This window comes from Anser brachyrhynchus, assembly GCF_964034855.1.
Source record: "Anser brachyrhynchus genome assembly, chromosome: 1".
In the NCBI taxonomy this organism is placed as follows: Eukaryota; Metazoa; Chordata; class Aves; order Anseriformes; family Anatidae; genus Anser; species Anser brachyrhynchus.
The window spans coordinates 112604134-112676222 of NC_137694.1; the positions used below are offsets into that span (position 1 = coordinate 112604134).

At 39.9% G+C, this 72089-nt stretch overlaps 1 protein-coding gene and 1 long non-coding RNA gene across 10 annotated transcripts; one reads left to right on the forward strand and one right to left on the reverse strand.

Annotated features, from left to right (window-relative positions):
- The first annotated feature begins 21666 nt into the window (after positions 1 to 21666).
- Positions 21667 to 52410, forward strand: MAP3K7CL (MAP3K7 C-terminal like). 9 transcript variants are annotated; one of them, XM_080577687.1, is made up of 7 exons: positions 21668 to 22116; positions 24244 to 24387; positions 24609 to 24669; positions 24924 to 25032; positions 33934 to 33995; positions 43465 to 43580; positions 51233 to 52410. In XM_080577687.1, the coding sequence occupies exons 3-7, from the start codon at positions 24652 to 24654 to the stop codon at positions 51411 to 51413; spliced, it is 486 nt and encodes a 161-aa protein (XP_080433813.1). In that variant the 5' UTR covers positions 21668 to 22116; positions 24244 to 24387; positions 24609 to 24651; the 3' UTR covers positions 51414 to 52410. The 9 variants fall into 9 exon arrangements, with proteins under 9 accessions (XP_080433816.1, XP_080433813.1, XP_080433817.1 ...); XM_080577688.1 differs by lacking the exon at positions 21668 to 22116 and adding an exon at positions 22329 to 22473; XM_080577689.1 differs by lacking the exon at positions 24609 to 24669 and having other exon boundaries at positions 21670 to 22116.
- LOC308188519 lies at positions 36281 to 60457 on the reverse strand. The gene is made up of 5 exons (XR_013945545.1): positions 59663 to 60457; positions 58950 to 59068; positions 47245 to 47486; positions 43664 to 45257; positions 36281 to 40197 (listed from the first exon to the last, which is right to left on the reverse strand). It is a non-coding gene; the product is annotated as an uncharacterized lncRNA (long non-coding RNA).
- Positions 60458 to 72089: the final 11632 nt, after the last annotated feature.

Consider the following 72089-nt stretch of genomic DNA (forward strand, 5'->3'; position numbering starts at 1 on the left):
CAAAAGCAGTGATGTTCTCCAAGCCTTTTCAATCACACCCCTCTCTACAGGGTCAAGTGGGTTTCTTTTTGTAAAGGAACGGTTCGATGTGGACGTAGTGTCTGGATGCGGGACTGGAATGCACACTAAGTTTGCAGATTGTACCAAATATGAGGCGATGTTAACTCCCTTGAGTATAGACAGGCCTTGTGGGGAGATCTTGACAAGTTAGAGTGCCGGGCAATCAGTGCTGTATGGAATTTAACAGCAATAAGTGATGGATTCTTCCCCTAGGTGGGGGCAACATTGCCTATACATACAGAGTGGGGGATGAGCAGCCCTGCAGAAAGGGATCTGGGCATTGTGGTCAGTGGCAAGTTGAATATGTATCAACAGTGTACCCTGCAGCCAGGAGGGCCACCCGTACCCTGGGGTGCATCAGGCAAAGCATCACTAGCCGGTTGAGGGAAAGCATTGTCCTGCTCTGCTCTGCTCTGCTCTGCACTGATGTGGCTTCACCTGAAGCACTGTGTGCAGTTTTGGGTGCCACAAAATAAGAAGTACACAGAGCTATTAGAGAGTGTCCAAAGGAAACTATGAAAATGGTAAAAGGTCTGGAGGGCAAGACATATGAGGAGCGGCTGAGGTCCCTTGGTTTGCTCAGCCCAGAGCAGAGCAGGCTGAGGGGAGACCTCCTGGCGGCCTGCAGCTCCCTCCCGAGGGGAGCGGAGGGGCAGGCGCTGAGCTCTGCTGTCTGCTGAGCTCTGCTCTCTGCTGTCTGTCACCCATCATATAATATGATGGGTGAACAACTGGCTGGTGGATTGTGCCAAAAGGGTTGTAGCAAAGGGGGTTATGTCAGTCTGGTGACCTGTCACTAGCGGGGTTCCGCAGGGCTCTGTTCTAGGGCCACCTCTCTGCATGTTTTTAAAAACGATCTGCACGCAGGACTCAAATGCATACTAAGTAAATCTCCAGACAACACTAAATCAGGAGAAGCTGCTGACTCCGCTGAGGGTAGAGAGGCCTTGCTGAGGTATCTGGACAAGTTAGAGGGCCGGGCCATCACCAAGCGCATGAAGTTCAACAAGAGGAGGTGTCGGACCCTGCACCTGGGACAGGGCAACCTTGGCTCTTTGTACAGGCTGTAGGACAAGAGGCTGGAGAGCAGCCCCGCAGAAAGGGATCTGGGGGTTCTGGTCAGCAGCAAGTTGAATATAAGTCACCAGCATGCCAACTGTATGCTGGGGTGCAGCAGGCACAGCGCTGCTAGACGGTCGAGGGAAGTGCATGTCCCGCTCTGCTCGTCTTGGGGTGTGTGCTCTACTCCTGCGCCTGACCTAAGTCTTGCTCAGGCTTACAAGCCACAGTAGGCCTCGACAGGACTGTTCTTCACACACTGGAGTTAAAGAACGTGTTAGGGAATCTGAGTTTGACTACGAGTCAATTGCGTTATCTTACAAATTCACTGTCGGGAGACTCTTCTCTCTGCTGACCAGTGATAGGACCTTAGGGAATGGCATAAGGCCACGTCAGGGGAGATTCAGGTTGGATATTAGGGAAAGGTTTTTCACAAAGCATCAGACACACATTTACCCACTTCTCCTCCATGCGTACATTTTGTGTGTGTGGCTGGTTTGATGATCTATTTATTTATTTACTTATTTTCCCTAACATATTTGGGATTGCAGTATGCAAAACTGGGCTGTCAGAGGATGAGCTGATATTCTTTGCATGCCTATGGAGTTTCTCACAGAAGTGTGGCTGCTGTATCTTGTTCCTGCCTTTGCTGCTTTAAACCAGTATTCTTTTTTTTTTTCTTTTTTTCTTTTTCTTTTTTTCTCCCAGGTTTGGACTATGAGCGGATTGCACTAGGTTCAGCTTGTTTTCCTCTATTGTATTGCATTTTTCTCTTCTGCACCTTTATACCTTTTCTATACTTCATACACATTAGTGTACTGGGTCTGGCTGGGATTGAGTTAACTTTCCCTGCAGGGGCCTATATAAGGGTTGTACTCTGCACTTGTAGCTAGAACAGCCAACTTGTAGCTATCACACCAATAGTTTATTTTATTTTATTTTATTTTATTTTATTTTATTTATTTTATTTTATTTTATTTTATTTATTTATTTATTTTATTTTATTTTATTTTATTTTATTTTATTTTATTTATTTATTTTATTTTATTTTATTTTATTTTATTTTATTTTATTTTATTTTATTTTATTTTATTTTATTTATTTTATTTTATTTTATTTTATTTTATTTTATTTTATTTTATTTTATTTTATTTTATTTATTTTATTTTATTTTATTTTTTTTATTTTTATTTTTATTTTTATTTTTATTTTATTTATTTATTTATTTATTTATTTATTTTTATTTTAAATTTCTGAACAGGGCTGGCACAGCATCCAGACTTCCTCCAAACTCCCCAGAGCCAGCAGGCAGGGGGTGGGCAAGAGGTGGGGAGGGGACAGCACCAGGGCAGCTGACCTAAACCGACCCAAGGGATATTGCACAGCATGTAGTGTCACAGTCTGCAGTAATAGGTGGGGAAGGAGAATGGGTTGGGCGGAGGGTGTCTCTGCATGAAGACATCTGTCCTCCCAAACCACCACTATATGTACTGAGGCCCTGTTTCCGAGGATGGGCCCAAGCATCGCTCATTGGTGGGAATTAGAGAATAATTGTTTTTCCTTCTTCCCCTGTTGTTTCCATGCGGCTTTTGCTAGTTTTCTTCCTCTTCCTTTTCACTTTAATTAAATTATCCTTATCTCCCCTCTCCCCCTCCCTTTTTTCCATCCTTTCCATCGTACTCTCTTCTCCCCCTTTCTATGAGGAGGGAGAGTGAGAGAGCAGTTGTACTGGAGTTCAGCTGCCCAGCAGGGTAAAAACAGCACAATTAGTTAGGCTGCAACATTTGAATCCATGTGTAATCAAGAGTGAATCAGATGTTACCGGTTATTTCGTTCAAACCGCCTGCACTCCAGTCAAGATCTCAAACTGCATGCAGTAAGTTTGTTCTTATACGAACCTAGACATGAGTTCAATATGGTACTCTGAAAATAGAAAATAAGACGAAACTAAGGAGATGAAAGGGGAAAAGTGATCTCATTTTCCTTCCAATCTTTTCTATTTGATTTCATTTAAAAGAGTTTTTTTATTTGTTTGTTTGTTTTGTTTTAAACTCCTCATTAAGTTTAGCGTCATCCTAACAATCAGACAAGGTACAATTTTACGGAAAAAAATTAAAAGTAGGCTGAGATAAATAATAGTCCCTAAACTCAATGATCTTCTCCTTCTACCTCCCTCCCCCGCAACATTAGCAATCGAAGATAAACTGTTCAGTAAAGACTTTCTCCATAAATACAACTGAGATTTAATCAACATAATTATCATTACTGGACTAAATACAAATTCAAGTATATAAGAATTCTCCAGATTCTTCTATTTCCTTTCTTAACTGACATTCCTGTCACCCCCTCTCAACAACTAACTCTTTTCAAGCCTGTGCAGATCTAATTCTGTTTGTCCGTTGTTCTCCCTGAACAGCGTTTTGTTCAAGCTCGTGAAATCCAATTTCAGTTCTGCTAACGAGAACACGGAGAGCATCCTTCCCCTCTCATCCCCTGCCCCTATTCTGGAGAGGGTTGGAGATAAAATCATTCTAGCGTTATGTTACGGACTTCAAATACAATGCCCTACCTTCAGTGGCTTGCTTCCCTGGATCGCTGATACCCATTCCAAAGCAATTTCTGGAAGTCTTTACACGTCCTCAAATTGTCAAGATCCTAGTTTGTCATGAAACAATTTCCTAGTTGTGAAAGCCTTCTCTGTGTGGATCTATTACTAGAGTGCAAACCTGCGAAAGCTAATAAAAATAACAACATTTTCTAGGCTAACAAAGTGTTAATGAATCAGATTTATCTAAATGTGCATCTCTTAAAACTTCAGGAATCATCAAGTTCTATTCCGATCTTACCTAATGCAATGTATATGAACTTTAGGTACGTTTCAGATTGGAGAGAAGAAAAAACAACTGCATAGCACTTACATTTTAAAGTTTAGTGACAAAATCAGTGGTTTAACTCCTACGAAAATAGTCAAAACTTTAAAATGGTGACTAGAAAATGGTGACCGATTTGGTAACCCTTAAAAAGGATGCTCAGAAAACTGTAAGCACAGAACTGTGGAAAATCAAGTCCTTTAAGACTGCCAACCTTAGATGTCCATAAATGACTAAGCTCTGCGAGTTAATCTTCAAAAGCTTGTACTTAGGTTGTATTTTATTCTCTACTCATTTAAGTTGAAGCATTACCAAGTTTCGGTAGATAAAATCCAATTAATTTTCCCATTCCTACTACAAATAACTGTTATTACTTCCAAACGAGCCACAACAATATCAGTTCTTTTATAACGATGAACAAACCCCCTGCCATGGGCAGAGACACCTCCCACCAGACCAGGTTGCTCAAAGCCCCTTCCAGCCTGGCCTTGAACACCTCCAGGGATGGGGCATCCACAGCTTCTCTGGGCAGCCTGTGCCAGTGCCTCACCACCCTCACGGTAAGGAATTTCCTCCTTATAGCTAATCCAATTCTACCCTCTTTTATTTTAAAACCATTATTCCTTGTTCTGTCACTACACTCCCTGACAAAGAGTCCCTCCCCAGCCTTCCTGCAGGCCCCTTCAGGTACTGGCAGGCCGCTGTAAGGTCTCCCTGGAGCCTTCTCTTCTCCAGGCTGAACCACCCCAACTCCCTCAGCCTGTCTTCACAGGAGAGGTGCTCCAGCCCCTTGATCCGTCCTTGGGGCCCTCCTCTGGACTCACTGTAATACTTCTGTGTCCTTCTTGTGCTGGGAGCCCCAGAGCTGAAGGCAGTGCTCCAGGTGGGGTCTCACGAGAGCAGAGCAGAGGGGGAGAATCACCTCCCTCACCCTGCTGGCCACCCGGCTTTTGATGCAGCCCAGGATACAGCTGGCTTTCTGTGCCTTAAGCACACATTGCTGGCTCATGTTGAGCTTCTCATCAACCAACACCCCCAGGGCCTTCTCCTCAGGGCTGCCCTCAACCCATTCTCCACCCAGCCCATATCTGTGCTTGGGAGTGCCCTGGCCCAGGTGCAGGACCTTGCACTTGGCCTTGTTGAACTCCATGAGGTTCTCACCGGCCCACCTCTTGAGCCAGGTTCCCCTGGCTGGCATCCCTTCCCTCCAGTGTGTCGGCCACGCCACACAACTTGGTGTCATCAGAAGACTTACTGCGGGTGCACTTGATCCCACTGTCCAGGGCACTGACAAAGATGTTAAAAAGCAGTGGTCCCAATATTGGCCCCTGGGGAACACCACTCAGTACTGTTCTCCACTTGGACATTGACTGCAATTCTTTGAGCGCAACCATCCAGCCAATTCCTTACCCGGCAAGTGGTCCAACATTTCTATAAATATAAATATTTTAAATATACATAGTTTCATCATTTCTGAACTCTGTTCTCTTGCTTTTCAGGGATGCCTCTCCAAAGCACTTGATTTCTCAGCGCCCTCATGAATGTTAGCTCAGAAATCACAGCACGGGTTGTTACTGCCTGGCGATGTAGAGTGTTCCCCTTGTGAGCATTCATCCTACTATGAAGGTGACATTCCCTTTCTGAGTCTTCTGTAATTAAAATGCTGTTATTTAGACTTTCTCAACTTGCCCTCAGAAGTCATCATTAGGAAGAGCATCCTCGGTGCATGCAGCATGCCGACATTACCCAGTCTTTTACTCTCTATGGCTAAGTACCTGGAGCTTGACCGTTAGAGAAAACCATTACATGGATGTGAGAACAGTTGCTTCTCCTTCCTTCTGAGAAATGAAATACAAACTCGATCTGAGATTCCACCATAAAAATGTATATAGGAATAATAATAAAAAGACACAGGAGAACTGTAAAAGGTTTATTATACAAACAATTATTTTCAAAACAATCGGACTATGAACTATGAACAGCTAGGAACAACTAGGAACAACTAGGGACAACTAGGGACCTGTAACTGGGTGCCGCTCTCCCCACTGTCTCCAAAGGGTCCTGCACTAGGGTTCCAGCCCATCGCCTGCAGCTGCCTTGTTTGGGCTGCAGGTGCAAGTTGGGCAGTGTGGGGCTGCTGAGGGCTGCCAGTCGGGTGGATTCGGCATGGCCGTGGCAGAGGCTGCTGCCGGCCCAAGAATTGCAAAAGGACGGAAGGGAGGTATGGTGGCCCAGGGAATCCGTGGAGCTGGCGCGTTTTGGTGCGTAGGTGCCGAGCCGGCTCCCATGAGAGGCAGAAAGTAGTGCCGTGTGGGAGTAGGAGAGGCAGATGGGCTCGGGCTGCTGCGTGGTGGCAGCTGGGAGGAGGCTGGAGGCTGTTGCTCGTCCCTGCCTGCTGCCTCTGCAGCGGGGCCTGGCAGGGAGGGAGCATCCACGCCTGAGGCTGGATGGGCACCGCTAGCCTGGGGGGTGGCTTTTGCCTGGCGCTTTGGGAGTGGGGGCCCTGCGGGGGCTGCTGTCTGCGTGTGCTCTGCTGGAGCTGCTGCCATCCCGTCCTTCTCCTCCCCGGCATCTGCTCCCCACCCATGCTGGATGCCTGGGCTGCTGCTGGGGCAGTTTCCATACAGAGCCGCCTGCGTTGCGTGGGCAGCCGTGGCTTTCCTCTTCAGAGCAACACGGCGCTTGCAGTTGACGAGCAGGTGGGGAGAATCTCTCTTGAAGTTGGGGTTGTGGTAGAGGAGTAACTAAAAAATGCAAAGGAGGAAAGTTAGTTGCTAACATTTTCCAAAAATAATAAAAAATAATTGATCAAGAAACCCAGATACCATAACTTTTCAGATGCTTCTGGGTAGAATTAACGGGTAGGTAACGCTACACTGCTAATATGCATCCCACGGTTGAAAAAAGAATTCACCTATGGCACAGCAAGATTTCTTGCGAATATATTCAACTGAGTAGACTCATCATAGCCTGATTTATTTATCTTTCCATTCCGTGAATTTGAAATCCTTGAGTATAACCCAATTATATTGTCTCCACATTTCTACCACTCATCAACGCCACCTGAAAAATACCTCCACACCAGCCTGAGAAAGACATTAAATTTAGAACATTTACTGTCATCCTCATCTGCTGTATTGCCAAGGCCTACGCCCATATCTCCCACTAGACTATTGTGAGTGTTGGTTCGTGTGTGGAGCAAGTGATGTACCTTCCTGTGAGCAGAAAACGCATCTTCTTCTGCAAGGAATTCAGGAAGTGAGGCAGATCTTTGGAAGTCCTGTTGCATTTTGGTAAATCCGTACAGGTTAAGCTGACGGATGAAACTTTTCATACGCCCAGTCTCAAAAATTTTCTGAGGCCCGCTCCTTCCCAGCACTTCCACTTTAAATATTTCTTCATCAATCACAATGCAGTTTCCACAGTGACCCCACCAAATGGTCTTAAAGTCGTTGCTTTCAACTAGTTGCCACAGTTTCTCTGGGAAACTGAGGAAGGAGAAGACGTTGGCTTTGACAGCGCTCTCCTCAGAAGAACTGCAGGGTTTGCTCTCACAGTTATCAGTGGAAGCCGGCCAATCCATTTCTTCCTTTACTGATGCTGCAGCACCATCACAAGCTGCTCCTCTGTGCTGACCCAGAGGCTCAGCAGAAGGGGACTCTGAGGATTCAACCAGCTTGTCTGGAGCAGAAACAGGTGAAGTTTCTGCTGGAAGCGGCTCCCTCTTAATTTCTTTTATCTCATTTTCACTGAAGTTTCCGCCTGAAGCCATTTCAGTGGCCAGCTTAGTCTTCGTCCTGCCACTCAGCGAGCGAGACCCAGCTGGTCTGTCTGGGCGTTGTGGTGGGAGATGCTCGAGCATCACCATGACACCCACCCGTCATCAGAGTGACATCACAGTGGAACAGCCAGATGTTGCTGTCCAGCACTTGCTGCTGGTGCTGTACCACGGGTGTTTCGACTCAAAAGAAGCACATAAAGCCGTGTTTAAAGGGGATCGCTTCTTCCCTAGACCTTGCTTCCCCTTCCCTGTGTGATAGCTCTCTTCTGGCCTCCTTGATGTCCCTGTGCGTTTTCCATCTGGGGAGGGAAATCAGTTTCCCAAGCAATGTTAACTAAAGAATGTAGCAATCTCTTCCTAGTTTGCTGCCACTTCCTGTAAATGCTCCGTGATTTGCACAGCACTGCTTTTGCAAGGGAGTAGCTATGTACCCAGGTGATGCTCCTTGAGGTCAGCAGTCTCCCAGAGGCTGCTCTGCAGGTCCAACCAGAATAAAACCTATATAGATTTTGCTAATGACATAAAATGGTAGATGTACAAGCCCTTGTTTCTTTGATTTGGTTCTTATGCTTTGATTCGACAGTTGAGAAATTTAGAAAGCAACTCAACAAAAGCAGTGATGTTCTCCAAGCCTTTTCAATCACACCCCTCTCTACAGGGTCAAGTGGGTTTCTTTTTGTAAAGGAACGGTTCGATGTGGACGTAGTGTCTGGATGCGGGACTGGAATGCACACTAAGTTTGCAGATTGTACCAAATATGAGGCGATGTTAACTCCCTTGAGTATAGACAGGCCTTGTGGGGAGATCTTGACAAGTTAGAGTGCCGGGCAATCAGTGCTGTATGGAATTTAACAGCAATAAGTGATGGATTCTTCCCCTAGGTGGGGGCAACATTGCCTATACATACAGAGTGGGGGATGAGCAGCCCTGCAGAAAGGGATCTGGGCATTGTGGTCAGTGGCAAGTTGAATATGTATCAACAGTGTACCCTGCAGCCAGGAGGGCCACCCGTACCCTGGGGTGCATCAGGCAAAGCATCACTAGCCGGTTGAGGGAAAGCATTGTCCTGCTCTGCTCTGCTCTGCTCTGCACTGATGTGGCTTCACCTGAAGCACTGTGTGCAGTTTTGGGTGCCACAAAATAAGAAGTACACAGAGCTATTAGAGAGTGTCCAAAGGAAACTATGAAAATGGTAAAAGGTCTGGAGGGCAAGACATATGAGGAGCGGCTGAGGTCCCTTGGTTTGCTCAGCCCAGAGCAGAGCAGGCTGAGGGGAGACCTCCTGGCGGCCTGCAGCTCCCTCCCGAGGGGAGCGGAGGGGCAGGCGCTGAGCTCTGCTCTCTGGGGACAGCGACAGGACCCGAGGGAACGGCATGGAGCTGGGACAGTGGAGGGTCAGGGTGGGTGTTAGGGAAAAGTTCTTCACCCAGAGGGTGGTCGGGCACTGGGAGAGGCTCCCAGGGCAGTGGTCATGGCACCGAGCCTGCCGGAGTTCAAGGAGTGTTTGGACTACGCTCTCAGCCACATGGTCTGGATTTTGGGTGGGCCTGTATGGAGCCAAGAATTGGACTTGATGATTCTTGTGGGTTGCTTCCAACTCAGGATATTCTGTGATTTTATGATTATATACAGGAAGTGTAGCTTTTGTCATGTTGGAACTACAGCAAAATGCAAAGACAGCTCATGCAGGCCCACAGTTGCAACATTGCATGGTGCTTGCTATTAGGTCAACTCTTCTTCAATTAAGTAAGCAACCTGGGGGTGAAAACCCCTTTTCTTACTTCAGCACTTCAGTAGTCCAGTTTACTTCAGTTTAGGCTTTTTCCTAAGTGCTGCTTTTTTTTGGAGAAGAAAATTTATTCAGTGTTTGTTTCTACTTATAATATTGCAGGTTCCTAAAGGAAGTTGCTGCTGGTCAATGATTTCACACTCCAGGTCCATTATTTTGAAGGATAATGGCTAAAAAGGCAGTCCCATGTCTGCCTGCTTCTTTCACCTCTGCATTCCCCTTCTCCTCCACTCAAATCCTCTCTTGCCAGATTTTTGATCACCCAAGCAGTGAAGCAGATTAGAGAACTGATCTGCACTAAAACTAACCCCAATACAGCTTGGCCAGCTTTCAGCTTTCCTGCTCACTTACATGGTTGTGCAAAATCTTGGGCTGGCACGAGGAGACCTGAAGGGAAACAAGGCAGAGTCTCTCTGTGGCAGTGCTGCTTTACCCTACCTTCAGTTATTTCAGGAACTGCCCTGTTGGTATGATGCCTTCAGTGAAGCTTATAGTGGTTACTTTTTTTTCTTTTTTTTTTAAGCTAGAATACCACTAAAGCTAGAATATAAATGTGTGTGCTATATGTATGTGCATTATTATGAATATATACATACATATATTAGTTTGTATTAAACTGTCACTGAAGCATCTCTTCTGTTATAATCAGGAGTTACTTGGGACTCGATGCCTAAGCATGACTTTGACTTGGCCTTGATCTTTTTTTAGCTATTCATATACACCATTTATATTCTGCACAGATATTGCCATGCTAAAGGACCATCCAAAGGTCAGAGGGTTGGCCATTGGCAGTTGGCTGTCCTTTCATCAGCCAAAATCTATTACTGTACACATGGAAATCCCCAGCTTATCTATGGGCATATGTTTGTCAAATTCTGGGATGGTAAAATTTAACAAGGTCTTGGGAAGTTTGTACAAAGGACAGAATGTTAAAGGGCTTAATTTCTATTTACTTATTCAGCAGTGGGAACATAAACAATTGGAAAAATAGGGAATAGAAAAGTATTTGGTGAAACTGTGAGTGTAACTAATATCTGATTGTGTTTGTCAAACAACATTGATGTTTGGCCAATGAAAAAATGTGAGTGCCATGTTGAGGGAAGCCTGAGGACCATACCTAGTTTGCAGAGAATCATGCTTATACCTGACAAACAGAAGTGTGAACCACATAGGGCTGAGCAATCAGGATGAAAATTATTCTGTATGTAACAGCAGCAGTAGTTACTTCAGCTTTTCCCAGATTGTGCTTATCTCACCTGCCACAGAGTGAAAAGGAGCACTCTAATAAACTATGAATACTTCTTAGGCCATTAGTGCACAGCTCCTGGGCTAAGGGCTGCTAGCATCCTGGGCTTATCTCACTTGTTGGAGCAAGCTAGTCAGGAAAGCAAAATCTTCTTACCATTTGTGTATTCTTACCCCAGTATATGAGCTTTCAGCTAATAGCTAAAGACTTCTGCAGAAATAACACAGAAAAGGACTCATGAAGAGTAAATGAAATCACAACTGTTTGTAGACTTGTAGAAACAAGTTACTGTTACACCTGATCTGCATTTCTTTCAGCTCTGCAGACACAAAGTAGAAAAAATGTAAAGGTAGGATTCTGAGATCAAGACCAGAACTTACATTTGCTGGTGCTTGGACCACAGAGGTCTGTAATCTTTCTTCATTGTGTAATGCCTTGACCAATCTGGAATTTTCTAAGGATGGTCTAAAACAGTACTAGATCTTTAGAACAAGGACAGAGTTTTTTCCAATTTTTTTATACTTTGTTTCTCTACCCAAACAATTTTAAAGACCTTGTCCAAGTAACTGCAAATTTTGTTTCTTGTATTGTCCCCATTCTTATCTGGGGATTAATCTTAGGTTTCCTGATTATACATCATCCAAATATACCCATTTAGAAATTCATAAATTCTCCAGAACTCAGGTCAATGGAAGACTTCTTGCCCAGTTATCTCTAAACTATGGAATCATAGAATAGCTTCAATTGCAAGGAACCTGTCCCTCACAGGACATGCTTTCCAGCCCTTCTACCAGCTTTGTTGCCCTCCTCTGGATACTTTCAAGGAACTTAACATCCTTTTTATATTGTGGAGCCCAGAATGGCACAGGGTATTCAAGGTAAGGCTGCACGAACACTAAATATAACAGGAGAATCGCCCCTTTTGACCGGCTGGCTGTGCGGTGTGTAACACACCCCAAAATGCAGTTTGCCCTCCTGGCTCCCCGGGCACACTGTTGGCTCACGCTGAGCCAGCTGTCGACCAGCACCCCCAGGTCCCTTTCTGCTGAGCCTCTCCCCAGCCACTCCTCTCCCAGGCCGTGCCTGTGGCCAGCGCTTCTCCGTCCCAGGTGCAGCTCCTGGCATTTGCCTTTCTGGAACTTCATAACGTTGCCAATTGTCCAGTGCTTCAATCTATCTAAAAGAGAAGTAATAGTTCACAAAATTAATGTTATGGTGGTTTACTTAACAAGACAATCTCCCTAGTGTACATCTGATCAGCAGTAACTAGTGTTTATACTGTGTTGTGACAATATGTAAAGCTACCAAAACACTGAATTACTTTTTTCACATGGATTTGTGTGTATTTATTAAGCATTTGGTCTCTGGAAGCTTTGTGTACTACACAATGAATGGGTGACATGAGAACTAGGCTTAGGGAAGCAAAAGGATGTTACTGGACATTGAAGTTCCAAGGCAAAGGTGGCGAAAACACATCCCCAGCTCAGCAGTGTCAGTAGTTTTCCGTGTTGGCTATCATCCAGATTTAGTTCTGAATCCTCTTTTGGGGTTAAGGTTCTTGAAACAGTAATCAAGCAGTAAAGAACTCTCTGCCATTTTATTTTTTTTTTTGCTTTTGAAGGATAATTGTCACAACTTCTTTTCATCCCCGATATTGCATATGCTACCAACTCTTGATTTTATCTGTGACGCATTTGAGCTTCTTCATTTCTATCATTTATTCATTTTTAAATGTAATACAGTGAAATGAATGTCTAAATGTTTGTTATGAATCTTTATGGTCTAGGTTCTGAATTCTGTGGACTAAAATTTGGGCATCAGTAAGCCACATGTGAGATTCACAACAGATTCTCTGTTAATTATTCTCTTGTGTAAAAATGGTCCAAAACATATGTTAAAGCTTCACACTGGTTATTTTGATCCACTAACAGATGTCCTTGTTGTCAGCCAACTGGCAAAGAAACAACAGAAGACTTTAAACCAGTGCTTGAAGTAGGACAATATATGGCAGCAAGCCATACTACCGCTTTCTCTCTTACTTTAAACATCAGCATGCTGTGGATTTAGGAAGAAGTCATCTTTCCAAACACCTGCAGAAGGTCTGAGAAAGCAGTTGGCTTGTTTGATCACTTACAAAGGCTTTTGGTAGGTTGGCCCAGAGGACACCATCTTCACAGAAGGGAGTGGCGGAAGGCAGAGTCTACAGGACTCCAAACCACAGTGCTATCTTTTTGCTTCATTTAAACTTCATTTTCTTTGTAAATAAAAGAAGACATTTGACAACTAAGGGTTCAGCAAGGAATCTGTGGAAAAGATGGAAAACATAGTATTCATTCAGCAGTATGTGATTCCATCTACAATGCTTTTGAAGACCCAAGTGTAACTTCTTTTGCTCTCACAGACAGCCTGATGTCTGCTTGTCAAGCCTTCAGAGTCCTGAAGTTTGATCTCTCACACTTAATGGGGTACTTCATTATGTTTCCATGTCTCCAGTCCTCTATGATATGGTCTAACCAGCAATTTCTCTTCAGTCTTGAATTTCCATTATCACTGGCATGTACAGAAGAACTATGACAGAAAATGTGCTGTTCTGATGGGACTTATGAAACTTTATGAATTTGAGAGCTAATAATTGATTTTACATACTGGAATCACAGCCCAAACAAAAACAGTAAAACACAGAGTGTATGTTTTTTAGGATGCCAAGTACAGTATTTTTACTGTAAAAACAAATAAAAATAAATTATTGTGCTTTATCACTAGATGCCTGTGCTAAAGGATTCCAGATAAATACTTTCAATATTTCTCCCTTAAATCCATTAAAGAATGAATCCTTTGTCATCATACAGTCTCATAGAAGCTTACTGCTTACAATTTTTGTGTGTTTCTTGGCTTTAGGAGGAGTAAATGAGTTTATGGTGAAAACTGTGAGTGGCAATGTGAAGATGAATAGCAAAAACCTAGTAATATTTGAATATTCAGAATGTTAAAAAAGGATTCTTCTCAGCAAGTGAAATTAGACAATCTTTTAAAAAAATCAGTATTTTATAATTGCTATGGCAATAATGACATAATTTGTCTAGTAAATATGGTTTTAAGATAAATGCATGAAGCAAGTTTCTTTTTCTTACTCTTGCATTTTTAAAATTCAAAAACAGTCTGTCATGTCTATATGCCATATTTTTTGTAACTCTTGAAAGTAATGTTTTAAAATTGCAATCTCATCAACCACTAAGCTGTGGTAATGGAAATGGTCTGGTACTACTAAAGAACACTCTTGTACTGGATTTAACATTTCAAGAAATGTGGGCTCTATTGAGAGCTGGTTTTACTCATTTTAAACCAGTGTCATTTTATTTATGGCTGTAAAACTGTAGGAGCCAAAAGAATAGAACAGGAGTAATTTTCATTTTATGTATTTCAGTAGCAATTTTTTAGTTTTGCACTATGTTTGAAGGCATAATGCTCAAATGGTAGACAGATTGATGATATAAGCTGTAACCTGGAATGAGCAATTTGTCCTCTCAAGTGTGCTACACCATGTACCTTACAGGTTTCCTTTTGATGCCATTGGAGAATACTTGAGACTGCAGTCTTGGGTTTCATAATGTTTCGTCTGAAATGGATGGCTACCAGATATTAAGATCTCACTGTGCTCTTCTATATATATTCAAGGTATGATGAAGCGTCACACACGGATAGAGATCATGCATTCTGCAAGATGAGATTCTTAAACATTTTTGTCAGGATCTCCTAATTCAGATAATTTAGAGATGAGTATTCCCTGCTGCTGCCCTGCTAAAGTGGCATTGCTGTCACTTTCACAAGAGAATTAGGATTTAGAGAGCTCAAGCAAGAGCTATGGCAGCCTGCGTATAGTTCATGGTATTAAAACATTTAGCTGGTACCAGCAACAAACCTTAATAAAAACAAGGGAGAAAAAGAAGAAAAAGAAAAAGAAAAAGAAAAAGAAAAAGAAAAAGAAAAAGAAAAAGAAAAAGAAAAAGAAAAAGAAAAAGAAAAAGAAAAAGAAAAAGAAAAAGAAAAAGAAAAAGAAAAAGAAAAAGAAAAAGAAAAAGAAAAAGAAAAAGAAAAAGAAAAAGAAAAAGAAAAAGAAAAAGAAAGAAAAAGAAAAAGAAAAAGAAAAAGAAAAAGAAAAAGAAAAAGAAAAAGAAAAAGAAAAAGAAAAAGAAAAAGAAAAAGAAAAAGAAAAAAGAAAAAGAAAAAGAAAGAGAAAGAGAAAGAGAAAGAGAAAGAGAAAGAGAAAGAAAAAGAAAAAGAAAAAGAAAAAGAAAAAGAAAAAGAAAAAGAAAAAGAAAAAGAAAAAGAAAAAGAAAAAGAAAAAGAAAAAGAAAAAGAAAAAGAAAAAGAAAAAGAAAAAGAAAAAGGAGAAAAAGGGAAAAAAGTTTAAAAAGTAAAAAGTAAAAAGAAAAGAAAAAGACTCAGTACATGTTTAGCTTGGAAATTTCATTTTATTCCTGGATTATTGTGGATGACCATATGAATAAAATCATAAAGTTAAAACTGGGATGCCATTAAAGGACTTGCACAAAAGTGATATGGCGAATCAAGCTTGTTTTTTGACAAACACAGCTGTAGCAAAAACAATTTCTAAAAGTGATTAAGGAGTTTTGCATGTTAATATGCCATAGTGGTTAATAGGTTAATAATTAGTAGGTTTCAAATAGTGCAACATTACATTGTCTCGATACAGTTTTCTCTGTCTTGTCTTCATAGGCTCTTTTACAGGAAATGGATGAATTTCTTGAATGTGTCCTCTAAGGGGCAGCATTGAAGAGCAGGTATCTCTCCGTAAACGTCGGCTTCTATTCGTAATAAGAGGTAGGTGTAAGTGAATAACTACCAAATCAGTGATTATTCTCTGTTGTCTGAAACTGTGGGTTTTTAAAGGTAAACAATATGTTTGGGGGTCATTACTGCCAATCTGACAAAAATCCTGTAGCAGACACGTTCTAATTAAAGTGCTAAAACCATTGGCATTCTCACCTGTGGAGTACTCACAATCATATGAGTAATTTGGGTATTTTGTTAATCTTTGATAGAGAGTGAAAGAGAAACTGATGACAGATCCAGCCCATTTCTTTCATGCGAGAAATATCAATATTATGTCATTTCTAGAAGCAATATGTCATCTTGACTAATGTTAATAAGGTAATGCCAAGCTTTCCTGGCAGTATAGTTATACTTAGTATTGTGTAGGTGTCTTAATATGGGAATATTCCGACGTATTAATATCACTGGCTTAATCCTCTATATTAAATCACAAGAATATCTGCTTGTTCATTATTAAAATTTGGTGAGATGAGGAAGAGTATGGCATTAATAACGAGAAAATGGTTGTGGTAGGACCTTCACTTAGAGTCAGCCTCAGGCACATGGGTCATCTTTTAGGAAGAATGACGTTCAAGTACCTTCTTCCCCAGCAAATAAAGAAGCGGTTTACTGTCCTTACCCCACTTGGTCTTGCCAGTGTCCCAGTACAAACAGCCTTATTTTCTGGGAAAGGGCCATCCCCAGGTAAGCTGGCCTTTGAATGTGTCTTGTACAATTCATCTGCCAGAGCAAGCACATTTTTTTTTCCTGCCTTTTTAAAAATATAATACCTTTCATTGGAACAAACCATTTTGGCTGAATTTGGGTTGTTGGGGGGAAGTGGTGTAAGCACCCATTGTTAAAGATCATATCAGAGATGCACAAGGGTTCTGAACCATATGTGAATAGGCAGGCTGTTCATAAGCCTGAAAGTGTTTGACTTTGTAACAATAATGATATCCTGTTTAGTGTAGCTCATTCTATAGATCAAGATAAATTCATGCACACACATCCTGTCATTGTGTGATAGTCCTGGGCCTGATACTTGCACACCACTGCAGAACTGTCTTCTGTACTCTTGCTGGTTATAGTACCATATGCTTTCTCTTCGAGGAGAGAGGGAAAATAAATATCTAGAGGAGGTGTGAGGACTTTCTAGACTGTTATAAGCAGTGCTTCATAATGAACAAGTTTTGCTAATAAATATTCTAGAGTGTATTGTTTCTTAATTTCTCCTCCGTGTTTGCAGGTGGGAATTTTGCCACAGGTTCTTCTGGAGGCTGATTTCTTCCTGATAGCAGGAAAGTTTGATGAAAAAGTGTGTCAGTTTAGAAGTCTCGTGCCTATATCCATAAGAGTATGACGACCTCAGCCATCATCAACAAGTGAGGCTGTAATGTCTTGCAGTATTCCCTTCCGGTAAGTTCTTATGCAAGGTAAACTAAACATGCCTTCGGGACATGGCAATTCCAATTGAAATGGAGTGACTACTTTACTTTTATGCGGCTGTAAGAGAATTGTCTTTCTGTACTAGAACAATTGGATGTGGTTTAGTGACAAAATCAATAAACAAAATTGATGTCTTTTGGTTTTAGTTCTTTCAAGAAAGTGCTGGTGTTTCCAGCTAACCAGTACTAGCCAGTGCTAGCTTTGAACATTTGGCTGGTGATCTCCTAGTGCATTGCACCCTGTCTTTGCATATCCTCCATCATTCCCTGTTGAGATGACCTGTCACCATTCTTCCTGTATTTAGTTTCTAAAGGTTATTTGCATCTCTATGCTGATGCGAGTGAAGTGTGTAAGTTTGCACCTGTTGATTTCTGACAACAGTGATCCTTTTCCAATAATATTTCTAACTTCAGCTTTCATCTTATTTTCCACCCAAGAGATATGAGAGGATGCCAAAGCAGCATCCTATCTCAAAGGCTTAAGCTTTCTTCCTGTTAGCAGCATTAGCGGCCCACAGTTTTTCTCTAGAGGTTGCTGTGGAAGAGACAGAGCTTTTCACCAGTTAGACTTTCAAATGATTCAAGATGCAGTTATTTCCAGATGGTCATAAAGCAGGTGAAAAAATGTTGAGTCAGCTCCGGTAATTCCACATCACCTCGACTAAGCCAATTTTTTAAATTTCTCTGGAACAATCTCCTTCATTAGATCGGTATGACCCTATATAACTGAATTCAGCTACTGCACGTCAATTTACCGTTAATTATAACATTTATGTGCTATTTTTTGTCACTGTTCAATGTCTGCGTCAGGTTGTTTTTAATTAATTAATTTCATCTGATAGGGTTCAGACATTTATGATTGTAGAGCTTGGGGGAAAGTATGTTATTTTACCCCCATTAAAATACTACCCAGGGAAGGAGACTGGAGGCAGTATCTAAGAAGAGTAATGAAGTATTCTGTTGGCTGCTCCAGTCGTTAGAACTTGGGATATACGGTTGTGAATGAGATGAATCTAAGTAATGCATATTTTATCTATACCTTCCTATCATCCAAAAGACAAAAGAGAAGTATTGACCTCTGCCTTTAGATTTCTGTCTGGAAAAATTGCAGTTTGAATTCATCATATTGGATGTTCTGATCTCACCGAGGATGAAACCTACTGAAGAAAAAAACACTTCTCTACTCAGTTCCATGCAGACTTGAGATGGTTATCCTTATGGACTGCAAGATGAGATTGGATCAACAAATAACTTATTTTTGTGGCTGGTGTGAAGGCACTTTTTAAATTACCATGACAGACAAATGGAATATACCATCTAGATTTTAATATCTGACAAGTTCTGAGCTTTACAATCTAGGTGTTTTTGGAAATTCTACAGGTAATATGAAGCTAAAGGATGTAGCTCACCAATGTTTATGCCTTTAAAGTCAATTTTCTATGGCATGGAGCAGCTTCACCCTGATCAGCCTCAATGTGAGTAAAGTGGACCAGATGCCTCCTGTAATGGTTTGTTTTAACATTTTTTTTTCTGCAAAAATAATCTGCAACAAAATCAGAAATTGACAAAAATGTGATTCTGTTAGTACTCAGGGGAATTATTAAAATAAGATTTCACTTTATGTACAGTTTTAGGGAAAGCATTTTTTAAAAAATTTCTCCTTGGAACATCTTCCATATGTTGGAATATTTAAAGTGTATTTTTAAATAGTGACTGACAATCTGTGAAACACCATTTTAGCATGAATGAGGTCATATGTTACTAAAATACCACTTATACTAGGAAACTGAGATGAATCGAGAGTAGCACAACTAAAAAAAGTGAGGCAACAGGTGTTTTATTAGACAGCAGATATTGGCTTTTTTACATCTGTAGAATAACTTATACTTCACCCTAAAAGTTGTTACAAATTTGCATATTTCTGCTACAGAATATCAACAAGTCCTAGTGTTCCTAATTTAGCACACACTTTTTTTTAAGGTGTTTTTGATTAATAAAACATCATATCCTCTTCTAGTTTATCACCAGTTCCATAATGTGACACAGGATTAAAAAAATTTTGCTTGGGTACCAGGCATCTGATGACTAAGAGTATGCTGGAAAGGAAACAGGGCAGACTGTGCTCCTGCACTAAAAAAAAAAAAAAAAAGAAAAAAAGAAAAAAAAAAAGTAGATAAAGGAGTTAACAGCATCCTGTAATTTCACAAAGATGACTAGCAGGTGTATGTACAGACTTTTATAAAAAGTATTTTTTGTTTTGTGATAAATGGGAGAATAAGTTTCTTAGATGCATAATTAGCCTACGGAGTGAACAAGTGGGATTTATGTCTTCCCCAAATTTACAATGTCGTCGACTACTAGCTTCAGCAAATCGCAGTACCCTGGACTTCAATTTCCCCCTTGCTTAAAACAGAGCTCTTCCCCAGTTTATTGCTATAAAGTTTTTTAGAAAACTTTTTGAAATGTGCTGTTTAAATCCATATTTTTATTTTTACTACCATATCCCCAGTAGTAAACAGATGATAAAATGGTTACAGCCAAATCATTTATCCTGATGTTTCAGATTTAATGTTCTATATACAGAATGCCATAATGTTCTCAGTCTTAAAATACACTACCTTCCATACAGGTGACTAATTCTTGTGTAAAGCACAGAACTGATATTTAAATGCAAATCAGGGGATTTTTGGTTTGTGCAGTTTTGGTATCTTAGCTCATGATACATAGTCTTCTGAAGCAGCAGCCTCCTTAGAAGAGGAGTGCACATATTAAGTGAAGCACAGGTGATTTCATCTTTTTTTTTTTTTCTTTTTGGAAAGTGTATATAATAATACAGATTTAACTAGAAACACCGACGTAAAAAATATATGCACAATGGATACAAATGATTATGACCTCAATTTCCAAATGCATATACTGTTTAAACTGAGTACAACTGAAGTGTCAGTCTGGAAATGTGGAGTGTCAGAGCCATCTGGGAAAAACACTCCTGAACTATTCAGCCATCATTTCTGTCCAAGACCCTTGCTGTTATGGCTATTGAAGAACTTGCACAACTTAAGACTTTACATCGAGAGCCTTTTTTTAGGCTTTACTGTCATGGCATGTAATGAAGCCTCTCATACCATCTAAATACCATCTGTCCACACAAGGGAGAAGAGGATATATGATTTGAGGGAAACCCTGGCTACGTGGAAACAGAAGCAAAATATTTTTTACTAACTTCAGTGGAGCCAGGATTTTCTGTATCTTCAAACAAATACTTTCACAGTAGTTGGACCAAGAGCTGGAGATCAGCATCAACTGCTGATGGTATTGAGCTGTAGAATGTTATCAGCAATAATGGCTGTGATCAGAGACAAATCTCTTTCCTTCCCCTTTCAAAGGAGACATACAGGGAGGAACCCTCAATTTTTTATTTTTTTTTCACAAACACATCAAGAGAAGAGAAAATGCCTGCTTTTGAGTAACTTTTTGGACCAGAGCCTATACCTTGCTCTGAATTCACAGTGCAGTTAAAAAGCTGGCCTCACCAGCTACCTAGTTAATGGTGTAGCTGTCTGATGCCCTCCCAGGTCATTGCTGGCGGAAAGGCGGTGTGGGTAGAATATCTTTGCAGTTTAGTCATTTCAAAGTATGAAAAAGGTCTTTTGAGGCCACAAGGGCAACTGCTGGGTTCCTGAGATTTGCACTGATTAGACCAGTCCTGGGCTGGGGCCAGAAGGTGAGGAAGGGTGAGAGGGTGAGGATGAAAATTTGACTTCAGAAAACCTTTACTTGTCAATCTGTCCTGCAACCTTTGTCTGTCTTGGCTGAGCCAACAGAAGAATCTAGCAGTGTCCCTATACAGGAGGTTTGGGCTAGATAAAACTTCCATATGGAATTTAAAAACAAATTGATCTTCAAAACATATTTTGAAATAAATAAATTAAAAAAAAAAAAGAACCCCTTTTTCAGTCACATAACAATAAAGATACGGTGTCTAATCATTTTGTAATTGTTTTCCATTTTTCTCCATTTGTTTTAATGTCTGTGATAGCAGTCAATCAAAAAAAAAAAAAAGTCATGTATGCAGTACTTGTGCCGGATACAGCTACAGAAAATAAATGTTCAAGCTGAAGAAGTTCTCTTTTGTGTTAGTTCAAGATTTCTCTATTAATTACTTGCCTGTGGTTTCAAGGCTGAGAAATGCTGCCAGAAATCACACTAGGAAACCTAGTTAGTGTGGAAATCTCTGAGTTCAGTGAAGTCTCTGAATTAGTCAGCTTCAGTTATCACCATCCTCATCAGTTCATCTATAAATACATCTGCTTTCACAGCGCATACATTCTGAAATTCGCCCGTTGCCTCTCCAAAGCAGCCGCACTATCGCCTGTTACGAGCCGAGCCTTGCTTTACCAAAGCCAGCATGAACCGAGCCTAAAACACCAAGCCCATCCCTTGCTGTTCGCTCTGATAGTTGCTGCTATCATTTGATAGTTCGCTTGTAGCCGGTCCAAGTTGGCAATGTCACCCCAAGCTGATTGGAGCCACAGACATTTTTGCTGACTGGAGTCATGCTATCTTTGCCAGTTTGCTGGAATAGACACAGACACTGATTGGGTCATGCTGAAAACATTCCTGTCCTATGAAGCAAGTCTGTTTGTATTTTAGGTTTGCCAGGACTAATGAATTAAAAATCTTGGGCTCGCCACAGTTTGCTGCTTAATAATGCCTGTGACAGAAGGATTTTTTCCACCCTGAAGCATGACAGCATCATAATCCCTCGCCACTGGAAAGGAGAGGAAGGAAAACGGAATTGTGGAGAAAAGCGGAAAAGGGCGATCTTTTGGGACGGCAAAGCCTATGGGAAGTGCAGGTAGCAGCATGTTGCCCTGACAGCTGTCTCAGCTTCTCAGACCTTGTCAGTTTGTTGCTATGCAGCAGGTGCAGCCTTTTCTTTTATTGAAGCTTTACTCCATAAAGGCAACGACAAGCCAAGGCAGTGGCTGGCCCTGGATTATACAAGTGCAGACACTCCACTAAGTGAGGTAAGGCAACAGGTGTGAAAACTGAACTAAATTGATAGAGCTGTAACAACACTTAGATTATCTGAGTTCTGCTACAGGCTTTTTATGAAGCAGCAGCAGCCAGTGCTATAGGCAATTGCCACGATCAAGAGGGCTGCTCAATAAATCTCATTAAATTCCAGGTTGCCCACTCACACTCATCTCTGTCTGCAGAGATCCTGTTCATCATGTGCGGAGGAGGCAGGTGGGATGGGGGGCAGTCAGGCTGTGTTTCCTGCATCACCTTGTTTGCACACAGAATGCTTCCACCCCTCTCTTTTCTGTCTGATTGCTTTTTGTGATGAAGAGCTTGAGGATTCTGCACACAATTGAGTGAAGGTACAAATGTAATATAAGAAACCAGATAGCATGGTAATGGCTGTGGATAAAGATGAGACTATTATTATATATATATATGCTTTTTTGTGTGTGTGAATTAGAATAAAACACAAACACTCTTGTGTTATGATAGAATTCACCATTACTTACTGAAGAGGTATTGATTTTTGCCCTCACATAGCAGGTGGTTAAGAGAGGTAATTTAAAGATATTGAAGACCACAGAATATGTGGCTAGGATAGGACAACAGATTTATTCCTGCCAATGTGCTATGGCAAATTTAAATCCTCCAGCAGAATACTCTATTTTAATTTCTTAGGCTATGATATGAATTGTGAAGTATACTGTTATGTGGAAGACCACTTGTGATAGCAGGTGTCAGGAGAACTGATGCAGAATAGAGCAAATTTTAAATTTATCATTTAAAATCTCTTTTTTTTTTTTTTTCCCTTTACCTTGTATTGGGAGATATGGAACGGAAATATGAATTTTGGCTTAGTAGTTCTGTTAATTTTTAAAAATAGTGAGATGTCTCAGATATTTCTCATAAAGTGAATGTCTGGGGGAAAAATAGGAGATCACTAATGCCAAGAAGGTAAAAGTTATTTAGTCAGATATTTCGGTCGACTCCAGAGATCTTTTCCTGAGACCAAAAACATACACTGGGGCAGTTATTTGACCTTTATTTGTCTATGCCCAGAAGATATCAATTCAATTTTTTGTGTGTCTTGAAGATTAGTAATACAGAATAGGGAATAATTCCTGATATCTTTCATGTATCAGTAGAAAGAGAAATTCACAGCTCCAAATCAGATTTATTTAAAGCAATGATTTTAGAATATTTGTTACTTTTAGACAAGATTAAGAATTTTAAATAATAATTTATTTGATCAGAGTGAATGAATGATTGATAGCATTGCTACAGAGTAACTGTATCACTCTGTTAGCTAAATATTAAGGCAGACAAAGCAAATAAAAAGAAATGCTGAAATTAATGGGCCAAATGCAAATAGGATACTCTTACCCTGATTGCAAGGCAGTGATGCCAGGGAAGAATTTGATTCACTTGTGCATCACCAAGGAAGATTGTAATCCTGTAATATTGTTCTGTTCTATTGACTTCCTGAGACTGCCAAATAATTAAGTGTAAATTGGAATGGGTTGTTGGGATTTCAGTGCAATACAATCGCTACTTCACTGAAAAACTGCACAATTACTGGCTTAGGAAATTGGCTTGTGTTTTCACTTGCTAAACGCCATGTTATCTGGAGATATGTGGTACAACTTTTAGTAATTTGTTTGTATTTTTCTGAAGAATTTGGTTTCTAATTGACCGAGGAGTTTTTATGGTGATTTAAACGTTACTCTCATATTTGTCCACATAGTTGGTATGAGTACAATGCACTCTGGATAGCATAGTCTTCAGTCCTAAAATAATTTCTTTATGGGCAGATCTTTTGTGTGCATGAAGTCCCACTGACTTCATGTTCTCCCCACATGGAGCTAATCAGAAAATTAATATCTGTGAATTTTAGCAGCTTTGTGCTAGGTATACAAGGAGATTAAGTTTACATTCAGCTATTTGATAGAGTTCAACCAAAGCTATTCATTCAAAAGGTTAAACACTGTGAACTCTGCATACAACTTTTGAGTGGTCAGAGATGTCTTAATTGTAGCATTACAGATCAGTAGTAACTAAATTTTTTGTTGTTGCTCAACAACTCTTCGGTGCCCTGCTTGAAATGAATTAGCAGTTTTCTTAATGGGCAGGGTCTCATCTCCTTAAAACCACTTTTTGGAGTTGGTGGTCTCAGAAGAAATACCGAGGACTGACTAAGGTCCAGATCCGGGAGGCAACCCATGCAGAAAGACCCCTACACCTGCAGAGAGTTCCACTGAGGAATCACCACCAAGGTTTGGCGAGCCACTGACTTTCTGACCATTGAGTGTGCAACTACCAGGCACACTTTGACTGGGGGAGCATGGGTGGAAGGTAGGAGGATGGGTGGAAGGTAGGAGGATGGGTGCCTCCTCGTTGACACCATGTGGAGTGGTGTGCACGTTTCCAATCACATGGCAGGCTTGGGGTCGTGTTACTCTCATCTCCCCACCCCTTCTTCCTTCTTCACCTTCAGAACCAGGCAGCATTGCCACGAGTCAAGGCTTGCTGAAGGGGCAATGGCGGGGAGCAAGCAGGTGAGGAGAGGGGATGCTTCCTTTGCCATCGTTCTTTCTAACCTACAAGTAGCAAAAGAAAGGCAGGCTGTGCACTGAATTTCACTTAAATCTTTTTTAAATGGAAAAGTGAAATGGCGCTCCCTTGACTTTCATTCTAAACGTTGCTTAGCTAGAATGAGAAAGGCAGCTATGAATGCATGAAAAGCAGTAAAACTAATTTGTTGAATGGTGTTACATGCTCTGTAATAAATATATTGTTTATATTATTTCAGCTGGAACAAACAAGTAAAAGCATTGGCTCAAGTGCCCACATGATCACCACCGCCAGGGTACCTGCTGATAAGCCAGTACGAATTGCCTTCAGCCTGAATGAAACCGAAGGTACAGTTTAATTTACAGATCAAACCACAAGGAAATAACTGCTTTTAAATTTTACTTGTTTTTACCCGTGTTTACAATACCAAATGAAGTCCAGTGTAATGGGTGGATTTTTTTCCTGAGTAATAGCATATGATCAGTTTTTCTGTTTCCACTAACAATTTCGTTAGACTAAAGTGACTTGACTGACATTTTAGATCTTAACTATTTTCATGTGGTTTGTGGAATATACTAAAGATTTTAATTAACTATCAAAATTATTTGTATTTAAAGTATGCTTGATTTGGGGGGAATTTTGAAACAAGAAAAGAAAAAAGACATTTTGTACTGTAAATGAGGCTAGAACAGGAAGAGACTTTCCCTTCAGCAGGAAGGTTGGAAAGTGCCACATGTGCCCAGTTTGGTGAAAGGTTTCAGGAAACGGATGCCCCACATGTCATGCTTCATGAGAAAGTAGCAGAAATTTCATTGATGTTTATCCTGTCAGCAATTGCTGACTGAGCATTAATTTCCCCAAATGTGCCCTGTATGCACATGGCCCCTTTGGCCTTTGGAATAAATGAATATTATTACTTTGTACCTTAAATATTATTAAGATCTAGAGAGCTGTTGGCACACAGTAAAAATCAGAGTGTAATAAAGTAGATTGGAAGCTGTGAAGTACCTTTTTAAAAATTGGCTGAGCTGTTGATAGAGGTGTGTGCCTGCAGTAAGGATTGAGATGTGTCGATGGTGTGAAATATAAGGATCTCTGATAACGATAACTGAAACCCAGTGCTGATGGTTGCTTTATTGGACGACATGTGCTGTAGGATAATGCGTGAGGTCTCTTCCTGAGCTTTGTGTGAATAGAGTCTAAGTCTGGATATCATTTTCTCATTTAAAAATATTTTAGAATATACATAGCTAATAATAATAATAGCTTCTTATTGCGTAATATTAATTTACAGCTACAATCCTGAAATAGAATCTCATCCATTATGCAAGGAGATTTAAAAACAAACATTTAAGTATATTATTGCACGTAACTTGCAGGTCATAAAGATGAGTGATCCTGAAAGACTGGGAGAAGGAATATAAAGAAATATATGTGGCTGTCTTTGTGCCCTTTTTACATAAACTATAATAATCTGGTAATTGCATTTTTATTATAGAAAGTAATAATGAATCATTCTCACCTCTGGAAATACAATAGCGTGGTACATTTCTTACAGGAATTATGGCAAAGCTAGGTCTTAAAGGGAGATGTAAAAGAAAGGAGTGCTCTTATGAGTTGTGGAAGAAGAATGTTTATGTGAGACAGTGAATACAAGTCAGGGAAAGCTGAGACCATGGGAAAATCAAAGAGGGTAGAGTGGTTTGTGACAAGAGACGGCAGTAGGAAATAACAAGGTTGTGAATAGCTTGGAAGAAGAAGGACGTGAAAGGCAGGAAGCCTAGCTTCCTTAACATTGCATCATATTTTATTTTTTACTTTTCTATCCTGCTAATAATTTCAGCTTCTCTTAACATTTATAAAAAGAATCTTAGTTGGAGAAAGGTAATCTTTTTCTGTTACATTTTGTTAAACTTTTCCATAGTTCCAGAATTTCCGTGAATACTGGTAAAACTAAAATGAAACCGGTAAAGTGAGTGCCATATTTACTTCTGCACTAGTAAGAGGTCTAAATTGGCATCCTGTTTTACCACATAACATGAATTCCACTTTTGCTCTCAGTGGTAAGCCTGAACATATAAATGTTATTATATTTACTATATTTTAAAAGAAGGCAAAGTAAATAAACTTTTATCAGGTTTGCAGATTTCCACCAAACCGTAGTTGAATCAAGATAGTATAAATAAGTATATAACATATGCTTTTTTTGCAACTCGTCTTAAAAAATAAATAACAGAAACCTCTTTTCACTCCTTGCCAATCATATTTGCTTTTAATTCAAACAGGGGTTACTTGCTTTATATGTGACAGTAAAGCATCAAGTGAGGTTTTTGTACTGCTAGGGTATATCCGAGAAGTCCTTCACTAGGGCTAAGTGGTGAGGGAATCTGCATGACTTAAACTTTTCCTTGAATTTTATCTCATTTGAAAGGCACAGTGATAGGTTTCACTAAGTAATGCTTCATTATCCTTCCGGGGGCTGTACAACTGCTTACTCGGAGGAACTTGCAGCATAACTAGATATAAAAAGGGGAAATGGAATGTTTCTTCTGGGTGGTGATTATCTCACTGGCTAGGATTGTAACCAAGTGCTGGGTGTGAGAAGCAGTGAAAGGAGAAACTGCTCTTAACTCCTGAGAAGAGATTACTTTGTGTTAACTGACCTACAAGAGGGGAGCTGGCTTATCCTGAGTATACAAGAAATAACTTAATTGTGTTATATTATTTGTCAGTCAACACATGATGACTGAAATCCCGGCCAGCTTTGTGTAGTATGTTTAATGTGAAAGTAGGCTAACCAGTTCCTTAAAAGTCTCAAGAATAGTGGCTGGCAGGGGTGCTATATAAGATGACAGTTTTATTGTGTATCTCTGATTCCTGTATATATAGATGTCTATTTTGGCTCTTTTACTCAAGTTCACTAAGCTGGCATCAAACATAGGTTTCCTGGGGTGTGTCTGCACACCATATTGCACCAGTTTGACTTAAGGTACTGTTTTAAATTTATGAATCTGAGACATACTATATCAGCCTATCTTATATCACTTGGAAACTAAAGTGAATATGGTGTTCCAAAATTTTTAAAAAGTGTTCCCAAATAGAAAGTTCATTGTAGTTTGTCAATATCAATTTATTTAAGCTAGTGAAATTAAGTATGTCCTAACTTATATATTTAAATCTTATTTACTGAACATATTAAGATAGAATAATTATAACAGGAACTTTATTAAATTTAGAGTACTGGATTTATTTTGTGTAATAGATCTAAGTTTTACAGGTAAACATCTCTTCACTTTCTCTCCTAGAAAAAAAAAAAGCTTGAATCTGGCTGAAAAGTTCTGCTTGTAATAAGTGGTGATCAATGACTTGTTTTGAAATTGTTAGTAACTTTTTTCCTTTGAAATTATTCTACCTCTGATAGCACCCTCAGGAAAAATCACTGATAACAAAGGCAAAACATACATCTTTTAATGAAACGAACAGACAGTGGAACAATGTAGTATTTCTGCAAGCATAGTAAATGACTTATTTTACTTTTCTTTATGCCTTTGTTCTCCTAGTGTCCATAAAGAATTTTTGCTTTATATAGTTGATCATGCAGGACTGTTTTGCCATGGTTGTTTTTCAATAGCAAGCTTCAGATCTCTACTCCATACTCACTGTAATGGCAACAGAGGCTTTCCAGCTGATAAAGTATTGATTGAAAACTAATGGAGTTTTCTAAAATATTATTCAAAAAATTATAAGACTAGTTTCCTAAATCTGCACCCAACGTTCAGATAAGTGGCTTGGTCTTTGGAAATGACAAGAATCATCACTCACTTACCTCACCCCACTTGCTGCCTCTTATCTAAAGACATGCTGTTAGTTCCTGAAGGGGAAACATGCTGCCACTTTGCCTGTCTGTCCAGAGACTGGCATAATGGACCCATCTTTGAGGACTTTTGGGCATTTCTGTGTTATAAATAAGATATTTTTACAGTGGGAACATCACAGTGCATTCACTTTTTGGTTAGGGCTCATGCATGTCTTTGCAGCCCCACATGTTTAATAAATTCTGAGTGCCAGACCTTATTAGGATAGGAAGTACCTACTGTTGTATTTTGGGGAAGTTAGACAGGAACTTAAGTGAGATACCCTAAAAAGGGATAACGGCTGTACATTCCTCATAGGACACTTTAGGCTTAGGTGAAGGTATACTGAGTAGGAGGGTTTTGCTCTTACCTCCTGTGTTACGGGCTGCTTCTATTTTGGGAAGGTCTACAACTCTTATTATTGAGCAAGCCTTCATAGCCTATTCCTGGGTCAGGCAGTGACCATTCCCCACTATTTTATGAGTGAGGTAACCGAGGGGTTGCGTAAGGTCGTTTCAGGCAGGGCTGTGAATAGAACCCAGGGAGTTTCATGCAGCAGTGCCAAGTCCCAGTCACTTAGCCACACAGCCTTCCAGGATCAACTCGATCGGTCCACGCTTGTCTGTCAGTAACCAGCGCTGTAGCTTCTGGACCTCGCTGCCCTCCGAGGGCCAAGGCTGGGCCCCCATACACAGCTTCCCACTGGAGTCCTGTGGTTGCCTGCAGTGCTTGCAGTCGAGTTCGAGCAGCTTTCCTGTGCGAGGGCTGATCCACTTACAGGATAACAGCCTACTTACGTTACCAATTTAATTTTTTAATTTAGGAGGAAGAGATCTGAATACACTTGCCCACGCATGTAGAAGAGAAAAATAGTATCTGATTGTATAATTAAAGACTGGATCATAACTCAGTTACTCAAGGAAGCAGAGTTGTGATTGGCATTTCCTAAATTTTGAGTGCTTGATTTAGCAACCTTAATGTGCTTTTAACACATTTAAATTTTTATGTTCTATTTCTATCTTTGCAAAGACTCTAGAGAAACTGTAATTTGTGAGTTTATATTGCAAATAAATCAGACGTTGTTCTTAAAGTATTTATTCATCAACTCTTGCCTGTAGCCCGCAGTTCAGCTAAATGGAGTAGACATGTAGGGAAAGACTGGAATGTTACTCTTCACTGTACCAGACATTTTGCCAGTCAGACAGCAAAGTGTGAGGGATTTTGTTTGTTTGTCTGCATCATGGAGGCCTGTGCTATTGGAATCTCTTGTCAGTCCCGAATATGATTAGGTGAAGATTTCCAGAAAGCGTGATACATCCTTAAATGTGCAATATTAGCATGTATCAGCGGAGAGAATGCATCTGGAGATCACTGATAAATAATAAGTCTTTTTTGTGAAGACAGTGCATCTCAGTATAGGTCAGCTTTCTAAATCAGATTGCCTGAGTGAACCTCTGTATCACACGTTATAAGCCCATCATCACATTTGTATTAATAGGTGCTATCAGCAGAGAGACAAGAGCTCAGCTGGACAACAAAGGTTGGGTGGCTTAGCCTTGCTGTGCCTACACACTGAGGCACCACCACACCATTTCAGCATGAAGGTGTGTTGGCTGGGCAGCACAGGGACCTTGTTCCTTTGTTATGTTAGCTTTCTTATAAAAATGGTCAGAGAGCTGGCTTTGAAACAGAAGGATTCTTTGTCTCAGCCCAACGGAATGGAAAGCAAAAGGAAGAAGTAAATTCCATGGAGATTTTGTCTCATGCTCTGCATTATAATGAGAGTTTTTAGCAACAAGCACAGAATGTATGAACCTGATGAACCAAACACAAAAGTCAAACTATTCCATATATATGAACAGAGTATTTAGTTAAAAAAAAAAAACCATCCACTGTGTGTGCAGAGAGTTCATCTTGTAATTGGAGTACAGGTCTTTACCTTTAGTACACTTTTAAATATAGACCTTCAAAATTAGTTTCAGGATCCATGGGCAATCAGGAAGTGCTACTCATTTAGAAATCACGCATCATGTATTTTCACTTAGACTGTGATGAAGTGTCTCATCTGACTCCTTCACATCACAGGTTAGTGCTGTTGAGTTTACTGGGATGGCTGTAAAATTCACATGCACATTTTTCATTCTTTCTTGGATTCTTTTGACCAGAATCTTGACTCATTTTCAGATACAGCAAATTGCTGTCCATCTTTTTTTTTACAAAATATATTCTCAACAAGCGGCTTTCATTATAAATCCATTTTCTTTATGAGCAACCAGGAAGGGAGGAGTGAAATAATGACTGCAGGGGCGAGATGCTGTTTGTGTCTGGTGAAGAATCAGCCTAATTATTTTCAGGCTTTTGTGGCACAAAAAAGCCACTAACTTTATTAGAAAGAGTATCCTTGATCATATCAATGGTTCCTTATAACTAGGCATTCATTAAATACTGATAATAAACTAAGGAAAGGAGTAATAGATGTTTCGGGATTGTCTAGTAAAGAAGATACGGAATAGAAAAGAACAAATATGTGTAGAAAAGGAGGTAGTTATGAATGTGTTTTGATCTTCAGAATATTTTGACACTTGGGACATTTTCACTGTTTCTGATTTTCAGAGTCATAGATTTTTAAGGCTAGAAGCCAATGTGATTTAGCCTGATCCCCTGTGTAACATTAAGGGCACTAGTAATTCTTTTGCAATAAAATGCAAGAGTTTCTTTCCTCTTGATTTTCTGCAAACATCCTCATAAGAGTCTTTGGAGGTGAATAATTGCTGTCATTTGCTTTTCCCTTTTGTGAAATCTAAATGTGTTTAATTTTTACCAAGTGCTTTTTGTTGTTATTTTTGTGGTTGTTACTTTGACAACGGTGCAATATAGACCATCCTGAAGAAGTAATTTATTTCACTGAAAGCTTTGGGGAAGGTTTTTTGTTGTTTTTGTGGAAAACAAACTTGCAGTTAGTTAGCTGTGGAGGTTTCCATTAGTTCTTTGTGGGGGTGAATGCTTAAGTTGAAAATTTCAGAGGAGCCCAAGAGAATTAGGAACTCAGAAAAATTTCAAGCTACTGAAGACCCCAGCTTATCTGATGTGCTGAACATCATCGAGAGGATGATTTAAACAAGTCTTAAACTACCATAACTAAAAAAAAACCTAGCAGCTGTTCAATAGATGCTAGGGCAGGCCCATTATAAAATGTACTATGGTATGCCATAATGGTTAGGATACCAATATGTTCTATTTTTAGTACCATTGACTCAGTCACTTGAGTTCAGAAAATAAGCAGGGAACATCTGCTTATTGAAAGGATTTCCTCTGTAGTAATTTCTCTCTGTATTCCATCCTTTTAAAGGTATTTCCAACTTTTTTTTTTTTTCTGGTTCTTTTCTGAGGATAATCCATTTTTTCTCTAATATTCTGAAACTATTTTTTTCTTATTAATATCTGATTCGTTGAAAAAAGTGGTTATTGGCTGTTGTTTCTTTAAAAGCTTCTGGGGTTGCTTTTGCTTCGATTTTCCTTAAGTTAAAATTTTGTCTGAGTTCCCTCTTTACTGCTACTGTACCAACAGTTGTAGTGCTGGAATTGTCAAAACAAATAGCAGCTTAACTGCTGTCCACTACTCTGGTCCAATATCTCTGTCAGAATATTTAACAGCTATTCAGCCAAATATCTGCACAGCAGCTGTACCCCTAGTCTGAGTCCTATTTCGTCCTTCCTTTTAGCCCTGCTCTATGATTCATCTTTCTTCTTTTAGAATATTAGTCTATTTTTAAATATTGTACAAGAAAGCAACTGCAAATTAAAGGTAAACACTTGCATGTCAATGAGATAGCGCTCTACAATTAAAGCATTTAAATATTCTCCAGAATAGGCATGTATGGGACATAGTATACAAAATGAATTTGTGTGGTGGGGTATGATGTCATGTGCAACACCCCTACCCCATAAAAATATACCCGTTCACTTTGTTTTCTGCAGAAGTTCAACAACTTTTGCTTTTGCCTTCTGTATCATTGTATTTCCCCCCCCCCCCCCCCCCCCCCCCCCCCCCCCCCCCCCACCGGGCATCCCTTCCTAGCGGTGTCCAGCTCTGGCTGTGCTAGTTAAAGTAAAGTTCAGACTGTCTGTTAACCAGTATGTTTGTTCTTCGTAGGATAAAGTGGGTTAGTTTACTTGTTTGCCCTAACCTACTTTGCTGTATGGCAGGATAAAGAGAAAACAAATGCTTGTCAAATAATTGAAATCCAAGCCTGCACTCTTTAAGAATGTACAGAATCCTGCTTTGACACGTGGTTCTTTTAATCCTGTTTGGGTTTTGTTGTAGCATACAGGTCAGCCGGCATAGAGCAGTTTGTGAGATCTGACCTATGGTAGCAATTTTCTCCTGTGGGATCCATCCTTGTTTAATTTTGACACATTACAAATAACTCTGTAAGCTAGCTAATAGTAACCTTCTCTTCACCTCCCGTAACCTGTAGTAAGATACATAAACAGTCATCACAATCCAATGCAAAACTGATAGTGTGAAAGTCACTGAGAAAGAAATATTGCAGTGGCTAGCTATGATGCTACTGAGTATGATTCATATTTCTGATCTCAGTCCAGCTACTAGTGGGCAGGTGTCCACACCACAACACTGACGCAACTGGCACACTCTGTCCCACCTTTGCTGGAAGCCTGTACTAAAAATAAAGAAATAAATGAAAACACAGTTTGGCTCGTTGTCGTGAATGAACTAACTCTAGTACAGGAGGAGCGTTATCTACAGGTTAGAGTAAAGGCATTCCCTTGCAGTATGGAGAAGTTTGTGGTGCTTCGGCGCTCTAATCATGTCAATGTAGGTAATGGTCTTCCAATTACAGGGTTGCCAGTCTGGTTTGCATGTTCTTGTGGTTGCCTTTGGATAGTGGGAGGAAAGGTTTCTATTATTGTTGGTTTAGCCCTGGTAAGTCATTGTACTGTGATACGTAAGATATCTTTCCCTTTCATTCCAGTCATGAACTCTTTTATAGTAAGGATGCTGTCTGTGGAGGGTTCTTTATTTTGCACTGTAATGGATATCTCAGGGAGAAAGATCACTTGAATTTATTGTTTTTTATTAAGTCACCACATGTATTACTTCTGTAACTGCTTTAACTGCAATAATAATAATAATAAAAAAAAGGATTTCTGCTTTGCGCTTTCCCAGCACGTAAACATTTTATTTCCCACCCATTTTTATTTACAATGAGTCTGTTAAGATATCTCAAGTGTAGAAAAATAAGCCTATATGGAAGTGTTTTCCTAATCCTGATATTATTGTGAGTATATGCAATTTAGAGCTACATTGAACAGATCATATGAAATGCCCTTTTTGGGTAGATACTGGCTTTTAATGTAATGTGTACCTTTTAGATGATGATGCACCTGAAAACTCCTTCGCTTTGGCATTTCCAGAACTAGATCAGCAGCTGCAGGTAATTTTTTTTTTTTTGGACTGCAGTTCTACTTCATGTTGACTAGATTTGTTTTGTTAAAAGGCTTTGGATGTTACACTAAGATGAAAGTTTTCAGTGGTGCTTCTCTAACCTATTAACATTTAATAAGGCTGTGTGTATTTCTGTAGCGGAAAACATTGTCTTTTTAAGATCTGCAGAAAAAGTGATTTGATGTTTTTAATCCAATTGCAGGGAAATTACTATTTGAATAATCTCATGTACTCTTTTATTTTTTTACAATCCCTGTGCAAAACACAGCATGTACTACTGCACTGCAGTGAAGGGAGTTTTTGTGGTTTTGGTGGGAGCAGGAATGAGCCAGGTATTACACTCTTATGACTACAGACTGTGCTAAGGTTGGTATGATCAGCTCTCTCTGAAGCATCCCAAGAGAATGCAAAGGTATGCAGTGCCATCCTATCTCTAATCTTGGGTAACAAAGGCCAGTCATCAAGACTGACTTCTCAGAATTACTCTAGTTCATGCTGTGCAGCCAGCAACCCTAGCGTGCTGCCCTAGCAGATGCCTGCAGACAGTACCCGAGAACGGAGGTGAACCCTTTTGTGACCACTCTGACTTGTGATGGCAGCATAGCACAGCAGAGCCCTGATACGCTGGGCGATCCGGCAGCAAGTTGATGGCAAGTCCATGGTTGTCCAGGCACAGAGCCAGTTCTGTAACCAGGGATTATTTCCCTTTCCTCTGTGGCAGTTCTGGAGTGTTTGTTGGCCTTTGTAAGCTACTTCAGATCATCTGTTTCCCAGGAGCATTTAGACTTCCTCTGATATTTCAATATGAAGGCAGTTGTTTCCTGAGTGTAAACTGAGAAAGGCATTAGCGGGCCGTGGTGTCCAATGATGTCATCCTTCCTGTCCCCATCAGCGAGTGAGACAGCTCTGGAGGGCTGCTGACTTAATGAACTTCACTTTCTCTCCTGCTGTTCTCATCAAAAGGATGGCTGAGGAAGGAATGGAGGATGGCAGAGACTCCTCTTGCTCTGTCCCTCTAATCCTGAGAACAGAGGCAGGATCCGTAGACATAGCTAGGAAGGATTAAAGGAGTGAATAGCAACTTAAGATCAGGGCTGAAAAGAGCAGGGTAATATGATGGCCTCTTTATTCCACTGCTCTTCCAGCGCAGCAGAGGGGACTGATATTTTCTTCCCTCAGAAGGATCCATTTGAGAAAAGCAGTATTGTTTTGTGGCCGGAGCACTGAAGTGAATGAACATCAGTAACCTACGTTCTTTTACCAACTCTGTCAGTGACACACTGTGCAATCTGGGAGAAGTTGCCTCATCCCTCAGATGATCTGTGAAATGAGGTTAATAATTTTTACCTTCCTTTTTAAAGAGCATTGAGATCAGTGAGTAAAGACTGCTCTAAAAGAGCAAAGTATGATTATCATTCCTGTTGGTGCATAAAAACAAGATTGCTAGTGTTAGATGTAGGTACTTCACAGGCTGAGTGATGATTTTTTGTTAAGACTTATGACCCATTTCTGGAACGTATAATGTGCTCTAAGCTTGTAATTTTGTGATAGATTGAAATTGCTCCTCTGGAAGCATTCAAATCTGTTGGATAAATAATAGCCCTTCAGTAAAAGTTTTCTAAGTAAGCACTAGAGCAGTTCCACAAAGTACACCCTTTTGGCCTGTTAAGTACCTAACATTTATTTTTTTTTCAAGAGAACCTTCCTTTACTCTCATCATCTCAGGATGACAACAAATTCAAAGAAACAATCAAAGGCTTTGATTCAGATAATGCTTTTTATTATCCTTCCAAAACTTCTTGGTAATACTGAGGTAGTTCAAAGGATAACTTCTGTGGATTATCTGACTCAAGCACTTGAAAGTATAAAGTCAGTGGTGCTGCTTCATCCTTTAGCTTTTCTAGCTCACATGCATATTTATATTTAGATGTCTTTATGTTCAGCCAGGGACAGTTAAGTCAACACAGGGCTCACAGCTGGTGTAGAGGTAACAGAGCATTTAGCTGTAACAATGAATACTTGAATTTCCTTGTTTTCGTCAATCTGAATCACGGCTTAAAGTTATAAACATTTAATGTAATTATATTGTGTTTAAACTGCTTTAAAGCTTTGAACTAATTGTAACTGTAATAAAGTTATAATTTACCTAGTTACAATTTCTTATTAATTACAATTTTAAATTACTGTAATCCAAATTACTAAGGACGTGTCAGCCCTGTATAGTATGTGGTTGCAATTTATGCTAATGTAACCATTCCGGCTTTGAAACAGGTAGCTCCCATATTTCAGAAGCAAACTACAACAACATGGACTTCACCAGGACCTGCAGAAGTTTTGAATGGTGCTGCCCCTTGTCACTCCATCCAAGCTTTTCTGTATCCCAGAGTTAGCTAGTATAAAGCAGCTTGAGGTGTGATGTAAGCAAACCCTTTAATCAAGTGCGGCATAGCAGCCTGAAATACTTGAATTTGTAAGAATGCTGGTACATATTTTCATAATAAAAACATCGCATCTACAGCCAGCCACAAGATTTTCATCACCATGACATAAATACAGTCAAAAGCATCAGTGTTTTATTTAAAGAAACAAACTATAAATGCAAGGTAGGTGTCTAAAGAGTCACTTAAAAGAAACCACATCAGGTAACAACTAACTTTTTACATTTGAAAACTGGCAAGATTGTGAAACCTGTAAAAGAAAAGCCTAAGTTAGCTGATCTTCAGGTTGGATTTTGAAAGCAGTTTGAAAGATATGTAAGTTCACTAAGCCACTTGGAAAATCAGTGCCTTAGTATTTTATGCACGCAGGCAGCAGACCACAGCCTGAGTACCAAGCAATTTGCACCTCTGTTTTGGGCTTCAGGCCCTTGTCCTTCTATGTTAGGCCCTGGCAGACAACTTGGCTGTTTGAGCAGAATTACCTTGTGTTCCCAGTTTTCCTCCCACAATCCTACCATACCTCCTCTCCGGGCACTGGTGTCCGATGGCAGGGCAAAGTTCAACGCAGCCGCCCCCTGGCAGGGTAATAAAGCCTGCTGTCCAAGCACCGGTGCCAGCTTTGCAGAGGTAGAGGTAGGATTGGCTGGAGAAAAGGTATTTCTAGGAGGCTAACTGCAAATACTTAATGCTCTATAAGCACTCTTACTAGAGGACAAACCTAGTTGAAAGTCAGAGCTGCTTTCTGAAGAATAACAGTGATCTGCCTAGTGTTCCTAGGTACCTTCAGACCAAAAATGTTATCTTGTCCAACTACCTTCCTGAGTGTTACATTTTCCACTAATAGGAAAAAGTTCCAAGGAGTAATTTGTAAGAAAATAATATAAATTCTCTAACTTGAAAGTTTTGTTCTTGTTTTTTAAGCCTTTAAAAAAAAGTATTATGTATGTATTGTATAGATACACACCTTTCATTTATAGTTTGTTTCTTTAAATAAAATACTGATGCTTTTGAATGTACTCATGGCATGGTCAACCAGACACAAAAGCACTATAAATGAGAACAGAGGAGTTTAATCTACATACAGAAAAAGTTTGGTCTCTTTTTATTATTTATATATTAAATAAATTAATTAAATAAAGAGGTTGCTGAGATGCTCAACTGAAACAAAGCTTGTATTAGTAAGTTCTTAATTTTTGTGTCTTTTGTTTGCAGTACTGGAATTTATTATATTTCCACTGAAGAGCAACAGTTTGCCTATTTGGGCTTCAGTGTTGTGTTCCCCCCCACGCTTGTGGAAGCAATGTAGTGGTAGTGAAGAGAGGGTAGGCTCCTACGTTTGTCAGTTTGCCATTGGGAAACATTAACCTTTGCCTCGTGTCAAAGTTGGACCAGGCCTTGGAAGGTGCTTCCTCGATTAGCTGCATAGTGGTGGTGGCCTCTGACAGGCGTTCTGCTAGTAGTTGTTGTCTATATTTAGATACATACATCAGCATCTAGGACCTTGTTGTTTAAGTCACTGAATATAGATGAAGGTGCCTAGCGTTAAGTACCCCCATCTAAGCCCTCTATGCTGTCTGTCCTGCTCCAGCATTTCCTGTGATTTACTCATTTCATCTCCTTCTTCTTCAAGAAAGTCTTTTCTCCAGCTAGGCGTTTGGAATGGGGAATAGGGAAGAACACACGTCACATACAGGCACACAGGGCACTCTGTAATTCTTTATCCTCTCTTTTCATGAAATCATGAGCTTGAGAGAGGCATTTAGATCTTATTTTGTATTATGTATCTCCTGAAATCAATGGAGTTGGATGACTGTAAAATTGATGCAGCAGAGAAGAGACTCCAACCACTTATAATATCAGCTTGTTAAGTCAAGGGGAAGTTTTTCATGCTTTAGCGGGAAATGTCTAAACAAAAGAAACAATGAAAATAGTACGAAAGGGACAGTTTCTATGTGACACAGGCATCTAGCAGAAGCCTCATTTACTCTGCAAATTGAACAGTGGAGCTATTGCTTCTGCTGCCTGACAAGACTGTTGGTAGATGCATACAAATTATTTTAGAAAGTTAAAAAGTATCCAACGTTTTAAAAAAGTATGCTCAGTATTAAATGTATTAAATTTCAGGAGACTTCCTAGAGTACCTTGGTACTCTATAATTAGATTTGACTGCCTATGAACTTGCTAAGTCTCCTGTAATGCTGCTGTGATAACTACGATCTTAGATTATATAAGACAGATATTGACAAAGTCGAGCATCATACTGAGGTGGGAAAAGAATGGAAAATCTCTCAGGCAAGGAGAGCAAAACTCTCTGTTACTTCCATCCAGCAATGTGCAGCTATCACTTTTGCTTGGTATAATGCAGTTCCTTCCATCATGGAAGAGTGCACAGTCCATGTAATGAGCATGGACCACATGGAAAACATTGTCAGTGGAGTTTCTGTTTTTCCAGAAAGTTTTAGCAGGGTCTGATTTACCAAATCCACAAAAAGTGATCAACTATTCTACACCTGGGCTAGAGATTGCCTTCTAGATGAGTCCACATGCTCAGCTAGCAAAAATGCAGGACACATCTTTTTTCTTTAAACTTTGACCTTTTCAGAAGCAGGTCTTGATTTTTTTTTCAAAGCGCCTAGAACCAAAAAGTAAATTCAAACAAAAATAAATACATAAATAAATAAATAAACTCTTTAAAAGTTTTTGAACAGTGGGGTGACACTACTGACTACACAAAAGTTACTGTTGGCTGTGAACTTCTGTGGATGTGGAATGCTGATATCCATATGGCATGGCAAAAAACACTTTGTCAAGTGAGTAAAGCAAGAAAAAAGAAAACAATAAAATGAAAACTGAAAATTGTTTTTTTGTGACCCCCAGCAAAGACTGTAATTAGAACTGCTCCTTCAACCTGCCCTAAACAAGCAGAAAGCTCAGGCTCTTTCTACATCTTCACGAACTGCCTTTGCATAACATCTTTCAACATCTTTCATATCTGGATTTGAAATTAAAATCCAAATAGACGGTGCAGATGTCCTGTACAGATGTACATACATACGTGCAGTAACAGAATCTCTTCGTGTCTACTTCCTGGAGTCTGTAGAAAGCTTGTCAAGGTCACAGTGAGTTATTCCGCAAAATACTAGGCAAATATGAGGACCTTGTTGAAAATTAGGGATAGTAGGATAGACACTAGGATCACGGAAAGCTGTGGCTTTTGTATTAGCCTTGTGAACAGAATCAGAGATGCTGCATGCGCATTTTTTTGCCAGCGGAGGAAAATGAGGGTGGATGACACTGAAGCCTGAAATAAGCAGGATTAAAAGTAGCAACTGCTACCATTAAATATAACTTTCTTTGGCAGGGTCTTTTTTTGCTTATATAGCAGGTATGCTTTTATATATATTAATCACAGATGGACAAGATACTTCATGAAGTAACCAGCTCAGGCTGTACAAAGGAGAAATTACAGTACGGCTTTGGATTCTGAATGAAAAAAAATACATACTGTAAATTGAACTTTATTAAGGCCTATTGTGATTTGTCACCTATGTAAACTAGTGAATTCTTACCAAAAAAGAGCACACAGCGTTCATGGATGAGCAGTGCTTTCTACTGGGAATTCCAGTGCTTCTCTGCCACAGGCAAGTTGCCAGAGGACTGCAGTCAGGGTAGCGACTGAAATGGTTCATGTGGCCTGCTTACAGGTGTCCAAAAAAAGGCCTGCCAGGTGGAATGGGCAGCAAAGGAAGACTGCTGGGATAAAATAAGAAAAGGAAGCTTAATTTGGGAGGGATTAGAGGAACGCAGCTTGGCTGCATGACGGCCCTCTATAAGTACATCACAGGGGTAAAACAGGCAAGATAGGCAGCCAACATTTGAATGAAAGCTAGTGCTAGCACAACAAAAAATTATGTAAACTTCCACGAAACTGAACTGGAAAGGACATAAATAAATAAACAAATAAATAAATAAATACATCTAATCCTTGGTGAGGCTCTGGGCCAGTCTTCTGCCTGGGTCAGGGGACTCCAATATTTCTAAGAACATGACAAGTCTTTGGATTACAGAATTTGCTCCTGATATCAGGGGTCTGGATTCATTGATTTTGTAGGCTCTTCCCAGTCCTGTTTAGATGAGTATGGGCTAGTCCAGTAACTGCTACTTTGCTGTTATTGTTTTCTTTTCTGTGGCAATGTGTCAACACTGTAAATATCTGCTAATTCGGAGCTATTGAAGTACAAGTAAGCTTTGCCTCTTTCGGCACTTGTTTTTCAGGAGTTTGCCCTGCCATCTTCTGAAAATGCTTCTGTTGATGGGAGCAGATGCATTATTAATTCTCTGTACCGTTGTTTATGTCAAAAAAGTAGGCTCTTAGACATGGCTAAAATAATTTCCCTATGCTTATGAGTTGGCTTACATTTCCTGTTGGGGAGCAAAAAACTGGCTAGACTGTTCTACCTCCCCATGTCTCTTGTGATTATAGTAGAGCTGTTTGATAAACAACAAATGCATAAGTCTGTGTTTCATATACTACTGGCCAGAAATTACTCATAGAAACTGTTGGCACTATCTCCGAAACCATTCTTAGAAATGTCAGTTTTACAAAGTGCAAACCAAAATATCCAGTTGTACAAAAACACAATCAAATGTACATTTTTACAGTAATTTTTACATTCTGGCTTAACTTTTAAGCATTAAATAGGTAGCTTTTCACAATTAAGTGCTTAATAGCATTCATCAAGATTGAAACAGAATTGTATGAGCAGAATACTAATAAACTGGTGTATATTTTGTTGTCAGTTTATTTTGAGTGATAAAATATCAATGTAAGAAAAAATGACGCTGAAGAGAAAACAATGGTAGGAAGGGGTTTGAAAGCCAGCAACTGGTTCTAAGTGGGAATTAGATACTAAATCTCAGCATGACTAGATAATTTTTAGCTCTCTAAATATATCTTTTGAGTGGGAAGCTGGAATATAGAAACTGAATGCTGCTTTAATTTTTAAACTGGTTTCAACCAGCTAGATTTGCGGAAACTAAGTTGGAAGCAAAAGCAAGTTTTTTTTAATAGGAATATCAGTGTTTGGGGACTTTCCCCCTGGGAACTGTTTAAAATTGTTTTATTATGATGCATTTGTTGTTTGCTGATCTCTGGTAGATACCAGAGATACTACTTTGGCTCACCCTTGCATTCTTGGATTAGAGCACTGAGACTTCTATATTCTGTCTTGTTAAATTTGTGCTTATTATTTAGGTGACTATATGAATGGTGCTATTGCTCATCCACATCGAAATGCAATTAAAAGCCCAGATTCGCCAAGTAATGGACTGCACTTTCCCTGGGGTCCCAAATTCTCTGAGCTCAGAACTGTGCCATGAAACAGTTCTGCTGCAGCATTTCTTACATTTATAACATGGAAAATGAGTATCCGTTTTAAAATTTCGATGAGGAACTGCATACCATCTACAAATACTTGCAGAGGTCCATACATTAGTCACATCTGTGCACTAGTGTACATCTGAAGCCAGCTTACCCTGCCCCTAGGATAAAAACATTTTTAATCTTTGTCTGTGAATACGCTTGACAAAATCTAAATTTCCAGTGTAGCTAAAAGAAAAGATTAGAAGATCATAAATAGGAAATGTTTGAAGACTTGTGCTTTTATTTTTCTAACAATGCAATTGAAGGAATATTATGCTACAAATAAGAGTCAAAGTAGGAAAACAAGCAATAAAAATCTACTTACATTGTGAAAAGCAATTGTATTTCTTTAACTGGACAGTAAAGGAACTATTTTAAGTGCTTCCTTTTACTTCAAACAGGTGGCTCAAGCATGCTATTTGGAGTTCATTTACAGTCAATTGATTCATGGCTAATAACTTAAAAATACTACACTTCCTGTAAGTGTTATGGTCAAAATGTGACAGTCAAGCCTAAGGCCCAAATTAAGTTGTATTCTTTTTAAGGAATAAAAAGCACTGACATTTAACCACACTGTATTTTCAAGATTTTAGTTGAAATTCATATGAGCATTCCCAGGATAGAGTGGATTTATTTCCCATACTTATTAACTCCAGTGTGCAATGAAAAAAAAAAAAGTGTAATAATGTAGGTATTCAGGTTAGGAGGCTTTTACCATCCCTGTGTCTTTTAAATCTGATTTTCTGTATAATTTTTGTTTTTAATTGCTTTCATCCTTCAACTCTCAATCTCACATGCATCTCTCATGGAAATTCAAAACACTTTGCAAATATAACTGGTATTACTCTCAGGACATTTCTGGCAAGTATATCCCCTTCTTCTACAGAAAATAGTGATGTGGAGAAACTGGATGCAATCTTGAGCAGACTACTTAGAGACTGAGGCATTTTTGGGTTACAAAACACTGTGAAATCTTGGCTTCACCAGAGTGAGCTGTGAAACTCCTTCTGAGTCCAGCAGAATCAGCCCCAGTGTCTCAGTTCATGGTCCTGTTCATTTTAGTAATAAGCTGGAGGAAGCCTTGCATCTGTGAATAAGAGTGTTTACTCAATAGCTTTCCATATATTTTCTTTTAAAGTCGTAGAATTGGAGAATAAATGCTAGTTTGTGCACAAATTACCCTTCTGTTCAGTGCTGTCGTCTCTGCAGTGAAAACATGTTCACATATTTTGTGGGTATGAACAATGCATCAACTTTAGCATTCCTGTATCTCTATAGCTGAAAAGGGGGGAGGTAAGGAGAAATCTTTCTTTGAACACTCTTTAGTGATACTTTGCAAAGTTGTAAAGGAAAGTTGTGAAAATCCTAACAAGGTTTGAAGGCTTATGCATGTTCTTATGCAGAAAAGTGTTTTCTTGCCTTCCGTGAAAGGCCATCCCTAGGAGTATTTTCAACACTGCAGCTAGGGCCAAAAACTTTTTCTCAAAGTACCCTCACAGGGATGAAGATAAGGATTGTATCTTTCAAAATATGTGTTTATTTTGAATATTTAATTCAAAAGCAGTATACATATGTTTTTTCTTCTTCTGTTCATAAAGCCTCTGCCTCCTTGTCATGACTCTACAGAATCTATGCAGGTGTACAAACAGCACTGCAAAATAGCAGAAGAGTACCATGAGGTGAAGAAAGAAATTGCTCTGCTGGAAGAAAGAAAGTGAGTAACTTCCCCAAAGTATTTACTCCTGTATATTCTCCTTGTAAAATCCTGTTCTAAGCGTGCAGGTGATATTTCGTTACCTTATTCCTCTGCCCAGCAGTCACTATACAGCACAACGGTTAGGCCCTTGGTCCTTAGGATGAACTGGGAACACAAAGGACACAGAGCTGTCATCGCTTTGGGCCCTCAGTTTTACAGATGTCTCTTAAAACCTTCACTGACAGTATTAGGACACTTTATCACATAACAGTCTGGTTCATCTGGTACAAGTCCCCTTTAGAGTTCTAGGGATTTTTTTTCGGTGTAACTTTATAAGTTTTACTGAAAAGCATAATGAATCCTCAGTTTGGTGTAGGTAACTTGACAATATTAGTAAACTTTTTTTGTGCATCTTCTTTATGTACATTCACATTTTAGGTGTTCATATCCAAAGTGCCTAAGCTGTAGGGAGGCTTTTTCCTTTTTTTTTTTTTTTGTGTCTATGACCTATATTCACACCCCTAGTCTTCACATGACTATTTAATGGCAAAGTGCTTTCTGTGACTCTTTCCACAAGACATCTGACAAAGGAATTCTGACAGAGAGAGGAAAGAAGGTGAGCAGTGAAAGCTTTTACCAGACAACCAACCCCAAGCAATAACAGTTACTGCTAACTTTCTCCTTCAAATGCTTTTTTATTTTTATATTCACATTGAAGGTGACTTGAAGAAGTGTGGCATTACTCAAGTAGAATTACCTCAGTGTGGATCTCTGAGGCTTCTTGGGAAGATAAAGACACACAATCATTCTTCCAAATGCCACATTAAGTTTCTGTGATTGGTGTAGTGTATGGTGAGAGAAGGAATATAGCCCGTAACTATGTATGGAAGAGAAACACTCAAACACTATTTGAATGCATTTTTATATATCTATACAATCTGTGGTACTAGCTGAATTAGAAATATTTTGCTCCTTGGGAACAGCAGATATATGCACAAAATTGTTTACCTGAACTCAAAAACTATCCTAATCAACCTCCGAGACCAGAAATCAGCCTCTCAGCAGTGGTCATTCTGGATGAATTAAGGAGCTTCAAGTTGGCATTTTCCTTCATTCCACCAGTGGATGTCAACAGTGGAACAACGTGAGGAAGTTTCCACTATTCCTACCTTTGCTAAACCTGTTTTGTGGACAGAAGATTTCATGCCCCAGTAAATATGTTAATGCAACAGCAGCTGAATAAGGCAACAAATAGAATTCTATTATTGTCCTTTGTTACGTGCCTCCTCGTTACATATTTGTGGCTTAGATGTTCATGTGCTGTGTAGCTGTGAAGTGCCTAGACATGAAAGGTGTCAGTGCATCACCTGTCATGACCTCCCAGATCCTTTAATCAGAAGTAGTCCTACAAGCACTAGAATTGAAGATGCTTACTTTTCTAAAGATTGGTGCATTGTGGTTATTTGATTTTGAGGTTTAAAAAGCTGCAACTGCCAACTGAAACTTCTTTCTCCAGGGAATTATCTGTGAAGTCCCTCCCTTCAGGTAGATTGTCTATTTTGTAGTGTTTTGGAGGAGGGCTCATCATACTGCCTTCCCTCTTTGGGGTGTCTGTCTTTTCTGTTGCAGTAGGTTTTTTCTGTAGCAGAGAGGATTGTTTGTTTTAAACCTTCCAGAAACTGGGATTTCTTCGCCCTGTAAAGTTTGGTTAAAATCAGAAAGTGGATTAGAAAGTTACTAGGACACATAGACCTCTACACACATGTAAGCATACATGACCTAAATAAATTTATCTTGATTTTTGTATAAAACTAGGTAGAAAGGAGGTACAAGTGTGGAGGTGTAGAAGTAAGCAAAACATAAATGAGGTTTTTGGTCTAACGATCACTTACTTCTATCTAAAAACATACTCAACAGTAACACTTTGAAAGTGAAAAGAAGTTTATGGGTTAGCATATGCTGAATTAAAGAGGTGGAGAGTGGATCATGACATCTGGGGTGAGATGCATATTGACTATTTCTCTCTCTCAAGAGAGGAAGATGATTTGTCTTTTCTAAAAGAAGTTTGTTGTGATGCACAGCTTTTAGACTCAAAAGCAGTTATAATCAAAGTGAAAATGTGGAGTTGTCTGCAGCTTTCTGAAATTTGAGCAGATTAGGAACTGTTACAGGTGTCTTGATCTACTTAAATTTAATGGTATGGAAATGCAGATGCACAATTGCCTAACAGATCTGCTATCTGTTACTGTTGTCTATTTCTTTTAAATATTAATTTGATAAAATGGACAGAAGTAGAGTTTTGTGCTTTTTAATGTGAACAAGTAATTTGTGCAGTGTTCTTCGGCTTACATTTTTACCAAAGACAACAAGAAGTGCTGTTGGACGATAGCCCTGCCAGTGTTTAGAACTTCTTCCCCACAAGTCAACGCACCTTTGAAATTCAAATGTCAAGTCCCACCTGGCAGCATCTGCAGCATCTGCACCTGTGGTACAGTGTAGTACACTGGGCACACAGAATATTGAAGATGATGATTATCAGGAACAAAGCCGAAAATTGACTAAAAATGGAGAAAAATTTGGTAGCTAGGGAAAATAAATTATTTTAAGTTAACCTGAAATAAATATCTATAGAAGTATTGGACATGTTTAGTAAAACAAACAAGAGAAAATAATAGTAAAAAAGAATAGTATTCATTTTGCTTCATACAATTTTTTTCCCACCTGCAAAGTTCAATTTAACCTTATATATATGAAGTAATAAACACAGGTGTATTTCTAAAGGAGGAGCCCTTAAGAACTGGAAAGGTGAATAACATTGTTATAAAATAGTCAAAAAATATTTACTCTTTTTAAAAATTTCAAAGGTTTTCAGTTCTTCTTAGTTTAACTTGTCTCACACCGTGTTGTGTAAATTATGTATGGCTGGAGTATGGAAAATCAGTGGTGTGAAATGACAGAGGTTGCTTTTCTTCAGAGCAAGAACAGAGCTTATTTGTCCCTTTCTGTTGTGTGCAATGCAGCTTGCAAGAGAGTGTACTAGGTTGAGTGGGAGGGAAGATGACAACTATTTTACATGGAAATGGGAAATGTAAAAGAGAAGGGGAAGTTGTATGTTCATAAAAAGGGAAACTCATGGGGCAAAGCAAATGAGAAGGGAAAAAAGTTAGGAAAAAGACAAATAAAAGGAAGCAAGAAATTGAAGGAATTTAAGAGAACATCGGGTAGATTTTTTTTGCTAATATAAATCATCATAGCTCTGGTTGCAGTCTTCACTCAAACTCTTCCCAGTTATGCCATTTATGCCAGCAATATGTATTAGAAGGGACAAAATCAGTCTGGAATGGGAGACACGATCGAAAAGAAAGAAAAGGGTGTGGGAGCGAGAACACACTACATTTAGGTCACAGAATGTTATTTAATTTATGTTCCAGAAACACACATGTATTTCCATAACAGATGTTTTTGGGTATCTAAGTTTGGGTGAAAGGGATGGGATGGCTGGTTATTTTGAGCACTTGTTATATTGCTATTACTAGATAATGACCCTGGATTATGTAGTTAAATATTAGAGTTGCCATGGTTGCTAGCTATATCTTATATTCTTAGCTCTGGCTGGTTTTCTCTTTTTCCTCCCCCAGACAATTCTAATATAACTCTCCAGAAAATATCACTTGACCACCACCTGGTTTAGGATTGCTCTTTTTCTTTGCCATGGAGATGATTGCTTTTCCTTCCTTTACATGTGTTGCAGTAGTCATGCAGTGGAGATGTCCACTTAATCTTGTGGGATACTTCCATATGCTTTAGCATGCACTCATCACCCAAGGAGTTTTTGTAAGGTCTCAAGCCCAAGTGGCTCCTCCAAGCACACTTTCTGGAGAGTCACTACACTGTTGAGACAAGTAGTCTTCAGGCTTTCAGGTACTGCAGAAAAAGACTGGTGTAAGTCATAAAGGCAACTTTTTATCCGACTAATTTTTCCATTCAAGGCCTGATTTTTCATCAGCTCAAACATATCCAAAATACCTGTTAACTTGCCAAATCAGTAGAAATAACATCTTCTCAAATACAAAGAGAAACCTCTACATGCCCTGTTGTAGTAGTGAATACTTACACACCTTTATGTGCTGGCATCTGAGGAATGGTTTTATTTACATTAAAGTAGGCTATCTCAGTTTTTAAAAAATTAGTTACCAGACTTTGAACACACAAGGGCAGTCTCCTCAGTCAGCAGTTACCTGACGGGAATCTCATGATTCCTCCTGACATGAAAGTCAAATATGGGAAGAGTAAATGACCTTATGGCCACCAGGACACAGACACGTCAGCTAGGAAGAAGTGTGTAGTACCACAGGTTCATGATCCTGAATATGTTGCTCACAACCACGTAAAGATAAAGGCAGTTCTTTGCACTGTGGAAGCTGTTTGCCGTGAGTCCAGTTCATCTCCAAATAGAGTTATCTGGAATTAAGTATATTTGCCTTATCTGACACTTTTCTTGGTATTTATTTGTTGTGAGTATTACTGTAAAGTAATTCTGTTCTCTGCAAGGGCAGTCATTAAGGCCAGGACAAGAGAACAATTTCCCTAAGACCATGATGGTTTTGTTTGTTTGTTTGTTTGTTTGTTTTCCTGGTCTGGTATGGCTTGTGGTTTATTGATTCGTGATGCAAATCACACTGGTCTTCCCTTCTCACCCCAACCCCTCCCCAAAAAAGAACACTTAAAGTGCATGTTACAGATTGTCTCAAAGCTTCGAGTACCCCAGCACCATTTTAGAAAATACCTTATCAATGCTGTTAATATTTAAATACAGGGTAACCATTAACAACAAACACAGATTACACAATGCCAGATCTATTTATTAGGCATCCATAACAAAGGCTAGATGGTGCAAGAGCTTAGTATGATGTTCTTTAACCTCTGAGAGCTAAGTTCAAATCCTGGATTAGATCAGAAGCAAATGTTAGTTACTGTCCTCATCCTTTTGTGAGCTTCGTAAACCACACCATTCATAACATTTAGCAATTCCCTGGTACTCTAATTTTAGATCTCTGTGGCAGGCTGGCAGTATTTGCCTGAAACATCACCCTACCCTGTAAACAGGTGTTGATCCTGATGGGAAGGGAATAAGTAGGTTCTGCTGACTCAGAACACGGCAATTTTACTACCTCAGTGCAAGGAAACTGCATTCTGGCAGGGAGGTCCTAGAGAGTGGACTACAGAAATTAGGATACTTTGATCTTAGCTCTTGTTTGCTTTCTTTAACAGCAAAGCTTAATCCCAGGAAGAAATAAGAAGGAAAAAAAAAAAAGCCACCTGCACTGCTTTAGGTTTATTAGAGGGCAGCATGAAAACCATGCTTGCACGTAGCCTCATCTTATCAAATCGAGAATGACATTCATTAATAGAGCTGTCTGAGTTTGCACGCTGTCTGCCTGGCTCAAGTCCAAGTAGAGTAGACAGTACCTTTCTCCCACAAGTACTAAAATTCCTCCTGGAAAAGGTTTACCTGCTCTTAAGATGCTGACTGCTTATTAGTGTGTTCACTGCACCTCCCTTTAAGAACCTTGTAAATGTAAGAAAAGTAAGAATTATTACAAATAAATGTGTTTGGAGGACTTCTTAGTCAACAGACTGTAGTTTGGAAAAGTTTCATTTAATCCATCCGTCCAACATTGTACAAGTAGAATAATTGCAAAGAAATACTGCTGAAGCTCTCTTTCAGTCCAAAGAGACAAAAACCATCTAGAAGAAGCCCAAAGGGCTGAACTTGATTGAGGCTGTTAGACTAGTAAAATCTCACCATCCTTAAATATGTTTCTTACTCTCTAAAGCATACTTGCAATTAGTCCTTTGTGGTTGATAGTCCCATTAATAGGAGCTGGAATATCACATTTTCTAGCATGATTAGTCCATCTTGGCCAATATGAAAACTGATCTAGCATGGTCTAAGCAAAGAGAAATGAATCTGTTAATGGCTTGCTGCTTTAAGAAAAATTAAGGCTATATTATGCCAAATGTTAACAGAATTCTGCTGAAGAAAAATAGACCCTTAACATTTTCTCTTGAAGAGCTTATCAGGTATGTTTTATATCTGGTGAAAGGAAGCAGAAGAGACTTTGCTACAGTATAGCTGATATGCATTACACCAGTGACATAAAACAAAGCTGACATTTAGCTACAGGAGGCCTTCAATATACTGCAACTTTTGGATGATTTAAATTGCTGTAATGGCTGCTAACTGTTCCCTATTTCTTTTTTATATGAGAAGCACAGCTGGGAGAAATGAGCGTGCCAGGGGTCTTTTGTGACTCCTTGAACTGCAGTAACTGTGACTGCAGTCAGCTAAGCCATGGGTAAACCGTGCTATCTCTCAAAACTGAAGATTAGATTAATCTCAAAAAAGGCCAGATAGGAGAACTCCGTTTCAAAACCCAGGTGCTTTAAGTTTTGCTGCTGGAAGTGGTAATTTTGCAGGTACAAGTAATGCGAGTGCTCAGCAAATACTGAAACATTATCCTTTTGCGAGTACTCTGACCTGCGGAGACAGAATTCCTTATCTGTAAGAATTTCCTATATGAAAGCACTGGTCCATCTTGCCAGGGGCGCTCCTGCAAGTGCAGAACAAGCTACCCACTTTCAAGGCATTACGTCTTCCCACAGATGATCTACCAGCATTATTTTGACATGACTGAGAAGTAAAGTCACAGGGCTACAAACAGTTAAAAGATTAACTAATCTCTGAGATAGAGTGATCAAACGAGCTAAGAACCCTTTAGAAGAGGCTTCCTGTAGCAGGGGTGAAGAAATGATTTGACTCAAAGGGAAATAAAGCAGAGACCAGGCTAGTCTGCCGGTTAACTAAGTGGAGAGCGATTAGATACCCCATGCATTCAGTGTGTTTTGTTTTAAGGCCTCTTTTATCTCAACTCCTGCTGAGGGAATTCCAGCTGATACTCTACAGGGGGCTCCGGCTCCTGGCCAGCCCTGGGAATACAGGGCACTGGGGGACTCACTCCAGGAAGAAGCAACAGCTTGAATCCTCAAGTGTCTGCTCTTAAAAAGACCAGGAGGGGTCAGGTTTGCAGTTGGATGACTGTTCCGCAGCAGAAGGACTAAGATCTGAGAATAAAAACATTACGGACACAATATGTAGAATTTGGGTTCATGTGCCTAGCATTTACCAGAATATTTTTTTTCTTTGTAGAAGAGGAATCAAAACCAGTCATACTTCACAGAAAATACTCGTAAAGCTAACCAACTGAACAACAACAACAAAAACCCTTGCTCACTTTCAAATATATTCAGTATTAAGAGAAAAAAAAATGTTCTTCTTCTGCAAGCAAAATACTAGCGTATGGTCTGAAGGGAAGCTGATTTTCTTCAGTAAGCTGCAAGACCAGCTGTGACTGAAGTTAGAGATACTGACTCGAAGACCATCTGCGTTTTGCAGGTTTGGTCACTGAATAACAGACCTGTCGGAGATTTTGGCAGGTTCATCTTTTAAAGAAAAAAGGATAGCAATAACAGATCAGTTTTCTAGGCCTGTATTTCACAACAGCTCAGGTAACACCATATCAACAGACTACAGCCCATGACAATATATATTTGCTTACTGCCACTTTTAATCTTTGTGGTTGGTTGGTTTGTTTGTTTGTTCTTGTCAGAAAGGAGCTGATTGCCAGGCTGGAACAAGTGGAAAAAGAAAGCATGGATGCTGCTCAGCTGGCGAAGGAGTACGCAGAACTGACGGAGGAGAACCGAACGCTGAAGCTGGCCCAGACGCAGTGCGTAGAGCAGCTGGAAAAGCTCAGAATACAGTACCAAAAGAGACAGGGATCCTCCTAACTCACAACTGGCTTATGTGAGGCAGTTAATACAGGATTGGTCCTGTGCTGGAAGGAGATTTTAAAATAAAGGTCTGTTTGATATGTTATAATACTTCACTACAGATACAGAGTATGTAGAAGTCTATATTTGATTTAATGCTTGCCAGCCAGTAGCTTAATATAATGGATATTTCATCCATTATATAATGGATATTTTATTTCAAGTAACATAATTGAAGTTAATCTATCCCCATTATATGTTCTGGTATATCGGGTTTCTTTTCTAAACATATTTCTTCCAATTTAAGAAGATATGGACACACTAGAAAATGATATAAATAGTCTCTGTGTTGGGAATTTGGACCATACTAAGGCATACAGCAGGGACAATGTTAATATATGGAATACATGTATGTTAATTTTAGTTTGGTGAAGATTTTTTTAATTATTTTCCTCATGCCTAAAGTGTTTGGAAGTTATCTTAAAATGGATCTCCTCGTGGGTAAAAACTATACTTTATTATCCCTTCTCAGCTTTACAATGTTGTATAAAATCTGAGAAATTGCACATTAAAATTGAAGTAACCCAATTACTATTTATGAAGTGAGTGTACTGCCAATAATCGTTTGCAAGTTATGAAATTGAAAGGAAACAGATGAGATCACGCTTTCCTTCCTCAGGCATAAAATAGCCTGAGAGTCTTTTTATTGTGCTTTTTGCCATGAGAGAAATGAAAAATTAATGTATGACTGCTACCGTCATAGCTTTAACTGAGAATATGTCACTAAAAGTACCATGAGGGTATTTTGTTCTTAATTCCTGGTTATATTTTGAAACATAAGTGGCTGTAAGTAGGGACGGGAGTTTGGTGATATCCTAACAACCTGGAATTAAAATGTTTGTTTTACTTGCTCTATTTATCCCCGTATTTCCCTAAATCAATTGAAATTCTTTGTTATACTTCCATTTCTATTCATACAGTATTTTTTTCATTAAAAGCATATCTAGAAAAGCCATTTTATGTTCTGAATGTTCTTAATCCACCCTGTATTTTTAACTCTGCTTGACAGATACATCTTCGTGTGGTTGGAATTCAATACAAACTTGATTTCTCATTAGTACTAAAAAGTCTTAGTAATGGAAAACTACACACTTAAGATTTCCGCCATAACTTTAGCTTTGATTATTATCACTAATGCCTTATAAAAAATGGGATTTTAGGTTAATCCAAACAACTCCTGGGGCAGTCCTTTGGCACCAACAGTAACTCTGGCAGCAGAGGAGACCAAAGAGCACAAAGCTGCCTCTTCGCTTCTCTGTGCCCACTCCCTGCGGTGTGCCCCTAGTCTGGGCCTAGTCTGAACTCTATCTTGTGAGAGCTAGAGAGAGGGAAAAACAACACCACCATAATGTATAAAGAACACTTGGGATGTTAAGCCTGGGAATGCTGGAAAAGCCTTGCTGATGGCAAACATACCTTGTGTGGACTTCAGGGTTTTGCTTTGAGCACAGCAGGCTGTGGAATCTGGGATGTAGTCTCTTTGGCTGGATTTATATGTTTTGAACAACAGGATAATCATTGTCAAAATTATTTTGTGGATTTAGTCACAGATTGCTCTATCTAGCTTTGAATGTCAGCTGTTCTGCGTGGTGATTTCAGTGAATTTGGTGAAAACTACACGTACAATTATTTCATTAACAGACTGGCTTTGTATACAGATGGATCAGACAGCAGAAGGAAGTCATCAGGAAATGTTTACAGGTGCACAGACACCAAATCTGTGGCATGGTCCAGTTACCAGCATGGGTAAATATGGAACCCTCGAAACATCCCAAACTAAATTAATTCAGAGATCTGTATTTAAACTGGATTGTGGCTATTTGCAATCAATTTTTCCTCCTACTTTTAGCTATGGTTGAAGTAAAAAAATAAGTGTTTTGTATCAATGTATTTGCATGCCAGCATGGATGCTTATATGCCTGATAGTAGTGACCCAGAGAAATTTCATCACAATTTAAATGGGTAGAACTAAAATAGAAGTACCAAGAATGGAAAATCGAAATATCGAATGAAAAAAAAAATAAAATTAAAAAAATAAAAATAGCAGGGGAAATGTGATTTAAAGAGAAGAGAGTATAAAACTAGAATTTTCCAAAAATATTCATAGGCAACTAAATTAAAGTGCAGAACAGTCAGCATAATCCAGAAAATCATTCAAATATTGCTAGGTGTTAAAATGAGCAGAACAGCCTCCTGAGAAGTTACTACGGAATTTAGCATTCACATACTGATTTTTTTTTTTATCAAGAGCATAATAAAGATAAATACTTTCATATTCAATACATCCCCAGTTCTGCCATGAAGAATTTTTCTCTAGATACTACTTTGAACTCTGTAGCTTTGCTGACCTAATAGCTAAAAATTAGGTGTTTTTTAAAGAAAAACTTCGCTTGTCATATTTATACTGTATTTTCCAAAAGATAATATGATTTGTGTCCTTCTGTTATTTAAGGATAGACCTTAAATTACTCTGCTAACTAGGTCCTTTGTAAGTATAGCGCTGTAAAAAAGCATTATACACGGTTATTTCAGAGATGTGTTTATGTCATATTTCATCCAGGACCGTAGAAGCCAATTTCAGCTTTTGAGTTCAGCTGCCAATGAAACCTTCAGTTTTGTAACGTCTGACTGCAGCCTGGGACAACTGCAGTCGTGTTCAAGCAAAGCAGCAGAGCATCTGAAGCCTGCGCTCACGATTCACCCATGGCCAGAACGCAGGGAAAAGCCATGTCTCAGACGGCAGCAGGAGTTTCTAAATGTCTAAAGCTATACAGATGCAGTCTGTTACACAGAGAAAGTACATTTCTTGCTGTTATTCAGGTTAGCAAACTAGTAACCGTGCCACTACAATGGCAAATGCATTTGCTTCAGACCGCTTAAGAAAACAGTGAAGTAAATGAATTTAAAAAAACAAGACCTGTGCTATCTATTTCCTATTATTACTAACTTCCTTCCATCGTAACAAATGCTGAACAAGCTTAATTTAAGTATTCCAGTTAGCAAGGATATGACTCATGCAGCCTTGAAACAGCCAAATTCTAGGGTAATTCTGCATTTGAAAAGTCTGGAAGATAAGAACCTGCTTTTTTGAGTTTGGCGGCTTGATTTTTTTTTTTTTAACATTTCCCTTTCCACAGTTATCTTCATTCCAGCTGTTATTGCGAATTAATCATCTTTGGAAATGTGTCACCTCCCTTGCCCCAAAGGCTTTATTGCCACCTAGGCTTTTGTGAGCATGACACATGGCTCGTTTTTCCCTACCTAACATTCTTTGCTTGCTCAGAGCTCAGGATGGCAGCACACAGATGTCAGTGGTGCTGTCATTTTGGCAGCACCAAGTTGTGCACTGATAGAAGAGGACTGCGGGGAAAGGAGGTTTGCTTCAGGCAGAGACATAGCAGGAGGACCACTGTCCCTGGCCAGCAGGATTATCAGGAAAACTGGCAGAACCCATTATGGCAGGGCTTTTCTCTCCCATGCACATACTTCTACATGTGAACACCCACAGCCCTGAGGGTCTTCTCCCTCCTGTTAGAGTATCCTTGCACATATATACACAGAGAAGAGGGGAGAAGATGCCAAATTGGCATCAAGCTCTGATTTCCCAAATCAATGAGCATTAATACCTGCTGTGAAGTATGCAGAAGTTGTGCTTTCAATACTTAAAGTGCTCCGTGATGCACCACAGTGCATCTAAGGTGCTCTAAATACTCCAGGCTGTGATACTTTGTGTATCTCTGAACAGGCCCCATTAATGCACCTCTTGTTTTTTTATCTGTGTGTGCCTCAGTTCCACCTGAAAGAAGAGGGTGGGAGGGGGCATACAAGGAAAATTAATTTATCTTATCACGGCACAATGTAGGAAAAGTAATGTGGGAGACCCACGGATAATACACTGATGAACATCCTTGCAACATCCATGATGAAACTATTTACTGTCTTCTTGACAATCTACCTTGCTTGGACTAGTATCAGCCACCTACAGGTTCTTCAGTGTTCCTCACAAAGAGTGCCTTGCATTAGTCATAGCCGTATGCATGAAAGATGGCAATCATTCACACAATAACTCATCCCAGGCTTTCTAGACTGCACAGTCCAGTGGTTCAAGCTGTAGAAAGCACAAGATTTAGCATGAGTCACTCAGCATTTCTACACGTCAGTCACCAGTTCCCTCTTCTAAACCTCAGTTCCTTTAATTCCCCCATCCTCTTTACCCCTTCCTGAGCAAGCAGCATCAGTCTAGAGCTCAGATCCGGTTGACTGGTGGTCTCATGACGTGGTCTGATGATTGCTGCATCCTTCATACGGTTTCCAAAAGTTACAATCATACAATGTTTTGTGGCTTGGTGCTGGTACACGACAACAAGATCCTCTGCCAGCTTGCAGGTGCTTGCTGTGAGGTATGATTTCTTTCTCTGAACTGCTTAGGAATATTGAGAACAGTTGCTCCATGGATTTAATTATTTGACTGAATTTTATATTAAATTTTAATACAGAAATTAGGGAAATGAAATGAGGATGTGTGTGCTGATGTAACAAACGTGTGGCGAGAGGCAAGGCTATCTTTTGGGTGCTCAGGATTAGTACAGGGATATGAGAACTGCAAGTGACAGAAAGGAACTAGCTACAGCTGAGAAGAGGAACTGGTGAGTGAGCTGTATACCTTAACCGCTTTCTTGCTTGCTCTTTATGGCTGGCATCAGTGGGATGTACAGACTGTTACCCTTAGCTCAAAATTAAAAAGCTTTTGTTTGGACGCTTCCCAAGGTTTTTTTACACAAACATTTTATACTGGAATATTTACTTCATTTAGGGTTATGTTTTTGTCTAATATGCCTAGTACCAGCTGACCTACCTGTGGTATAGATGCTTATAGCGCTGTAGGTGGTTCTCATAAAGAAACAGGAATAACCATTATATGGCTCTGTTCTTCTAGTACAGATGAATCCATGCCAAGGGTTGTATTTGCATTAAAAATACTCAAATCATAGCCTTGATAAATAGCCTATGTGTTGTAAAAACTACACTGAAGCTAGAGCACTTTGGAACTGAAATAAATGCATCGCCACTAATCGGCCTTTACTGCTTTTATTGCACAAGCTGAGTTTGTTGCTTTTATTAACTAGATCCGCAGTTATCCACACGAAGGGGCAGTGATGTGATGTTCTGTGATGAAAAACCTCCCACTTCTGTCTTGTGACTGCTCCACAAGCGTATGGCACATCCCAGTGCGCAACCCAGGCTGCCCTGTGCCTACAGACTTCCTCCGCAGCCCTGTGATTGCTTCAGTCCCTCCTGCTTCTTCCTTTGACTCCTGCTTCTCACTCTCCCCTGCTGTGCCTGGGCAGCTTAAGTAAGTCAACCACTCAGAATTGTTAAGAGTAGCCAGAAGCAAAGACATCCTTTGAAAACACCACCTGCTAAAAACCTTACCTGTCTCATGGTCAGACCCTTCTGTATTCATGTCAGTATATAGGTTTACTTGATTAAATATCAGTATTTTCTATACTAAGAAACTATAGTATTTTCTATACTATGCGTTAATATTCATGGGAGACTGGCACATTCATACATACACATACTCATAAATACAGTTCTAAATGTTTGGCTTATCTGGGGAGCTCAGCCCCTTGTTGAGTGCTTAATCAGACAAGAAGCCCACTGCTCCCATATGAAATAATACCTCCTTTTGAATTTATCTGCATTCAAGGAGAATGTGAACACTAATTTGTGAAACAATTTGAAAAAAGGAGGATTCTTTCAAGGAAAAGATAACTACATAAACGTTCCCAGATAAACTAAGTTACATCCAGGTATGCACTAAAATGTGCTAAAAATGTGCCTAAATCTATTTATGACCCTTATGACCCTTTGAAAAGCTCTCATTAGTTTAAGTCTGTGGAAGAGGCTCTTACATCTGACTGTGTGAGCTCCCTCTGGTGGGTAACGTGACATCTACCACTACCGTTGCAAGACAGATAGAGATGCCTCAGTAAATATTTTCAGTATACAATCACATTTTTCCAAGTGGAGTTTTTGTTGTTTAAGTGGTTATAGCTACTCATTCTTCACTTTATCTGGTATAGGACGGTTTACCGATTTCTCACCATCTGATCGTATCTGTGTGAAAATACTAAAAGGGTGATATCCAGTGTTTTTAACATACTAGAAAGACTTGTACAAGGGTGTAGTTTCCAGCAAAGCGTTAGACAACAGCTAACATGAACACCTGAGCTGAGTGAGTTCTGGCACCCTAGAGAAGCTAAAAGAATTCAACATACTTCCATGTCATATAGAAACTTCTTTATCTGTCCAAAGTTTTTCTGTTGGCTTCAGCTGGATTTACATTGATCTCTGTTGATTCCTGCCTGGAAATCTGGCCTAAACAGCTTTACTTTACAAGCATTACCCAGTACTAATTGATTGCAGACTCTTTATATAAAAAAGATTTATATAATAGCAAAAAAACCTAAGAATCAAATATGCTTTAAATAAGAGTACAGAACAGCTCAGAAATGTTTTTCTATTTATTGGTAAATTTTAAGAGGCCTTAAATCTCATACAGCATGGTCTTCATGAATTACGTTTTGAAATACAATAACAATAACAACAACAAAATGAGAATGCAATGCTGTTTTTCTATTTTTCTCTCTGTATTCAGTCAGGTTAAGTAACCTGATTATCCAAAGTGTTGGACTTTGGAAGCGCACGCTAACGCATGGGAAATTTTCCAGACGCAGTTCAAGTTTCAATGACCCAAAGTGGCTGTGCTGGAATATTAGGCTTGTTTTGCAAGCCATGAAATCGGTGGCTCTTGCACAGCCCACAATTTATTTGAACAATCATTTTTTTTTGTTGAAAATTTGGATTCATATTACATTTTTGAAGGAAAAAGAGCAAAAAAAAGCATGCTAGTAAGTTTTCTTTGCTACTTTAGCTGTTTCAGAATTCCCCTTTAGTTCATAAAAAGAAGTTTCTTTCCTCACCTGGCTGAAACCTGGCAAGACACAAAGCTGTAGTTACATGGTTTTAAAAGTGAGACGTGAAAACGAAAGAAAACATAGGCAAGATTTTACCAAAAGTAGTGGACCACATTTTTATCAGCAGTCTGTGATAGCTGTGTATCTCCTAAGCATGACTGTACATGCAGTGTTTTCAGATGTTTGTGAGGGTCTCCTGATCCTGTAGCTTCTATTCAAGAGACTATTAATTCAAAGTTTGACCATCAGAGTGCTCTGACGTAAAGCTACCAACATATTGTCATCCAGAAGGTAATCATCACTGGATTTTTATCATGAGAAAGGGGCATTTTAAATGTGCTGAACATGGTTTCTGAAATGAAGGAGTCCACACCTAAGTGAGCGAGGCTGCTGGGTAGGTTAATCAGCAACATCAAGAGCACACTGCATGGTAAACTAGATTTAGGCCCTGGTTCAACACAGCACTTAGTGTGGAGCACTGTTGCCATATCAAACAAATCTCTCAAACACGTACCTGACTTGAAGCGATGAGTAGTTCCCACCCATTGGCAGCGGTAGGGTTTTATTCACGTGTTGAAGTGTTTGGTTGGATCAGGGCCAAAGAGACCAGCACCTCAGCTTGAAACCTGACGGCTAAAAGACCATCTGAATGTAATGACGTGCTAGGAGTGTTTAAACACCGTGCTTGGTCAGTACTTTTCCACTGAGCTGTGAGTGAGCTAAACAGGTCGTCACTGAGCCTGGCGCTGGGAAGGGCCTTCATGCTGTGAGGTGTGTACAAAACTCGAGCATCCTGCTCCAGTGCTTGGAGCTGGGTCTAGGCCCAGCTTCAGCTTCTGAGAAGCCAGCCCCAGGTGTAAGTCAAAGTAATGAAGAAAACATTCTCTTTTGTCATCCCTATTAAACATATTTGTTCCTACTTGCACAGCTACAGCCATGCCAATGCTCATGGAGTGGCTCTGTGGAGTCATTATATGGAACTATATGACTTTAAAGAAAAGCAAGCAAACATAGAAAAAAGGTCAAATATTTACAAAGCACTATGAAATGCATCTAGAAACTGCTGTTGACTAAAAGATTGACAGTATAATACTGTTAAACAATTTTAGAAATACTCTGCCAGCTTTTCTTTGGAAAAAAATAGCAGAAATACAGGGCTAGGAGGAAAATCCCATGGGTTTCTACGTTAGATACATCCCATTCCTCCTTTCTTCACCCTTTACATACCCCTTCCAGTTCTTCCAGTAAGAGGAGATCTCAGCTGCTTCAAAGATGTGACAGAGAAAAAACGTTTCTTGCAGTTGTGACAGTGGCACCCGTGTCTCTGAGAAGCTCTGCATGCCTTCTGCTTTGGAGGCAGGCATTAGGCAGGGGGGGAGTGCCTGGGTAAAGGCGTGTCCTCTGCCCTCCACATGAGTGCCTGATCAAATCCCAGTGTGTAATAAGCATGGAAAATGTTCAGTTTGCATGTGGTAAGCAGAGACTTGGAGCTAAACTATTTCCTAGTTGAACTTATTCCTTAACCCAAGAGCATTGATGTGTATATGACTGTTCGGCACATGGATTACTCTCCCCTGCAAATGCATACTTCAGACAGGGATATATGACCACTTCCCTTCCCTTCCCTTTCAGGAGTATTAAAGCATATGCTCAGAAAAGATAAGCAGTTTAAAGTAGAGTGCCTTTATAAGATAGATAGGCAGTGAGCTCAGACCTACAGTGATATGTACAGCTGAACAAACAAAATGACTATTTCAGCATGATCTTAAGCATTTGGAGCTTTTTGTCTGATGACACACTTTCCTAATTCAAGAGTAAGAATTACTTAATCTCTGTCTGAAGTACCAGAGGATTTATGAAACACACCATCTTCAGCTAGTCTCAGCCTTACTGGAGCATTATTGAGGACTTTTATTTAAAAACAATAAGTAAAAACTTTCAACCCTATTTAATTAGCCACGCTTTTATAAATACCATTTTAGTTACAAGAGTCAATACCAACTGAAGGACGAGATTAGAAGAGGGGGACTAGTCCACAGTGGGCCCAGATTGCTCACTATACAATTTAAGTCAAGTTTTCAAAATTAACTAGTGTTTGGGTAGGCAGCATGCAGCAGTCTCTCAGGGCTTCATTATCAGGAACTGGGCAATAGGACTTCTCGAATGTCAGATTTCTTTAAATAAATCAAAATTGACACATCACAGCAAGCCAGACTTCACCTTTGACAATTAAGGCTGTATTAAGACCTCTGCTAACATCTGACAAGGCTTTGGACAGCAGAGATAGTGCCCCAGTTCAAAAAAGATGTGAGCAATTCATATTGTGTGTTATCTGGGGCTGGGGCTATTCTGGGAATGCAGTCAATAGCAAGGAGCAGGCATCTATCCAGAGCGTAAGTGCCTCCTGTAGCAGTCTTTTTATTTTCCACTGACTACGTAGGGACCGCGGGGTCCAGTCACCCACCAGCTGGGTCTCCAGGGGGCTCTTATTGCATCTTGAGTCCGTATGAAAGAGCCATTCATTCACTTAAAACTTGGCTCTCACCACTTAAGGCTTCTGGGAATATTGTTGAGAATGAGACTTTTGGTATTCTGAGTCATGCTATGTGGACGTAAAAAGTACCTAAAACTCAGATTCTGAGTAGCCTTAGTGCCTAATTGTTTTGTCTTCACTTGAAAACCCCCTCTCAGAAACCAGACACTTGCAAAAGAAGCTATTCTGCCAGCCCCACAGAGGCAGGTATGGCATGGCTACAAACTGAGCACACGCAAAAGGTAGCTTGAAATACTTATCTGCAGCTACAGTCATTGCTCTCTTGAATTTAGGGGTCTGACGTAAAGCCCTGTTGTGTGCCATGAACATCGTACCCGTTTGGTGTGTCTCCTTCCTTGTGGAGCCACCTCCAAGTTTTACAGGGGAAGGGGGAGCCAAAGGAGCTGTTCCACTCCTTGCCTGGCTCATTCCAGCTGCTGCTCTTCATGCAGCTGGCAAAAGGCAGAGAAGCACCATCAGGTGGCAAAGAAGCAGCCAAAAAGTCTTCAGACCTGTAGATCAAATGCTCCTGAAGCTTCATAGAGGCTCTAGAGCACTCCAAGAGGAGATAAAACAAATGAGACAATGGAAACTGTACTGTTAAAAAGTAGTTTTAAAAAATAATACTGTGCAGCTGTGATGAAGATGTGTGAGAGACAAATAGATCACTGAGAGCAGGAGTTGGTACGGACAACTGTATTCAAGAAGTTGAGCTTTTTCAAGGTTCATCCTGAAGATTCTTTGAAGTGGAACAAGATTAACTAGCAAGATTAATTAGTACTTATGTAGTCTGTGAAAGAAAAAGAAGGAAAAAAGAGATAGATGGATAGATGCTGCCTCTGTAATGCTCCTGGTCTGAAGCCTATAATAAGTGGAAATCCTGGAGGCAGACAGCTGGCAAGTGGTATCAGACACTGCTTTTTTAACATACTGAAAGAAGAAATTTCTTGCTGGTTGGAGATTAGAAATACAGGAAATATTACCTAAGACCTTTGCTCATCTGCACTCTTTGACCTTCAGAGGGTTTTGACAGTTTAAAAATAGACTTTTTATTGTGTCTTGTTAGAGTAAAAAAGCTCTGGAAAGAAGGCCAATATTCACTGTAAGACTTGTGGCCGTGTATGTGGGTCTTCTGGGGCTTCCTTGGAAAGCCCTCTGGGACTGTTTCCTTCATGTGTGGAGGACAAGGGGAGAACAGCATGCAGTGATGTCTTAACACCTCACCCTAGGTTTGTGGGACCTAAAAGCCCAGGACATGCCACCTGCAGCCCACTTTGTCCATTCACTCTCAACAGCTGATGAGCTGATCTGGATTGTTCTTTTTTTCTGTAACTATTCCAGGTTATTCCTTCCTAGATCTTGTTATGAATTTTCTTTAAAGCTGCGCTACACATTCTGTGAATTCAGCTCCAATTTTGTCCTTCCTTCTGCCTATTTCTGGAAAGTCAGTGTGCAATTTATCCATATATCGGTAGTGTGAACTAGCAATCCATTTGGATTAAATGAATGAATGTTAAACTGTAGTGGTGTTTGTAAGCATTCTTGTGACTGACCTCTTCTGTTACCTGTTCATCCTGCTAAAAATCTGTCCCTTGTTTCCTTTTGAGAACTGAACCAATTCACTGTATTTTTTGTTAGAACTGCTCCAACCTGCTGTCAGGTGGCTTTTTTTACAAGAGTTTCTTCCTCTCTGTAGAAAAAATAATTTTATGTCCAGACTAAAACTGTTAGAAAAACAGAATTTATTTGTAGCAACATAATAAGAGGCGATTAACTTTTTTGGTTGGTGGCTTTTCCCGATTGTAAGAGTCTAGTTCTTTTATGAATATACTAGTATTTATATATGTATATATGCTAATTGCACAACTAGTGTTATGACATATGTTAGCTGTTTTATGAATAATTCTGCTCTCCAAATTAACGTGCTTCCCTTCATGACTCGTTGATTTCTTTTTCCTCATTGCTCTTTTGAGCCCTTTCTGTACTTCTTTATTCTTTTGAAAGAACAGCAACAACCTTTCTCCCCGGTTTGTTCTTATTTTTCTCTCATTGCCTGTCGGGTAGCATAGCTGCTTCGGCACTGATAGTCAAAGGCACCTTTCCTACCTGGAACCCATTTTCCTAGAAGTTTGCTTCCTGCCCTTATCTGAAAACATAAATGTCTTGCTTTAACAGAAGTTGTTTGCCATGCTCCAGTAAAATCCTAACACAAACACATGGCTGCAGTTACTAAAGCAAGTCTTACATATTGAAATCATTGAAAATACATTAAAAACACAGTCTTAATATGCAAAATACCTTAACTGCTTCTATAAGCAAGATGCCTTTAAGTTCAGCAGGCAGCAAGACAAGTTTCCTCAGCAGTTCTGATTTGTTTTCCAGAGGGTTTGTTGGTTAACTAATTCTACTTAATTCTATCAATGATTAAATTTTATGCTTTCATTATAAGGGTTTCCCAGGGCATTATCTACCTAAACAACATTTTTTTTCCTAGCATGAAGCTTCTTTTTTAATATATGTATCCCATAATACTTGCTCAACTATGGTGGTTTTCTAGCCAATAAATGAAGTACATCTCGTTCCCAGCAGTTATTTAGCATATTTGGCAATGTGTCTTATATTGCTGTTTGAAACCTCAACAGTATCTGAACGACCTCAGTTTAGTCCAAGCTAATTTTCACATTTTTAATGGCCTGTTGCCTGTTTTAATAACCCATCAATTGGACGCTTAAAACACTGCAAATAATTGTGATGTGTTCAGGAGAGAAGCTGCTTGAACAACACGAACAGGCTGACATCTTGAGAACTGATGAAAAGAGGATTCCCTGAAAACTGGTGAGGGCACAGTTTTGTTATCCATGACTCTGTAGTAATTTCTGCCAAAATCATTCCAAAAGCGTTCAGAGGAAAGAACCGGAAAGCCTTGGCAGCTTCCAGGTGGTGTCCCCATCAGCAGTCTGGGAGCTGGAGGTCCAGGCAGGGATGAGGCACTACCTTACTCAAGTGCTTGAAAAGCACAGCCAGAGGCACCAAGAGGATGTCCTGGTCAAACAGGGATGCAGGGAGCAAACAGAGACATGTTCAGGAGGAGAAGCAAGGAACATTTGGCTTGGTTCATCATTTTGGACGCAAGTGGACTTCAGTTTTAAATACCTAGGTATATTTACATACCTCGATGTACCCAGGTGTATTTCCAAACACCTCCCACACTCCAGCATCTGCAATTGCAAGCTCATGATTGCTGTTTTAGCTGCTACACCAAATGCAGTGTGTTTAAAGCACATTAGCTATTTGCTTTGTGAAGCTGCCTCCGTCCCCTCATTCTCCAGTTAATATTTTACTTCTTCGAGCCCTCCAGAAGAAACAGCAAAAAGCAATACTTGTAAGTAGAATACAGTTCTTTCATTTTTAGGATAGTGCTTTGCCTGCCAGGGAGCCCCGCTGCAGGCCTCACGTGGTGAAAATGTTATCCTTCTTGATGAAGAGATGTGTCATCTTTATCACCGTGTGTCTGCCCACCTGGCACGGGGGCATGCTGATGTGTAACCCCAGCAGGGTCATGCCCCAACACACGTCAACACGCACACGTCCTTCTGGGGGTTTCCCTGCCCCTGTAGATCCCGGCGATCTGCAGCGGTGGGTGGCTGCTCTACAGTACTCGCTACGAAACTTCATGTAAGTGTGTGACATACAATGTCATTTAAGGAATGCTATCACAAATAAAATGAGTCATTTAATTTAAGCATCGTTCTAATTTTAATACTGAAAATACCAAGGTACAACTTAGAAAGTAGCTCCTAAGGTAGGTTTCTCTATTCTTAGAAGCATCGGCTGTGTAAAAAACTTGGCAGAAGCTGAATTCAAACAACTGCAGCACTCTAGTTTTGTTTCAAAACCAGAAAGTACCTAGAAAATACAACAGACTCTCCAGTCAGCAGTTTTTTGTGCTGCATCATTTCCACTGCAATTGGCAAATAACGAAAAAAACAAGCAAGCTGCTCACGTCTGGACAGAAACAAGGCCTCTGTGGCACTGTACAACTGAGAACTTTTAAAACAAGACCTACAGTGCAATGTGCAGCTGAGAAGTTTCTAGCAATTCAGAAGTGGTTATCTGACAGTATTTCTTGCTCTATGAAACAGCAAATGTTGGTATGCAACAGCACGTATGGATAACAGGGACAGGCAACTTTGTGTTAATAGAAATGTGAAGCTTAGTCCTTCTGCCCTTACCAGTACAGCTGCCAAGAGCAAAAGCAGTTATACACTTCTGGTTGGTACAAGGACGGACACTGATCCAAATAAACACAATTATGCTGACACACGGCCTCTCTCCATTTGCACAATTAGAGACAGAGCTGCTGCAACCTCAACTAGTATTTTATGTATATATCAGCTTATATTTTAGCTGTTCTGAATGAACTTTGACAGGCAGGTTTAGAAAACTTGTGTAGGGACCCGTTGGGAAAAAAGTAGTTTTTCAAAGACTATAAAATTGGTCAATATTGATTATTACACAAGAGCATTCTCTCAAAACATCTAGGTCAGTGTCTGGAAGTTTCCTTCCCATTCTGCTGCATCATTTCAGTCTTCCAAACTACAATGTCCCACCAGTGAAATTGCCAAGCAGTATTTAAATAACACAAATGAAAATGATGGAGAAAAAAGAAAAAGAAAAAAAAAAGAAAACAACACTTATATTTCTTGATATGTAACATAGCAGTATATCTTTCAAACAGATTTTTAAAGGCTTGCTCATTCAGATTGTAGTGGGTCTACTCATCTGCCTAATGACATGTACTCTGTTAAATGTCTTATCAGATGTGCAGGACTCTATGTGTACTATATTCCATTTTGATCTCTCTGGATTATTTCACAGACAACCCTAGACTTGAGCAATTTTTCATAAACAGTCACACATGCTATACATTCCAATCCCAAAGCCTATGTCCTTACCTAGAGTGGCACTTCATCTGTCATCCTGAATGCTCCGGTTTCATTTATTACTTTGTTCCAAAAACATTTTTAAAAACACCCCTGGACTGTTCATTCTTACCTACACCTGACAGTCTAATATTAAAGCAACAGTAACTACCATGCATTTACATGCAACTTCTGCATGTACTTATTAAGTTCACAGAAAAAATAGCTGGAGTGTATTCTACTTTGCCTGAAAAAATGCTTGTTTTTGTTACTTAAACTACTATGTTAAGATTTCTCCTCCGAGCGCTTTGTCAGCTCTACAGCTTCTGCTCCACTTCTCTGTCTGAAAGGAACGTGCGGTATGATATAGCCCACGGTGTCATACAGTAATCGCTGAACAGCACTGTCGCTGAGTGTCTCATTCAGCACATCCTCCCCATTTTCTGAGAGCTCAGATGAGACGAGACAGGTGGTGTCATTGTTTACAAGGCAGTGATTCAGGAGCATTCCACCGGAACCTTAGCACCATGTTCTTTCTTAGAAGGACTTAGTGTGAGGTAATTACAACAATCTCTGATTTGCAACATTTGTCATGGCGTGTAAGGCGTTTGCATTTTCTTAGGCGAGAACTTGCTTTCACGTGGTGGGAATGCTTGCAAACAAGCACCGGGAGCCGCAGGCTCCTATCTTATCAGTACCAAACACTGCTGTGCCCTGCCGGGGCTGCACATGGAGATTTAAGCAGCTTGACTGTGACTTGCAAAACTCCGCCTGAACCCCAGGATCCCAAAGTTTTCCAGGTGACTCCTAAGCAGAGGGAGGTGAGAAATAAGTGACAACACACCCCGGAGAACACGGCTCCTGCGAGCAACACACGGACCTCAACCTGAGCCTGGGTGTCCTGAGAGGTCGGTCAACAGGAGGCTGCTTTGCCAGGTGCTCCCTCTGGAAGCCCCAGCAGGAGCAGCAGGCTTGGCAAAAGCAGGTAGAGAAGGTGTTGCCCCAGAGCTGCTATAAGCTGTCACAGCCCTTAGAAAGGCTGTATGAGTTGTGACCTTCACTGGGGGATCACAGAAAAGAGTCTTGCAGAAAGCCCTAGTACAGTCAGCTATGAAGCCTTTCAGATAATAAATATAGCCAGAATTTGCTAGACGGACAAAAAGGTCAGGGTTTTGTATAGAAGAAGAAAAAAAAAAAATTACTGTGGTGTATGAAACAATATCAGAAAATCTCCTAAGCTAAAAGACAAACAGAAAACACCTTACAAGGAAATTTAAGGTCGTGTTTACAATCCTCCTTGTCAGGAAATAAGTCTATGCAAATAAATACCTGCAGGAATTTGATTTTCTCCTGCCTGTCTGGTAGAGTGGCAACTTCTTCCCTCCCTCCTCTTCCTCACCTCTCCAAATGCTTGTGGGGAGGTAGGGCAGTCAGTGTGGAACCAAACCGGTCCCTTCAGGGGACTGAAGACCCTACGTGAGCTCTGTGGACAGGAGATGGGGGCTTGTTTCAGGAAAGACACAACATGTACAAAAGAACCCATCACCAACACACTCACATGCTGTTTTTCACAACCGTGCCCAAGCCTCAGATACAGTTGTACAGCTTGGATTTTGCAGATGGCACAAGGTATATGGGAATGGTAGGCTGCCATGTGGTCTGGGATGTCTGAACAAGTATTCACTGACTTTTTTCAGGTGTTTTTGCGGAGTGTTTTGAAAACTGGCTGGGATGGTGTCCAGACTCCACCCAATGCCCAAGATTTGCACTGTCACTGTCACTGTTTGGCTGAGTGAAAGCATGTCTCAAAAAGCATTGTAATCATTAGAAAGTAGCAGGAACAGCACTGCAGGTTTTTGCACTGGGTGTCCCTGCTTGAGCAGGGACCAGGGGTTTGACCAGATGACCTCCAGAGGTCCCTTCCAGCCCCAGCCATGCTGTGATTCTGTGAAGGAAAAGGGGAAAAGAAACAGTGTGCTCCTGAGACAAATTCTTTTTGAAAGTGCGTTCAGGAAGCTCCTACTTTCCAGTGTGAGAAACCCAGCTCCAAAATGTTTCTGGAAAAAGCTGTGAGTTGTGGATCATCAGCTGTCCAAAGAAGGGAGAGGAAAAGCAGAAATAACAGGAAACTATCAAGCAGATTACTGTATCCTAGGCAATACCTCATAAGACAAAAGACTAACGCAGAGCTGAGTTATCAGGAAATGACACTACATAATCAATCCCATCATTTCTATAACCAGTTCCAGGTTTGCAAGTACCCTTTCCAATCTAAACCTGCTGTTTTCAGCAATTTTCATCCTCCCAACAGGAGACAACCGCTACTTTGTGCACCATCTAGTATTTGTGCACCATCTGACATTCTAGTTTTTGGGAAGAAACTCCATCCCAGCCAGACCCAACACAGAGACTTGCAGGTACATTTCTCTCTCTCTCTCTATATATATATATATTTTTTTTTTCCCATGTTGATAGTGATACCTTCTGTATCTTTTATGCATTGGATTACCTTTTGCTGTGTGTAGCCGTTCTGGACCCTTTTTGACTTTCACAGAATTAACTAAGCTAGACACAAAATTAAAAGTAGAGTTAAAATTGGCCTCCTTTTCCTTGCAGTATGAGCTGTTCGCTTGAACCATGACTCATCATGGCTCGCAGTCACACCCAAGCGAACGATGAACGGACTGGCCAATCACTCGGGAACGGGAGGAAATCCAGATAGGCACGGCAGATGGGCTAAGATTGGCTGCCTCCTCTTGCTGGATCACCGCGGTGACATACATGTTTGTAATCACTCCAGCTTCTCGACTGAGGCTCCAGCTTGGTAATCACTACCAGAAACTGAACAGCTTCTGTTGTGGGGCATTTAATTTGCAGTTCTAAACAGAAGCAGGCTCTGAATCAATTTTTGTTCTGTTATGACAAATGGGAAAGCACACAACCTCAGAAAAATAAATCCCTTTTTTTTTTTTTTCAGAAAGCTGTAGTAACAGTACAGTTAATATGCTGAACAGTCAAACTCTTTTCCTGGCAAGTCATTCTAGGATCAATATAGAAGCAGTAGGTTACAACAAGAACCTTATGTTGTGAAATTAAAACCTAGCCAAGTATTTGAATGTATGGTATTCTTTCCTAATTTTGGTATGCTTTCCAGTCTTAGCCAAGCCTTCAAATGCATCATTCACTTTTGCAATCATCCTCTGTAACAAAAGCAAGCTGGGTGATCATAATGAAGAACTTATTTAAGCAAAACAGTACTTAGGTACTTTAAAAAAATGTTATACCATACTGCACAAGATCATATGCTTTCAAGTCTTTTTGCCACTGTTAGACATCTCCAAAAGGAAATGCAATTTCAATGTTCACTGTTCTGCTCCTGACATATTTCTGATAGCCTTCAGATAGCCTAAGTGTATGTCCTTCAAAAGTCTGCCATCAAAATTAATCCTTCTTTAGGCATTAGACTCAAAAGGCAAATATGTTAAGATAGACTGGAATGACAATTCATTTCCATATTTTCTTTCAGAGTCCTTGAAATGTTTCTGTCTGATGCCAGAAAACCTAGCCTTTTGAATCATTTAACCAGTATTTTTGTTGTTCATCTGTCTGTCTTGGTTGTGTCTGACCTCTGTAATGATTGTAATAGAAAAAACATTCAGCTTTTCTTTCCTTTCTTCACTATGACTCAACATCCTTCTCCTCTCAGGGGTATGACTACAGTTTTTAGGGAATCAGTCCAAAGTTTTAATGTTTCAAGTATGGCAGAGATTTTTGAATCTGCTGTGAGAGAGAAGCCACTTCTTTCCTACCTTCAAGGATCTCACCCACAAGTATTTTTGTTAAGAACACTCAGGGTACCTCCTTCCACAGATATAGCGAATGTTTCACAGGTTTTCATCCGAGGGAGTGAGTGTGCATTTCTCTAGAAGAGCAGCAAACCGGTGTTCCAGATATCACCAATAATCTAGCAGTAACGAGCAGACTCCTCAGTTAGAGCAGTTTAGAGCAAGAGCAACAGAAGAACCCCAAGCTTGACACAGATGGGGAGAGTGATCTACCAGCTCTTAACCACCCCCCCCCCCCAAAGTACGAGTGCATGGAGGGGCCATCAAAGTTGCTAATTCAGGAGACTATCAATAGACCGTACTGCGTGTTAAAGGAAGCAGACGGGCTGTTGGGCTGTTCAAGGAAAGGCTGGACCTGGTGCCTAGGGACATGGTTTAATGGATGACGCTGGTGGTAGGATGATGGTTGGAGCAGATGATCTTGAAGGTCTCTTCCAACCCTAATGATTCTACGATTCTATGATTCTTCTTTCCCTAGTACCACTAAGGGTGTTTTTTAAGGTGGTGGCTCCCTTTCCCAGCATAATCTTTTCGTACAAAAGGGAACACATAACCAACACAGTGTGTTATGCCTTTAGCTTGTGAAGGAGGACCGCACCACGAGGTGTTTCACCAGGTCTTCCTACATCTTCCCAAATACTCAGCAATTCCACGAATCTGTTAGCAAATCTGTATCTGGCTGAAAACAGCTTCTGCTGTTTTCAGGCTTTGTGGTTTTCTGCTGCACTGAACTAATTCATTTAAAATCCACACAGCTGCTATCCCACAGCATTACTCGAGACTGAAAAACGCTCATCAAGCTCTGGACAGCATACACTGGCTTTCCCACAAACACCGAAGTTTCCTCCCATGCTTCAAAAGAGCCACTGTGTGATAATGCATGGCCTGGACAGTCTGACTGCAGCAATCTCACCTCACGTCCCAGACATTTCTGGTCTTTTCTCAGATCCCTCAGATCAGCCATTTCTGCCAGACAAAATTACAACTTTTACCATTTTCTTCTCCAGGTTTCTAGGAAAACAAATCCATTTTTTCATGAATAAATCAATTGTTGTCCTCTTTCAAGCAAAGTACCTGGATGGGTCTTTTTAGTTGTCCTGCTGCAGTTCTCATTTATTGGTCTCTTCATACACCTCCTTCAGCCTATCTAAGCAGACCTCTGATGTCCCACAAGTAGAAACTTTTAAATATGTTTCTCATCTTTTTTTGCCATTGTTTACATACGGTTTATAACCCCTTTCATAGAATCTTCTCCCTCCTCCCCAAATCATTCTTTTCAATCAAAACAAAATAACCCCCCACTTTCATTTCCCTGTGGAAATATTACTGTTTAGTTTAATGATGCTGTTTTTAAAAACAATATCTGAAAAAAAAAAAAGAAACAAAAGTTTAAACCGAGAGACCAGTTTTCACTTTAAGAAGCTTTGACAAGAATTTGAACCAAATTTACTTCGAAATGATCGCTTTTATAATTGCATTTTTAAAGGACAGTCTAATAGAATAGGATTCACTTCTAGATGAAAAACATTTTCCTCTCTCTCTTTTTTTTTTTTTTATAAAGAGGGAATTTAAAAATATTTTCCTGTGAGTAATAGTATGCTTTCCCAGAATGAACAAAAGACTTTTGTAAGCAAGAAAACCATGAAAAATAAGCATGTGTATTCTTAAGAATTAGAACAGTACCTCACACATACAGCAAAAGACGGTATGGAAATAAATTTGCTTTGCTCCTTCGCTTACGTACTTGTAAGAAAATGTAGAAAGTCTTCAAAGGCTTTCTAGAAGAATTTGTTTGACGACTTTAAAAATAATTTTAAAGTAAAAGGCAGATATTCAGCTTATACATATTGACATAGCCCTGAGGTTTAAGTCACTTAAATGTATTACATACTACTTAGCTACTTGATAGCTAGATTTACAGTAAGAAAATGCAATCTAAGTGTAGATTAAAAACCAGGTTTTGCGTCTGCGAGTTCACAGGAGGGAGCAGTTTGGTTTTCATTTACCAGAGTGCAAACGGACTGGTCTGCTGCGTGACGACGTGGATGTGTGAGCAGCAGGGTCCCCAGCCTCTGGTCCATGAGGGCCGGGAGGCAGACTCCTGCAGGAGATACTGGAATTGCCGTGCGTGCATCCATATTTTTTACTGCTTATGATAGTACGGCGAGTGCTTCCAGGAAAGCATCGGACCTGCCCCCTCTGTAGCATGTTCAATCTATGCATACAAAACTGTTGTGTCTAGGACAAGTCTTTTACACCTGGTTTACTGTATGCTCATTTGGCTTGTGACCAGAAGTACCAGATTCATTGCATATATCTCATCAGTCTGCTACAGTGTAGGTACGGGGCCAAGG

Excerpts from the sequence above, each read along its gene's own strand:
- MAP3K7CL (XM_080577687.1), top strand. Across the intron at positions 25,033-33,933 it reads CAGCCTGAATGAAACCGAAG|ATGATGATGCACCTGAAAAC; the intron begins GTACAGTTTAAT and ends TGTACCTTTTAG. Across the intron at positions 33,996-43,464 it reads AACTAGATCAGCAGCTGCAG|CCTCTGCCTCCTTGTCATGA; the intron begins GTAATTTTTTTT and ends CTGTTCATAAAG.